General features: G+C 35.7%; 3 protein-coding genes across 10 annotated transcripts in view; 1 reads left to right on the forward strand and 2 right to left on the reverse strand.

Moving 5' to 3' along the window:
• LOC110462203 (myosin-3-like) overlaps nucleotides 1-21219 on the reverse strand; it is a 133212-nt gene extending 111993 nt beyond the window's left edge. For 7 of the 8 annotated variants that reach the window (XM_021516051.1, XM_021516056.1, XM_021516050.1 and 4 more), the window contains exon 1: nucleotides 20855-21218. In XM_021516051.1, the coding sequence (XP_021371726.1) occupies nucleotides 20855-20890 (36 nt within the window). In that variant the 5' untranslated portion in view covers nucleotides 20891-21218. Of the gene's footprint in view, nucleotides 1-20854 lie in introns of all 8 variants that reach the window. The other variant, XM_021516055.1, reaches the window with a different exon arrangement.
• Nucleotides 21220-25344: 4125 nt separating this feature from the next.
• LOC110462195 (peroxisome assembly protein 12-like) lies at nucleotides 25345-33705 on the reverse strand. Its single transcript, XM_021516040.1, has 8 exons — nucleotides 33518-33705; nucleotides 32460-32568; nucleotides 30813-30922; nucleotides 30056-30139; nucleotides 28880-29100; nucleotides 27908-28079; nucleotides 27232-27320; nucleotides 25345-25620 (listed from the first exon to the last, which is right to left on the reverse strand). The coding sequence occupies exons 1-8, from the start codon at nucleotides 33638-33640 to the stop codon at nucleotides 25503-25505; spliced, it is 1026 nt and encodes a 341-aa protein (XP_021371715.1). The 5' UTR covers nucleotides 33641-33705; the 3' UTR covers nucleotides 25345-25502.
• Nucleotides 33699-54683, forward strand: LOC110462194 (AP-1 complex subunit beta-1-like). The gene is made up of 22 exons (XM_021516039.1): nucleotides 33699-33753; nucleotides 35283-35355; nucleotides 35542-35647; nucleotides 36120-36255; nucleotides 36688-36933; nucleotides 37294-37418; nucleotides 39292-39427; nucleotides 40274-40428; nucleotides 40707-40847; nucleotides 41386-41551; nucleotides 41705-41793; nucleotides 42206-42308; nucleotides 44502-44600; nucleotides 45456-45715; nucleotides 46213-46465; nucleotides 47779-47871; nucleotides 48314-48459; nucleotides 49651-49780; nucleotides 50583-50754; nucleotides 51493-51647; nucleotides 53023-53110; nucleotides 53440-54683. The coding sequence occupies exons 2-21, from the start codon at nucleotides 35319-35321 to the stop codon at nucleotides 53095-53097; spliced, it is 2823 nt and encodes a 940-aa protein (XP_021371714.1). The 5' UTR covers nucleotides 33699-33753; nucleotides 35283-35318; the 3' UTR covers nucleotides 53098-53110; nucleotides 53440-54683.
• Nucleotides 54684-70175: the final 15492 nt, after the last annotated feature.

Raw genomic sequence — 70175 nt, forward strand, 5'->3', positions numbered from 1 at the left:
ACTGCAAAGTTTAAGCTGCTTATCTCAAAATTTTAGGAAAATCCTGAAAACTGGTTTTAGACAGATCTGGTTGTCATTTGCATGGGCACTGTATATCCCTACCAAATAGTAATACACAGTACATATACATAGGAAATTATTTGACAAGGAATTACACTCGTATTACCTGCAATAGGAACCAAGCCATTATCACCGGAACTGTCTCATAGCTGCATTTCACAGAAATTCCTTTACCACAACGCACCAATCTAATTTTCCAGATGCACAAAAAGGAAATTTCACTTCGCTCTTAAAACTTTGCTATAGCAAAATTAAATAAGACCTTCAAATAATATTTCTGTCCACTGAACAAAGTTTAAGCAAATCTAAAATCACAATGAAAATTAAATCTGTTTGAATTGTTTCCAACTTACAGGCTTACCTATGGTAGACTGCACCTCCTTGTTTTAATAACTTTGAACGCTTCCCAATAGTACTTATTAAACTGACCAAGCCAGGCAGTGGGTGAAAACTCACCTGTGATCTGAGGTACTAGCAAGATGTCTGAGCCAATAATTCAAAATTACCTGGACAGGTAGCGTTACAGTTGGAGAATAAAATTGAGGATATTTATGACCCCCCTTCCCATTACTTCAATACTTCATACCATTAAATGCTTGAAAAGAGCCCAAATGGATTTTCTAAGGTCCTTGAGAGGCAATTACACAGGTTAGCTAAACGTCCAAGGTAGCCAATATTGCCTGCTATAAATATACTCACGCAGGTATTTCGTCCCGATTTTTCTTTAGTTGGAATAACATGAAATATGATATAAAAATTGGAACAAGTTTTTTAATACAACTCCTGTGCAGAGTCCTACATAGACTTGGACAAGTCCATGAATATCAATTTTCAAAGTGTTTAACACAGCTACAGTGAACTCTGTCTGAACCGGAAACTGTTGGAGCCACATCATTTGTTCAGTTTGTGGAGAGTTCCAGTTTATAGAGTGCCTTCTAGTGTTATACATTGTCATTGTCAGAAACAAATTCTTCGTACTCTTTAAACAAGAGTCCAGATTCGAGAGGTTTCGGTCTAGAAATAGTGCACTGCATAATAGAGCTTGCATAAATCTAGTCAGATATAGATGGTCAGTCTAATAGTGAGATGACAGCTCTGGAAATGCCCTCCGTCCTCAAGACAGACACTGTATCAATCAGCAGAGCTACACCATCACCTGCTAAACCACTGTTCAAGACCACTTAACCCTTAAAGAGCAATTACTTTGATCTCAAGAAAAACAAGACCCTGTACCATCTTCAGTGGGTATACTGTATACCAGGCACTTTTTCCCCCCGTAAAACTTCCGCCCTTCGCCAGAATAATCCATATTTGCCCGGAGTAAATTTCGCCCTCACATTTAACTTATTCACCCCTGAAATTTCATAATGAACTATTCCAATCTTTGAATTGGAAGAGTTCAAATGTGTCGTCAGGGGTGAATGAGTAAATAACTTTGCTTATTATGTTCTTAACTCATGTTCACTGTAATGATGAATTAGCCTTCATTACAGCGAGGGCGAAAACGGCGAAAATTTAACTGCAACGAACAGTTCCCAGTATACAATACTTAGTTGAAGGACAAATGTAACAGGAATGGAGAATGCGACACCCAGCCTATGGTTTCAATCCGGAAATGTAGTTGGCTCCTCAAATCAACTGATCCAAAATGGATGTTACAAAAGTGTCTCTTATAGATAGGTGTTTTTTATTCAGAGGTTTTATTACTTCCACTTGTTAATTCAGTCTAGACTTAAGCAAGGTTTACAGTTTGCCTTTCACTTGAGCTGTTCTCTAACATCAGTTTGACTTTCACTTGAGCTGCTCTCTAACATCAGTTTGGCTTTCACTTGAGCTGCTATCTAACATCAGTTTGACTTTCGCTTGAGCTGTTCTCTAAAATCAGTTTGACTTTCACTTGAGCTATTCTCTAACATCAGTTTAACTTTCACTTGAGCTGCTATCTAACATCAGTTTGACTTCACTTGAGCTGTTCTCTACCTTCATTTTGCTTTCCACTTAGCTGCTCTTTAACATCAGTTTGACTTTCTCTTGAGCTGTTCTCTAAAATCAGTTTGACTTTCACTTAGTTTGACTTTCACTTGAGCTGCTATCTACCATCAGTTTGACTTTAACTTAGTTTGACTTTCACTTGAGCTGCTCTCTAACATCAGTTTGACTTTCACTTTAGCTACTCTCTAACATCAGTTTGACTTTCACTTGAGCTGCTCTCTAACATCAGTTTGACTTTCACTTAGTTTGACTTTCACTTGAGCTGCCCTCTAACATCAGTTTGACTTTCACTTGGCTGGTCTCTAACATCAGTTTGACTTTCACTTAGTTTGACTTTCACTTGAGCTGCCCTCTAACATCAGTTTGACTTTAATTTAAATTGCTCTCTAACATCAGTTTGACTTTCACTTAGTTTGACTTTCACTTGAGCTGCCCTCTAACATCAGTTTGACTTTCACTTGGCTGGTCTCTAACATCAGTTTGACTTTCACTTGGCTGGTCTCTAACATCAGTTTGACTTTCACTTAGTTTGACTTTCACTTGAGCTGCCCTCTAACATCAGTTTGACTTTCACTTGGCTGCTCTCTAACATCAGTTTGACTTTCATTTAAATTGCTCTCTAACATCAGTTTGACTTTCACTTGAGCTGTTCTCTAACATCAGTTTGACTTCTACATAATCCCTATAGATATCAAAACATGGCAATACCATAGATGTCAACCTCTGAAACCTCCAATGAGGGAGATCTAACTTATTCCAGATTTCCATTGAGGGAGAATGACTGAAATGCAACTGAAACTGCTTTGCTCAATTTATCTTTCCCTTTTAATGTATCAAAATAACTCCAAAAAACATTCATTTGATTCAGACACACCTGTTATGGTCATTACACACACCCTGCAGTAACTAGGAGACCATTTGATCACAGAATGTTCTTTATTTTGAGTTTGTGGGAGTTTGGACTTGAATGAGGGAGTTTAAAGGGGGATTGGTAAATTTTGGTCAAAATGAGAGTCTCCCTCCTAATGAGGGAGGGTTGACAGCTATATGCAATACTGTTTGTAAAAAGGATAACTTTGTATATGATCCAATGGTTAATGTGCCACATATAATTAAGATTAAAGTGGTGCTAAAGTCGTCAAACATAATTTATGGAAATGATCTCCTTAAGACCCACATAGAAATACTTACAGAAATAGTCATTTGATTGTTCCCTGTTTATAAGAAAAGTTCATCTGTTCATCAAAAATATCAAAAAGGATATGTCATTGATTATGACCTGATCTTTAAATGCATGCAAATTGCAAAACTTAATATAAGGTGAGGTTTTGTCAACCACAAAAGCTACAGAAAAATCCGACAGTAGTAACTCGTAACCTTGCTGCCTTAAAAGATATTAACATTTCATTTTATCTACTCCTTAAAAAGTTTGAATCTTGTCTCTGCCGATAAAAGAATTTTTAATTCTTGAAACCAGATAATAAGAGACCTATTGAAGATCTCTTTTTTCCTTCTCAATCTCGGCCTATTGATTAATGATATATCGCGGTTTACCCACTCATCAATACAACGTTACCGTGATCTGTGAATACCACGATTCCTATACACTGTTTTCAGAGAGAAACCAACTCGATGATTAGATAGCTTGACATTGTATTGGAACTGAAGAAATAAACTTCATATTGGTTAAAAGATATCAAATGACAGGTGTTCCGAAATACCTGTGTGTAAATGTCCGTAGTTCTGTGTACCCGGTTTTGGCAGAGCGTCAGGTATGTCGTTACATAGATATAAACACCACGTACACTATTTATACCAGTGTATGGTTACCTGAATAGGTAATGTAACAGTCTTCGATATATAAACTTTGAAAACGCAATATATAATTTAAGGCAATTTTCTAATGCAAGCCACCGAAAGATTTCCTTTCCTGGTCCTATTATAGTTTATGTACAACAACGAAAGTATAATCTGGCTTAAATACTAAAACTCAAACATCAGATATTTTATTGCTCAATAGATTATATATCTTATATAACAAAGGCCCCGAATTTCACATCCCCAATGTTTTAGATACATCATATTTAAATTAATCCAAATGAGCAAATGTTATTATCATTTTTATTTCCAGAGTTACATATGTTGTGGTCTGGCCATTCCAATATATTTATCACTGTCAAAGGAAAAGGCCAGTTATTATAATGAGACCACGTACATGTAAAAGTTAGGATGAGGGGTCATGGTGTCAGTTACTAGGGGGTGACGATATAGCTGATGGGGAAGTTGGGAGTGAACAAGATGATTGCAATGAGCTACAATACCAGGTGTGGGTGCCCATTGAGTTGAGGGTGGGGGTGGGTGCCAGGTAATCGTGACTGTTAGGAGTATTGGGTTGGTGATTAATAGAGGGTGGGGATGGTGATAGATGTGTGAGTGTCACTGGGTGGGGATGGTGATAGATGTGTGAGTTTCACGGGGTGGGGATGGTGATAGATGTGTGAGTGTCACGGGGTGGGGATGGTGATAGATGTGTGAGGGTCACGGGGTGGGGATGGTGATAGATGGGTGAGTGTCACTGGGTGGGGATGGTGATAGATGTGTGAGTGTCACGGGGTGGGGATGCCGTGTAATAGTGCTTGGTGGTTGTGGGGTAGGGAGTGGGGAGTTCAGTCTGGTGATCACAAGAGGTGGATATATAGAGATGAGGGGAGAGACACTTATAAAAAAACACAGTCTAAGACAGCTCCGTCAATAGTTTGACCTGCCATGATATAGTGTTTGGTTAGTCACATTGAAACAGACGGGATTCGACTCTCGAATCGGACATGAAAACATTTACAAGGTTTTCTTTAGATGCTCCAGTTTCCTTCCACATTAAGACCCCCTGAGAGCTTCCATACGGGCCAACAAGAGTGCTGGAAAAACTTCTTTCATAATTGTTGTAAAATAAATAAAGTTTATAACATATATATACATATAGTGTGTGTTGAATTGTTGTTTAAATTGATTTAGGATTCCTTCTCATCCAGAGCAGGCTGAATCGTGATTGAGTACATGTCTGAATGTGTCAAGAAATGTTTACGTTTATCACAAAACTAAAGTTAAATTGTGTTACTACATTATTTTTGTTGGTAATATCTACCAAAGTTCCATAATCTAGAATTAAACAATAAACAGGTTGAATTTTGTAATTCAGTCATGTAAATCAACACCTGAATCATCTATAGAATTAGACAAAATCAGAATGACAGCCCTTCCTCGTATCAGATGTATAGTATCACACATCAATGTAAACATGCATCGACTTATATTCCAATATTGTTTAATATCGTCAGGTTTGTTCACCAGAAGGTATCTAAAATCATTTTTGATAGAAATCCGAGTCCCAACGTAGGAAGTATTTGTCTATATATAATGTATCACCAGTTGGATTTCATATTCGATCTGTTCTGGACGAATCAATTGGAAACAGTGTACTTTTCATACACCGCCTATGATATATGGCAAATAAAATCGTAAGTTATGACATAAAATGTATCGAGTCCATCGACCATGACACCACACATGAGAAATGTCCTGGGAAGTCAATCCAATACAAACCAACCAACTGGAAAATTTGTATTAATGCTTAAATGAGCACTGACCATGGAAATTTAAAGCCTGCAGTGCTGTCGGAAATCTGCGAGTTCCCCGAGAGGCAGAAGACTGGTGATGACAAACCTGCCACTGTAGGTTATGTTGACTTGTACTATAGACTTCACAAAAACACTTTTTAAAGGCAATTCAATATCGAAGATCAAGTCCATTTCACTCCCATGCAACAGGAGCAGAAAAAGAAATGCATGGCGAGATTGGAGTTCAAACCCTGGGCCTCTGTACACCCAACTACTATTAAGCAAAACCTGGTCGCCAGTGAATGAGACAGTCGAGTACTGCTACACCTACATCTCTGTCAATTATACAGATTTTGAGCGAGTCTCCTGAACTACATCCCTATATTGTTACTTTTGACACATATATAATTCTTAAACCTTGCTTCCAAAATTAACTTATAGGTAGAACTTTGTCTAGAGTAGCTTTAATTAGGTCCATTTTACCATACAATCTGGTAAAATAATACAGAAACTTGTATATTGGCATAAGCAGTCATTTAAGAATATTGCTTAGCTTTTTCTCATCCATGATTTTTTTTTGATTTGACAAGTTGGCTATTTTAAATGATTAATTGGACATTTAAGGGCAACACTTAAGACATTTCACCCAATTAGTCGTGTCGCCCCTGAGTAACTACCTGTAATACCTTGAGGGTGGTACAGGTACATTATACCAGGTACACCTAATTAACCTCAATTTATTCAGTACAACTATTAAAATTCCAAAAGTAATTTTTTAAATTGTTAAAATGTCACTTCTGTCAGATAAGTTGATAAGGTGAAATGTCAATTCTTGAGGTTTTAATAGCAGTTATTTGTTTGTAAACATAGCTATGTTCCATTTCCTCTAAAATATTGGACTCTTCCATGCCCAGAGGTAGGATATAAAAGTTCCATATAAGGTTTTCAATTTTTTTTAAAACCAGAATGTTTTGCCTAGTTTGAATATCTTGAGGGTGGGATTTTCCTACTGCTACAATCCTGGGCACGAAAGATTATCTTTTATATTTTTTTCCCGTTAACCAGAATTCCTAAGAAACAATATTTCCCTTAATTTTTGGACAAAAAAACTCATTGGCAAGATTTAGAAAACCCCATTTCTTTCAAATTAGTTTGTAAAACAAGAGGCCCAATGGGCCTGAATCTCTCACCTGGTATTAATCTCACACTTGTAATCTAAAAAGTGGGCTCAAATACAACTACAGGCAGAATATCAGTGTTTGATTCATAAAATCCTATTAAAAGATTTAAGCATACGACGCCTGCGACCTTGAATGTCGAACAAGGACATTAGGTTGAAAGTGGGTCAAGGTCATTCATTTGAAAAATCTTGGTAGTCCTTCATTCCAGCATGCTACAGGCCTAATTTCAGTACCCTGGGCCTTTTGGGTATTGAGAAGAAGTTGTTTGAAGATTTTAAGACATCTGATCCCAGTGACCATGAAAGTGGATCAAGGTCATTCATTTGACCAAACTGGGTAGTCCTTCGTCCCAGCATGCTACAGGCCCAATATCAGTACCCTGGGCCTTTTGGTTATTGGGAAGAAGTTGTTTGAAGATTTTAAGACATTTGACCCCTGTCACCTTGAACAAACTTGGTAGCCCTTCATCCCAGCATGCTATAGGCACAATATCAGTACCCTGGGCCTTTTGGTTATTTAGAAGAAGTCGTTTGAAGATTTTAACATATTTGACCCCTGTCACCTTGAAAGTGGGTCAAGGTCATTTATTTGAACGAACTTGGTAGCCCTTGATTCCAGCATGCTACTGGCCAAATATCATCATCCTAGGCTTTTTGGTTACTAGGGCAGGTGAGCTAAAAAAAATAAACTCATCTTTCTGACTTATACAATTAATATATCACATTTATAATAAATTTTAGTTTCATCAGATCACCATTATTTGCATTGTGGCTATGGAATTTTCCCCCAGTTTGTGATGTCACACCATTGTTTACCCAAAGTGACATATCACACACATGAAATTGGGTGTAAGATAGAAATGTCTTACACCTGTTTCTTGTCCAGGTCGGGCTGATCATACATACACAGAAGAGAGAGAAAATGTCTCTAAGCACTCTGCAGTTTCCATTGATCAGTTCCATTTACCTAGCTTTTTTACTTAAATACTGATTAAATAAACACACTCACTCAGGTAATTAATTATGTGGGGAAAACAGATCCTACATAAAATGAAATTATTATCAATCTGGACAATTTTATTATATAAACAATTGCATTTCTTATGGACGGATCGGTCGAGTGGTTAACACTCCGGCCTTCCAAGCAGGCGGCCGGGGTTTGATCCCCGAAGTCTCTGTACGCATGAAATATTCAGAGTGTTTTTCTCCTGCCCAAACAACTCCAACAACCCAGCTAGGTGGAGTAAAAAATCGTCTGGGGTGGATGTTGCGGTATCTGTGCTGTGGCATTCAAGTGAGGTGGCACTATAAATGATAACGTTGGAAGTACGGTCCCACTACAAACAGAACACAATACATCTCCAGCACACACGCAGGCATACAAACATAGGGAGATATTAGCCAGGTGGCATAGGACTAGGAGTTAGCGCCTGATAAGGCAGCTCCTGTGAATTTCTCAAAATTGTATTGATTAATTTATATGCAAATTGTATTCATTGTATTAAATTATATATCTATGTGCTGTAAAGCGCTTTAGAGTGGCTTATGTTAGCTAGATAGGGCGCTATATCAAATGTTGTATATTTATTAATTTATTTCAAACATTGGTTCAGCAAAATATCAAGTCTTTTCAAGACAGCATACTGCATAAAACATGTTTTTGTTTCTCTGTGGTATCTGACAAGGTGCCCCGGAATTGTCTGGGACATGCACAGACATTCAAATATTCAATTAAGATATTCATTGCATAACAGATAAATGTTGCACAAATGCAGTACCCATTTAACTTAAATTTAATAGAAATGTTCCTCAACTTTGATAGCTAAAATGTTTTTATTTTGAAACCATATCACTGCCGGTATTTATGTTTATTGTATTTATATAAACTGTGAGTGGAACTTGCTGAAACTGACACAATAGTTACAAAAACATGAGTTCTTTCCAGGTTATTACTGTATACATTTGGACTTATTGGCAAGGGACTGGTTTATACAGGTGTCCAGATTATACAGGTTCAGCTTACATAGAAATGTATACACCGATACCTAGAACAATCAAAGGTCTGGTCTATACAGGTATCCAGATTATACAGGTTTAGCTAACATAGAAATGTATACACTGATACCTAGAATAATCAAAGGTCTGGTTTATACAGGTTTTTATATTGGACAGGTTCAGCTTACATAGAAATGTATACACCGAGACCTAGGATAATCAAAGGTCTGGTTTATACAGGTGTCCAGATTACACAGGTTCAGCTTACATAGAAATGTATACACTGATACCTAGAATAATCAAAGGTCTGGTTTATACAGGTGTCCAGATTATACAGGTTCAGCTTACATAGAAATGTATACACCGATACCTAGAATAATCAAAGGTCTGGTTTATACAGGTTTCTATATTGGACAGGTTTAGCTTACATAGAAATGTATACACCGAGACCTAGGATAATCAATAGTCTGGTTTATACAAGTGTCCAGATTACACAGGTTCAGCTTACATAGAAATGTATACACCGATACCTAGAATAATCAAAGGTCTGGTTTATACAGGCTTTTATATTGGACAGGTTCAGTTTACAGAGAAGTCACACACATTGAGACCTAGTTGATGGCCACAAACAAGTGTTATTTGCATCAAAATGTTAGATCTAGTATAATGTCTGGCTTATACAGGTTTGCAGATAAAACCGGTTCCATTTTCATATAAGTGTATACATTGATATTAAGTTGAAGGTCGGGTTTATATAGGTTTTCAGATTGTACAGGTTTCACTTAAATAGATGGAATGTTTTCCTATCTTTGATTACAGACCCTCAAATAGGTATATTAAGGGTCAAAAATACAGTCCATCTAGAAAATAATGAATTTTTGAATTTCTACCGTATTCAAAAGAAAACCAAGTTATTATCAAGTCAGGTCCAAGGCTAAGTTTAAAACCACACAACAAACGCTGGCGACTAGTCGTAAATACCTACAGCCTGAATTATTTAAATTTGGGATTTGGTGGCTATAAATGAATCGAATGTATCAAATATCAACATTGGGACTCAGCAGAATGTAATTAATATTGTCAATAAAATCAGCAACGATATATTTATATGCAAATATGTTAGCCGAGCGGAGTACATATCAGATTTCGTCAAATATAAATCTTCTAGTCATGGTGCATGATCGACTGATATGTCCTAAAAAAAAAATTGCATGTCATTTATACTTTAGAGGTGCGTGTGTTTTAAACATAATCTCTCTTAAATTTGTATCGCTCAAATTTAAATTCCTGTCTTAAAGTACTGTTTTAGTATTTCAATTGTTATGAAAGGAACCTGGCACAAATTTCTCCAAACAGTATATGGAAATCCAACTTCCTATTTTATAAGAAAAGTATATTTATAGGTCATCGGTAATTATTTATAAACATAAGACTATCATGCAATTCTTTGGAGTATCAATTTACTGATAATCTGCACCGGTGCCATCAAAACAGACAATCAGTTATCAGCCATATTCACACGCTGAAAGAGTCTAGTTTTTATCAATCTCTATTGATGTAATATATACAATATTCATGACTGAAAAGATACTGGACACATCCATTACTCCAGGGAAATGGACGACCGGATCATTGAAACAGACGACCCCAATCAGTGAAACAGACAACCCGATCAGTGAAATGGACGAGTGACAAGCTGATCAGTGTATGGACGACCTGATACTGGCATCAATAGGGGAGATTTTATTCTCCGTCTATTGACATTCTGGTTCTATCACCCCAGTAAAGCATGTAAACTGACACAGGAAACAGAGGAATGTCACATTTACACCTGGAACAATCCCGTTATTGTTTCAGGTATTGTATTACCTCAATCGATCTACAAAAGCCAGCTCACCTTGATCACATTAAAATCCAATGATCGATCTGTCTATGGCATGGTATTAACTCTAAACTAGACACTGTAAATTCAATACTTTATCAAACACTTGTACTTTACATGAAGGTCTCATTACCACTATCAAAATCACATACTGAAAGATAATATGCCCTATTTTTTCTTACATTACACATTTAATGTAACATATATATATTTCAAAGGATCAATTATCCCATTTGTTACATAGTCACACCTGTCTTTGAAGACAGCAATGGTCTCTAAGGCAGGTTTGAGTGTAGTTATAGACAGGTGGTCTCTAAGGCAGGTTTGAGTGAAGTTATAGACAGGTGGTCTCTAAGGCAGGTTTGAGTGTAGTTATAGACGTGTGGTCTCTTAGGCAGGTTTGAGTGTAGTTATAGACAGGTGGTCTCTAAGGCAGGTTTGAGTGAAGTTATAGACAGGTGGTCTCTAAGGCAGGTTTGACAGCTCGTGTATTATTTCAGTTTTGCTTATAAAGTATTCTTTGTTTTGTTTTTAATTAACACAAATTTAAGTGTTTTCTTTCTTCAATGATAAATAGTTGTTCATCTCCAAATGTATCGCAATGTTTAAGTACAGAATAATGACTTGTATATATATACATGTATATAAAACACTAAGCTTAACATACACAGGCAATAATAATGGTAAATTCAGAGATTTTGCTAATGTAAAGTTCCTTTGATATTTATACATGAAAAATATTTCTGTTGAACAAAGAACGTGTGACATTTGATCAAACAAGTATGACTTTTCACACCTTAATTGATTTCCAATCTGCTCGACATCTAAACAAGTAAACAGTCTAAAGACCTACTCGACCCACGCCACCAGCCTAGGGAAGCTTAGCCTACCCAAACTCACCAATATTGATCAATCTTCAAATCATAAGAGGTTTCCTCGAGTGCTCAATAAATACACCAGGCCCTTTATGTTCTTGAAGACATCATTGTAAGCTTACAAACATTGCTACATTTCTTGCAGATTGTAGATGTCAATATTTTTGTGAGATTTTGAGCAAATCCCAATATTCTTGGATCCATTTTTTGAACATTTTCTTTCAGTTTTCATAGAAGACAAGAGTCACAGTGGCCTTGAATTTTTTCATCTGGAAATCATCACTTTTGATTGCCATGGGCTAAGGATCCTGTCACTGTCTCAATTCGGTTACCTCAAGTAAAACCTGTCCAGTGGTTCGGCAAGATATATGTTGTTCAAAAAAATCCTCTTATTCAACTTATGTGACCTAACCACTCAGTCCCCAAGAGTAGGTCAGCTTAATAACTTTTGATTCCTATGGACTAAATATGCTATCTTTACAATTTTGTTATAATCAGCCGTGTAGTTTGGAAGGAGAAGTCATTTAAAGCAACTCAGCAAATTCTTTCTCTTTTATCATGCCCCTCTGCTCCCAGGAGATTCAGCCATTTTTTTTAATAAATTTTGATCCCCAACGACTAAGCATGCTACCACTATAGTTTGTTTAATATCTGCCCTGTAGTTTTGGAGAAAATCAGCTTTTTGACTCTCTTTGTGACCTGGCCCTTCAATCAAGTTGTATTCAAATGATGCATTCAAAGTTATATACTGTGATGTATTCAATGCTATATGCTGTGATATATTCAATGTTATATACTGTGATGTATTCAATGTTATATACTGTGATGTATTCAATGTTGCATTCAAGCATGAATACATCACAGTATATAACATTGAATACATCACAGCATATAACATTGACTACATCACAGTATATACCATTGACTCCATCACAGTATATAACATTGAATACATCGCAGTATATAACATTGACTACATCACAGAATATAACATTGAATACATCACAGTATATAACATTGACGACATCACAGTATATAACATTGAATACAACACAGTATATAACATTGAATACATCACTGTATATAACATTGAATACATCACAGTCTATAACATTGTATACATCACAGTATATAACATTGAATATATCACAGCATATATTCAATGTTATATACTGTGATGTAGTCAATGTTATATAGTGTGATGTATTCAATGTTATATACTGTAATGTATTCAATGTTATATACTGTGATGTCGTCAATGTTATATACTGTGATGTATTCAATGTATATACTGTGATGTATTCAATGTTGCATTCAAGCATGAATACATCACAGTATATAACATTGACGACATCACAGTATATAACATTGAATACATCGCAGTATATAACATTGAATATATCACAGTATATAACATTGAATACATCGCAGTATATAACATTGACTACATCACAGGATATAACATTGAATACATCACAGTATATAATATAGAATACATCACAGTATATAACATTGAATACTGTGATGTAGTCAATGTTATATATTGTGATGTATTCAATGTTATATACTGTAATGTATTCAATGTTATATACTGTGATGGAGTCAATGGTATATACTGTGATGTAGTCAATGTTATATACTGTGATGTATTCAAAGTTATGTACTGTGATGTATTCAATGTTATATACTGTGATGTATTCAATGTTATATACTGTGATGTATTCAATGTTGCATTCAAGCATGAATTATTTTGATGCACAAATAATTGCAAACTAATCTTGCTCTATAGTTATAAGAAAAAGATTCATAGGAGTACATTAATTATCATTATTACCTTTGAAATGGACAAAGGACACATTTGTTATGCATATTTCATCCCATTTAAAAAGAATCTTAACATTTACGACCAGGTTAAACATAATACAACATTTTATTTTACAGATCAGCTAACACCACTGTGGTCCAGTATTGAACCATCAATGGTATCTGTAGCCCATGCTGGACACTTGTAAGACCATAAATCACGGCGAATATTGGGACTTTACAAGATGTTGGTCAATAAAAGGCTCAATCTGCATCATAAACATGGCAGGGAGGTAAATATTGTCCCGGGTATTGGCTACTTGTGACCAGGACGAGCCTTGTTGTTGATACACATACCCACATACTTCACAGGTAAAATCCTCTCCTGTTGAGAATTGATGGAATTCAACATCCCATAAAATAAGTTCATTGGAATCATACTGATCAGAAATCAGCTTTAAAAGAAATACATCTTTCCAAAATCAAATTCCTAAATCCTTTCAAAGCAATGCCTTAAAAGAGTTTCATAGAGATTTTTAATAAACAAATATCCCAAAGTCATCCCTAATGTCAAACAAAATTTCATTTCTTAGCAACTAATGCTTTACAACAGGAAGGAAGGCAAGCTAACATTCTATAGGAACAAATAGCTCTGAGGCTGCATTCCATACAGCGGAATAATTTGACAGAAAGACAGATCCACAATGCCATGAACACAGAGAGAACTAACTCAAACTAACCAGTGTTTGAAACGCAAACTCATACACCTATAGACTTTTCAGGTTTTTCTGCATTTAAATAGCTTCTAAAAGACAAATTATCCCACATCAATTAGCTTCCTATTTCAAAACAATTACTTTATTCCAAAGCACACACATATAACCAGTACACCGGATGTTAAATCTGTGTAACTCCGTATCAGGATCCCCACCGTTTCCTGACCTCTAAACGACCCCCCATAGAGTCTGCCTTTGATCCCCATCCCCGCTGTGATCTCACTTCGACCTACATAGGTATCATTGATTCCTGCCTAAGTGGGCCTTTCCATTATAAGCGCTCCTGTCAATTCCTCGAACACCGGATTGCGGTAAAATCAATCGGGATTATAAACTACAAAATGGCAAATGTCTGTAGTACGTTGACAAGTCGGAGTAACGAAATGGTATAAGTTAGAATTTATCGTCACATGTTACAGGGCTCGACATAGATAACTCGACAGACCTCCCCAGATCAGGGAGTGTTTGATATATTGTATATTCCTTCATGGAGACTTGAACCAAGAACCACTTATATGTAGATACACAAGTATTGTCAACATTTCTCCTCACAGACCAAAATATGTGACTTGATAACGGGGGCAGGTTTACGAGTACGAGAAAACATCCCGTCCCACAGACCCGAGCACGTCTTACAATGAGGGCAGACATCAAAGTATACGTACGATCAAATACTCCAGCTCACAGACCAAACAAACCTTACAAAGGCCTAAATCAGTCACGCAAACATACGTTAATTTTACAGGTAATTTTATAATTATTTCCATTCGCTCAGGTGAGTCAGTAAAACACAAACACAGCCATCAACCTCTGTTAGTGAAGTATCCTGCTCATTGGCAATGTTCTACAGTACTTACATAACCAGATGAAATATTTTTCAATTTTCAATTTTTTATCAAATATTCATATTACAAATTCTATCAATGCAATTCTTATCAAAGTAAAGTTACTAAAATTCATTTTTGTAAATTTGTTTCATTTTTTGTTTTGAATGGAAATACTTGTGGAAAATTTGGATAATAATGTATCAATATGTAGATATATAGACCCAGGTTCACCTTCATTATATTTATCCAATCAATCAATCAATATCTACAGAGGTACCAGAGGCGCAACAAACACCAATATCAAATCTGCGTGTGAAATCAAACAAAGTCCTAAAATAAATAATTTTCGCAGTCAATTAGATGTTTGTCTAAATAACATTTAATTACTGCGATCGTTACTGTTGTATCGTAGACACACAGCTGGACAAAGAGACAAACAATAAAAACTTAATTGCCTTCAGATTAATGATATTCTACTAATCAACCAACTGTACATAAAGTCAGGGCAAGATATGAGCCCCGGAGTCAATGAGTACATATACACAGTCATAGAGTGGCCGACTTCATACGTTACCTATACATACCATAACCCAACAGGTGTGTATGTAAGTACATTGTGGCTAAACAGTACTGTATAACATAGCTTCTCGTTTGTTTGTTAAATGTAATCATTATTTTGAGAGAAAAAAAATCTTTTTTATTTTGAAATGTTAAGTAAAGAAAAAGAAACTGCTGATAAATAAGTTATTTTTGTTTTGATCCTATTCTCACAACCTATCATTTTGTATAATTTTGTATACAAGTGAAGTATAGGTAAAATCATCTACATTATTTACTCCTTTAACTACTAAAGTTTCTCCAACAACTATTTGGCTTTATAAAGGGGTTTGACAATATATGGAGGGAGACAAATAAAGGATTCTCATAATTATAAATTAAAAAGGACAACGAAATAATGTTGACGGTAAGTGACTATAGTAGCAAATGAATTGATGGTGGTCTGTAGGTACAGTGGATTGAGCACACTCCTTTCAACAAAACAGCGCCAGTTAAATTCCCTGATTGAACATCAAAAAGGTTTCTGCAAAAATGGTTTGACCATCTACCAAGAACAAGGGTAGTTGGATCTACTGGGAATGATGGTGGCTGATTATCTACTGAGAATGGGGTGGCTGATTATCTACTGGGAATGAAGGTGGCTGCATTATCTACTGAGAATGATGGTGGCTGCATTATCTACTGGGAATGAAGGTGGCTGCATTATCTACTGGGAATGATGGTGGCTGCATTATCTACTGGGAATGATGGGGGCTGCATTATCTACTGGGAATGATGGTGGCTGGGTTATCTACTGGGAATGAAGGTGGCTGGATTATCTACTGGAAATGATAGTGGCTGCATTATCTACTGGGAATGATGGTGGCTGCATTATCTACTGGGAATGATGGTGGCTGGTTATCTACTGGGAATGAAGGTGGCTGATTAGCTACTGGGAATGAAGGTGGCTGCATTATCTACTGGGAATGAAGGTGGCTGCTTTATCTACTGGGAATGAAGGTGGCTGCATTTACTACTGGGAATGATGGTGGCTGGATTATCTACTGGGAATGATGGTGGCTGGATTATCTACTGGGAATGATGGTGGCTGCATTATCTACTGGGAATGAAGGTGGCTACATTATCTTCTGGGAATGATGGTGGCTGCATTATCTACTGGGTATGATGGTGGCTGCATTATCTACTGGGAATGAAGGTGGCTGCTTTATCTACTGGGAATGATGGTGGCTGCATTATCTACTGGGAATGAAGGTGGCTACATTATCTACTGGGAATGATGGTGGCTGCATTATCTACTGGGAATGAAGGTGCTGCATTGTCTACTGGGAATGAAGGTGGCTGCATTTTCTACAGGGAATGATGGTGGCTGGATTATCTACTGGGAATGATGGCGGCTGATTATCTACTGGGAATGATGGTGGTTGGATTATCTACTGGGAATGATGGTAGTTGGACTTTCTACTAGGAGATGGTGGCTGGATAAAATTTACTAGTGAAGAAATCAGATGGATTATTTAGGCTCCACAGTACATTTCATTCCAATTACACACCTGTGTTTATCCCACCTCCAAAGGTATTTGAATACACTACTAATCAATTATACCTCACTTATACAGACTTTCACGGTACAAAAAATAAAGCATGTCATCAACTTCAAATAAAATCTTTATAATTTCACTTCTTTTTTGAGGTTAAGAATGTGTTTTTAACAACCCATATAAAATCACAATAAATTTAAGTACAGTGTACAAGGTTTACAAAAAAATTAATATATCAACTTAAATGGCATTTTAAATCTATTTTTAAAGGCATCAAGGGTGCAAACCGTGAATACAGTAAAGATATATTACGACAGGTTTAATGTTGGGATAGAAAGATGTATATATTAATGATATAATAAGAATTTCAGGTGATAGGATACAGGAATGTTGTTCATTTCCTGATCTACCGTAAAATGTATTGTCACCTGTCTTTATGTGTTTTCTCCATAAAAACCAATATAGCATAATCTATTACTTCAGAGGTGGAAAGTTTTTGAACAACTTCAGCATTTTAACAGTAAAACAAGCATCAAAGTAGGATAAAGTTTCTTATACACAGATTTTATAAAAAAGTTTTATTATTTTATTTTTTTTGCCCAATGATGAAGCATGATGTTTAATCTCGCCATCAATAGAGGTAATAATTTATCTGACATTCTATATATCTTTTGGTAAAGTTAAACCAAGCAGTGACAGTATTTATGTGTAACCTATATTTTGTATTCAGATTTAAATCTTACACTGCTTTCCACACAGTATTTCATTTATATCCAAAGGTAGGAAATGTACATAAAATTTAAACTCCAACATTCTATCTTCTGTCAGTGATTAATCCGGCAATAATGGGATTTAATTTGAGATTTATATATGCACATCATTCATAGTAAGATTGTGTATTAGACCGTGTATAAACTATGTAGCAAGTCTAAGCCATATCAACCAGCCTACAATCTACCTCACTCAATTTTTGAGATTGTGAATGAAATTTTCATTTGATTTTCCCTAATTCTTCTGTCATTTTAAAACACTTATTGAGCCATCTAATCAAAACATAAACAAACCTATTAACATTTGCATTTAAATACTTGTTCATTTTAATAAGCATAAAACTGATTGCAATATATATATATATACCTAATATGGACCTTTTGATTGGTTCCATACCTAATAAGGACCTTTTGATTGGTTCTATACCTAATAAGGACCTTTTGATTGGTTCGTTACAAACTTGCCAACTTTTAGAAATTTCCATGGGGGAGATAGTGCATGCTCAAAATTAAAATAAAATGTGTGTATACCTCTCGGGACAAAATTAACACTTTAAAATGTCATCTTCTGAAGTTTTCTTTCATATGAAATAAGCAGATCTTAGAAAATAGGAAAAGTTTAACAAATTCACCGATTGAACAATTTTAGGGTTCAAAATCGGGAGTATCCCCCCAAAATAGGGAGAGTTGACAAGTATGTCATTAGTGAGGACCCCTTACTTCCGGAGGTACATATAGGTTTTCACTTTGTGAACGTGTCAGTCTGTTGATTCTTCATGTTGTCAAGGACATGTGCTCTGTCATTTACATCTGATAAATATTCCATGCGAGTACCACTTGGAATGAAGTGATTGAGTGTCACATACAGAAATTGGTCTCTTATCCCCTCTATATATACAGAGTGATTGCCCCTTTGTTCATTGTGAATACTCTGGTCACCTCTAACTGCCTTTCATGCATTGAGGTACTCCTTGGGATGGCAGAGTGTAAAATACAGAAATTGGTCTCTTGCCCCCTTTATATACAGCGTTATTGCCCTTTGTTCATCCTGGATAACATTTCTGGTACAATTTGTATATATACTTTATCAATTTTAATTGTTACATATGCATATAAGTACCCCTTGGGATTGGCTATGGCAGAGAGTTACATCATAACTGAAATCAGGTCTCCTGTTATATATAGAGTTATTGCCCCTTGTTCATTTTAATACCAAACTTTTTTTTGAGGTGGGGAACTATGGATTGCTCATAATATTGCTCATTCACCCCTGAAGACACATTTGAACTCTTCCGAATCAAAGGTTGGAACAGTTCATTATGAAATTTCAGGGGTAAATGAATTAAGGCATAATTGTAGAATAGAAAATGACATCATGACTTTTTCTGGGTCAACTATGAATTAATTAAAACATTTTGAAAATTTAAATTTCATCCACAATCTCAAAAATTGGGATATCACAAAGGAGAAGACTGTTAACCAATAGTGCTTAGCTTAGAATTAATTTGACAGGTTGTGAACGGTATGCATATACTCAGGTATAAGGAACAGACTGACCTAACAATATAGGGGATGTTGTTCTACATACAAAATTCTTCTTTTGAAAAATCAAGCTTGCTAATGTACAACATCAGGACAAGTTGAAAGTAGTTACCAAAGAACTTACCTGATCAGAGGCATTTAGCCATGATATCACAGAGTCCATCTTATTGTATTGTTATACACTGGACACTGTCAAATTGACCTCCTTCTTAATCTCTATCAGGTGTATTGAGGCATGAAGCACATACATGTGCATACATAAGATATATCCGATCGGCATTAATATATTTTCCAATGTTTGAAAACAGACTGATCGTTTCTCTAGTTAGATCATCAGGAATGAATTACAGTCATGTACATCTAGATGTAATCCAAAACTAACACACAAAAATTCTGGACATGTCATATATTTTTTAAAACAACATAAGGTTGAAATGTCAATCTGATCAAGTTTGTTGACACACAAAGTACTGAATATCCGATTTCAAAATTTGAATCCAATTCCAATTTCATACCTTTGGCTTTGTCAAAGTATTTAATACTATTGTTTCATATATAAAATATAACCACTCAAAATTCCACCTATGTAGGTAGTGACCTGTCCCCAGAGTGAGCAGATTCTGTAGGGAGCATTAGCAAGATTCTGTAGCAATTTTCTCCATACAAGTGTAATGACTCAAATCCATGGTCAGTATTGCACGAGAATGACTTCAGGTATTTTCTTCAACAACACTTTTTGAAAAAGATCTAAATCTCTGACTTGATAAGCTATATTCCAGCAATATATTTGATAACATACTAAGTTGCAATCAAATTGTTATAAAACAAATTATAAGGCACTGTGTTCCCTAGTCTGAAACTGTCAGCATAGGGAGGTTTGATCATTCCCTGGTCCAAAACTGTCAGCAAAGAGGGTTGGATCATTCCCTGGTCCAAAACTGTCAGCATAGGGAGGTTGGATCATTCCCTGGTCCAAAACTGTCAGCAAAGGGAGGTTGAGTAATCCCCTGGTCCAAGAATACCAGTGAAGGGTGGATACCCATTCCTTGGTCCAACAATATGAGCAAAATGGGTAGGAACTGACAACACACTTGGCCAAGAGAGATGAAATTCCAGCTATTTCCTACTGCTGTAGTCAATCTTTATATATGTGTGTACTTGCTATCTGGGGTCGGTTATTTACGAGATTAATCAGTACAGAAAGCAGAGATTTAATTCCATTTACTTTCTGTCTATCTGCAAACCAAACAATCACACATTGCCTTATCACGGCTGTGATAACTTACCAGCCACTCACCGTTCAAACTTTCCTATTCAAACACTTTATTTCCTATTTGATACCCCGGTGTACTCTCAAATTCTTAATTGGTGAAAGTTAAGCAGAAAAACCGATATTTATGTAAAGAATTTCTACAGTGTAGTATAAACATGTTATAACTTACCTTTTTCCTGTCTTGAATGCGATATCTGGTGGCCATTCCGCAACACTCAAAGCAGGTAAACTTTATATCCCCTAGGTCCGAAATTTAAAACCCACTAGGGGGGCACACTGACAGGAATAGAGGTAATGGCTCGAAAACCTCCATCTGGAGAAAGTGCCTAATGGTCCATCTGAATTGGTCAGGACCCTACCACCTTAAAGGTGACAAGAAATGGTTTTAGTCTATTAAGACACACTTGACTTCTCATTAACAGGTGTTATGTCCAGGTAGCTTCCTTACAAACAGGTAAATGACAAGGTAGATATACTGTCGTGTGTGTAAATAGAATACACCTGGCTTCTAGCTATTGATCTGAGAGATTTTTTGCATTGACACAGTGTTACTGCTAGAAGGGCCGAGTACCTCCGTGATTCCAATACTCCAACCCTATTGGTCGTTAGCATGTCGATGGCATTAAATGTCCCGTCACGGGTCAGTCACAGAACAAAAGGAAGGCCCAACACTGTCATCAGCTGTTGTCTCAAAGTGTGGCATGTACATATATATTCCGTAAATAATACCTAGGGGTTTCGGATCAATGGTCCGTAATGATTTTAATAATTTCTCACAAACATCTAGATACAACATCCCGAAGCTAATTGGTTACAACACTCGGAAGTTTTTCGTCAACGAAATCAACTGAGAAGGAAAATCATTAGTCCTGACTGTGAAATCTACTCTGTATATTGGTATTTATCAAGATTTTAACAACGACATATTTCAAATAACATTGCAGTTATTTTATAACATTGTAAATGCCCTATTGAGAAAAGAAGTATTTAATTAAAACTGCAGGGGAAAAAAAGTTTAAAAAAACAAGAGACCCACAAAAACTTCCACGTGATGAATAATCGACTTTATCATCTAAATGTAATTTCAACCTTCATGTCAAGCAATGAAAGTCCATCTTTTTCCCATAAGGACTTATTTGTATTTGTTACCTATTCGAAAAGACATAATGATTTTGACTGATTTAAATCTGGTCTAGATCTACAATACTACATATAAATATACAGGCGTGGTTTTCAATACAAGCATTTAATTCAGCAAATATTTGATTTAATGACATAAAAATATTAATCATTTTCAATGAAATGAAAATTCACTATGGAATATTAATCATCCTTGGTTCCGCAGTCAACATTGATCCTACCGTAGTTGAGGCCAACGCCCATGTGTTCAATGTTTTATCAGCTTGATAGCCATAAATGCAGATTTTTACTTTAAATATTTTTAAAATTAACTGTAATTTTAGCCAATATGTACAAATGTTTATATGTAAAATTATTCCTGAGTAAGACAACAAATTTTGGAAATTCTCTAACATTTGAAGATATTAAGAAAAAAGAAATCTTTTGAAAATTTCATTAAATTATGTTGAAAGCTAACAAGTCTGTATGGTCCTTGTCTAGACTCATTTGGTGGACAATCTGACTAAACCATGCCTAACGGTCGAATTCTCTCACCCGGCTTGTACCTTCAACAGATCAATGACTCGCAACAATTACACTCACACACACAATACACTGTTAAATTGTTTTCTGGACTCGCAAATTCATTCCACTTAGTGTGTTCATTGGAGTGTGAATTGTCCTAAGGAGTTATTTCGTCTAAACAGATACATGTACAAACAGCTGAGAAGTATGAGGGAGTGTTTTTTAGGGCACCATTCTTAACTCATGCTTAATTAACGTTTAATTTGATAGCAAACAAAATATGCTGTAGTTGTTTAATTAATGAAAAGGTGACAATACAAATCAGAAGTAAATATGATGTTCAAGCTTAACATGACAGTGAAACCCTGTGTAAAGTTGTAAACTGGACAACCACCATTTGGATTAAACCAGTTAACAGCTGAAACAGTTGGGAGGTCTGTTTTATACAGGTGTCCAGATTACACAGATTCTGTTAACATAGAAATGTACAAATTAGGACCTAGTTAAAGATCCCGTTTATGCAGGTTTCAAAACTTCTTGGCTGCCCTGTATGTCTGAAAACTTTATATTTACACCCCTGTACAAAAACTTCAAAACAGCCCCATGCATGCCACTACATGATCAAATTGGCAAAAAAGGAACATTAATATGATACAGATGGATTCATTTGCATATTTACCTAATGCTGACCACAACATGCCATAACTTGATACCTGTATTGGCTTTTTTTCTTTATTAATCCTAAATAGAAAGTATCATACCTTTTACAAGACAACCCTTCAAGTATTAGGTCAAACAGAATATCACAGACATTAAAATTTAAAATTAGTCATTTTTGTACTTTCAGGTTTTTTTAGTTTTTTTCATAAAATTTCCACTTTGATACCAAAATACAAGAATAGCACAATATTTTTTTGTAGTATTATATACTTTTGATGTATTTTAAGAATTTAATCAATCTATTTTGTTATCACACTTAACAAATCTGCATGATATACCTAAACTTAAGAAACTATCAATGCATAAAATTCCTTTTTTGAAATTCCCTTAAGGTAGTTTAATTAACACAATGTAAAAATAAACCATTTTCCTGATTTAATTTATTTGAAAGATTGAAATTAAAACGTAAGCCTTATTTTAACACTTAACAGACTCATGGAGATCTTACTCAAAGCCAATTTTAACGTTCTGAAATATTTTAAAACTTGAAAATAAAAAAAGAATGACTTAGACATAATCTATTTTGTCACTGTAAATTTAGATTTTCTTTCCAAAGCACAGATTGGATTACTTTAACATAAACACACTCATAGAGACAAAAGGATTTTAAATCTACCTAGAACATTGTCTGTGAAGTTTTCCTTCAGGGGGTAACAGAGTACCGATCACTACCTGGTTGTAGATTTAAAAGAAATCACATTCAAGTTGGATCTTGACCTTTAATTCAGAAATGCAGGCCGAGTGCTGTTGAAGTGAATTATCTGCGTCGATCTCTATATTTGTCACATTTGTTTCGGCCGGATCCACTGACACTTTATACCAATGACAGTAACTTTGGGTGTATCTTACACACAACCCTGAACAATAACTCATTCACCCCTGTAATTTCAGAATGAACTATTCCAATGTTTGAATTGGAAGAGTTCAAATGTGTCTTCAGGGGTGAATGATTTAAGTAAAAAACGTCTTGTGATTTCAAATCTTGATCAGCTTGAATTGATGAGTCTTTAACAAAAAAAATCTAAATCTGATTTTTGAGAAATATCTGAAATTTTGTAATTCTTGTTTTTTTGCTTCCTGTCTTGAGATAGTCATTTTAAATGTTTGTAGAATTAGTTTTAAGTGACTTTTTTATATGTTTTTCGATATACATTACTGTATTCACCGTAATTAGCACCCAGGGTGCATGAAAATTAGGCTGATTGGGGTATTTTTAAGATAACAAAACATAGATGGTGTCAGTTGCTTTAAAGGACATGTTCCCAGGTAGAATTGCAAAATTGTTTTCTTTTTTTTTTACTTTAAAAACAGTCAGATTGCGAGACTCAGTATCTGTTAAGAAGTGTATATAATCATATCCATCTGTTGCCCTTACCGTAGGGAAAAAACAATTCTTTGTTTCTCCGAGGTTAATCATGTTTCATTCTGGCCTCGCCGTCATGAAACATAATTAAACCTCGGAGAAACAAAGAATTGTGTTCCTACAGTCAGGGCAATAAAATATTTTATTATACAAAAAAAATACAAAAAATAGTAGAGATGAACAAGTTGACGTGCCTTTGTTGATTCTGTCATTTAGAACTAGGTTGGGGTGGCTCTTGCCAATTTTTCTAGAGAAAAAAAGAAATACGATTGGGACAACTCGAGTGTGTGAGGGCAACATGTTTTTCCGAGGTTAATCATGTTTCATTCTGGCCTCGCCCTCATGAAACATAATTAAACCTCGGAGAAACAAAGAATTGTGTTCCTACAGTCAGGGCAATAAAATATTTTATTATACAAAAAAAATACAAAAAATAGTAGAGATGAACAAGTTGACGTGCCTTTGTTGATTCTGTCATTTAGAACTAGGTTGGGGTGGCTCTTGCCAATTTTTCTAGAGAAAAAAGGAAATACGATTGGGACAACTCGAGTGTGTGAGGGCAACATGTTTTGTTGCCGTTTCATGTGACCAGTATCATCCAATCAGACACATTGTTAAAAAGCTGAGGTATAATAAGATATTTTGTTAACCTCATAGGGCTAGACTGAATAGTGTCTGGGACTGGGCACTGTACCATGCAGCAAGTAGTGCTGAAAAATGGGAAGGGGAGCTAATTATGGTCGGAGAATACAGCACATGGATGTTTGGCTTACATTGCTGCTAACCAGGCTTTCTATTGAAACCTTTTGGAAATGAGATTCTTTTTAAAGTGATACAGCATATATGGTTAATTCAAGATTTCATATCAATGTTATAACCTTCCTGTACATTATAGTCAATAACAAAGAGAACAAGCGTTAGTAGTAACATCATTTTAATAAAACATGCAAATTTATTAATTTCAATTTTCAACAATAACAAATTAATTAATGAAATTTCAACAATCATGCATAAAACTTTCATCAACATAATTTAAAAATGAGTCACAACCATACATGATCACTCAGATGTTTGACTTCAGTATCTGTCGTCAAGAGTCTGGGGGATACAGCTTTACTAAGTGTTCTTGATTGGCTGGATAGCTGGTTACTGGGCAACATCTGTGTTTGTTCACATATTCAAATATACAGGGGTAGCAGAACACATACCTAAAACAGAAAAGAAGATTTTCAACACAGCTCTCAAGTATATACATGTATATAAACTTTATTTATTTTACAACAATTATGAAACAATTTATTTCAAATGATATCAATCACTCTTGTTGGCCCGGATGTTAGCATGCAGGGGTTCTTAATGTAGAAAGAAACAGGAGTACCTGGAGAAAACCTACATGGTCGGGCAGGTGACCCCATATCTTTTCACGTCCGATCGGGGGAATGGAACCCCGGCCACCTTGGTGAAAGGCAATCGCGCTATCCACTGCGCCACCCGACCAGCTCTCAAGTAATTAAAGAAAGAACCCAGACACTAATAAAGTTATAATAACAGCCACCTCTTATGATCATGCAGTGGGATATAAGGGGTCAATTCATTATTTCAGGTCACTGAACCTGTAGTGAAGAACACAGTGACTAACACTGAACCTGCAGTGAAGAACACAGTGACTAAACACAGAGTTTGATAGCTCTCAATTTAATAACCTTTTTTAAAAGGGGAGAAAAGAATCCAGGTTTTCAGACCCAAACAAGTGCAAGGCAGTACATGATCATTTATAAATAATCTACATCAATCAGTTACTGTCCTTCTTCAGCCATGTAACCTGCATAAACTAAACCCTGTATAATTTGGAAACCTGTATAATTAAACAGACTTTTAAATCTGCTGACTATAAATATTGCTGTTTAGATGGAACTTGTGTTTTCCAAAATCTTGTCTATTCTAAAAAGGGTCTGGTATCAATGTGTTTCAATTTGAACAGGTCTCATATGACTTTGTGATGGAAAATTGGTAAGATTATTTTTGAGATGACTTACAGATTTCATTACTCTTTCAATCAAACAATGTAAACAACATAAAAAACATTCCATTATCATTCTTTCTTTTAAGAATCAAATTGTGAAAGAATCACATTTATCTTTATGACTGTGTAAAAACACATGTTCAGTACCAAAGTGATTATTGGGGTGAAGAAAATTTAAATAGCGCATAAATTATGTGCACTTCATTGTCTTCAATCTATCTGCTTTAGAGACAAAATTTTGTTCAACAAACCATTCAAGAGTTGGAGGGGATTTTTATATAAATTTGCCATCCATCAGCTTTTTGTTGAAAACAAGCTCAACGCTGACAAAATATTAAAATCACTGTCATTATGCCATGTAACTGATAAGTATAACATAAAGGCAATGTTCTAACTATTGGGTTAATTTATATGGAGTCAGTTATGTATGGCTTAGAATTAAGGAGTTAGCTCCCTTGGCATGTAACTCTATTGCAATTTACACCTAGACATTACCTAAATAATTTATTTAGACAATATATTGCAAAAACAAAACAAATCAAATTAAATCAAATCCAGCCCTGTTTTTTATCATTACATTCTTCAAACAACATTAATCAATTACAAACTTGAAAAAAATCCTAAAACAAATATGCCTAGTTTTACAGCTGAATATAGGCTGTTTTTCCATGAAGGGAAAATGAGGAGTTTCTTCCCAATTTCAATAAAAAAAAAAATGCTATATTTTCCAAATTTATGTAGGAGCAGGCTGTTTTAAAATTTAGGAAGAAATCACACATTGAATCAAGTAACTTACCCCGACACTGACAGGGCAGTGTCATTGGTCCTTGTCCTCAGACACACTGGACAGACATTATATGGGGGTGTGGTCAGGTCTGTATCACACTAAAATAGTAATATTTACATTAATAGATAACTAAATTTTCACAATATGTTTATTTTCAAGTACAATGTACCAGAAATTAGTGTACATCACAAATTTTAGATATATCACAAATATTTATTTATTTTCAGACATATCAAAAGAAGGTTTATATTTAATTCTATATACATTATTACCAGTTTCATATATTTAAATGATTGCATTAAAGCAAGCCAATGGTTGATAGACCTATCAAAGGTAGATAAATCTACATGTCACTCAAATATGACTTATCATTATAAGTCAATAATAATTGTACATAACCAAAAAATGTAGTAATTATATCATACATGTAAGTCAACTTACAAAAGGAATGGAAACAATTATTTTCACTTATATCATTAAATTCATATACTTCCTGTTTACAGTAAGAAAAAAAAAACAGAAAAAGGAATGCTTGTGATGCACATTTATATATAAATTCACACAAAGTAATTAGAAACATTAAAATTATTATTAAATTAAGAAAAAACATGGCCCCGAACATCTTTTAGGACAAACTCATTGTAGCTAAGACTACACAGATACACAGATTGTATCAAAGACTAACCTTTGGAGCATCTGGGACAGGAAGTGACATCAACATTGGGGCGTTAGAGTCGCTGATGTACCACCAGTCCAGGAACTGTAGGAAGAACACGCCCACAGATAGTCCCGTGGACAAGGAGGTGGCCGTCAAGTTTAGAGCCCGCTCACCAATGTACCCAAGTCGTGCAGATGTGCTTTAACAGAGAGTAATTACTATTGTAAAAAAAAAAAAAAAAAAAAAAAAAGAAAGTGAGGGGAAGCTCACAGAAAATATGTTGAGGAGTTCATGAGATATCTTGTACATGTTTGAACTTTTACCATGACCTTTGAACCTCTAACCTTGACCAATGACAACTAAGATCTGATGAGGTGAAGAACTTGATACTACCTGGAACAATAATATGGTTTAAAATTAACTGAATGTGTTTAGGGGTTCAGGAGATATCTTGTACATGTTCGATATTTTATCATGTCTTTTGAACATTTAACCTTGACCAGTGACCAGCAAAGTGTAACAGAGCCCTTACTATATGACATACCCACTGTAAAACATACAGCAGAAAGTTACAAAGAGTTTCATGTAATGCAAATCTCCAACAAAAAAATCACATCATTCCAGCTAAAGCCAAAACGAATTTGTGTTTTTCTTGTTCTGGCCACATCTGATATCTTTTACCTATCTCACAACTTTTTATGAGTGATTAATATAAGTTGAAATAACTTGTTTCTTCATTTTTGTAAAATAAATAGTTTTTATTTACGTAGAACATTTTATGGCTAATTTTCAAAAAGTGATGGTTAACTTTTTACTGAAGTCACCCAAACATATTTTTTGGAAAACTTAAATAATTAACTTTAACTTTATATTGTTTTGCTTTTTTCAATTAAAGAGCCCCTGCCAAACATAGACATCCTAGTCATGTCCAGTACATTCAGTAAAACAAATCTTTGCATAAACCTGGGTAGTAAGACATATTCTTTAACAATACAATACCTAGCAGTGTTCCAGTCTATAGGTGAGCTAGCTGTGGGAGTGAGGTCGTCCTCCTGTACGTGAGTGAGCTCAACCCCTGCTAGGCGTACAAAGGGTGTGTGCCACCTTCCCCTCCCAAACATGTAAGCTAACTGATACCACAACACAGTGCCCTCCCACGTCATGTGGATGTAGGGGTAGACACCTACAAACGCCTTCGACACACTCGCAACAAGGCTGTGCTGAAAATATATTGAACACAGTGAATTAGATGAACATGACTTTATCAAAATAATGCTGTGTGAATTTAGCTGAATATACATCTACAAATGTCTTTGACAAAGCTGTCAACCCTCCCTCATTTGGAAAGAGACTCCCTCATTTTGACCAAAATTTACCAATCTCCCTCGAAACTCATTCAAGTCCAAACTCACACAAACTCAAAATCTACATCCTGTGGTCAAATAATCTACTAAGTTCTGCAGGGTTTGAGTAAAAACTCTTAACAGGTGTGTATGAATCAAATGAATGCTTTTTGGAGTTATTTTGATACATAAAAAGGGAAAGATAAATTGAGCAAAGCAGTTTCAGTTGTGTTTCAAGCACTTTCTTCATTATTGGGAATGTGGAATGAGGGAGATCTCCCTCATTGGAGGTTTCAGAGGTCGACACTTATGGTTAGACATACTTCCAGCAACGCTGTGCTGAAAGTATAAATAACATCTAGGTAGTGGACCATATGTACACCACTTGTACAACTGTTGTGTGAAATTTCGGGGTATGCAAAAAACAAAATGCTGTTACCAGACAGCCACACTGTATTGAAATCAACATTATACATTTGTACTTCATATCTACATTTGCATAATTTTATCTTTGGGATACTCATCATGGATTAACACAAAAGGTGCAAGAAGGGTGTAGAACATAGATGTGGCATTTTTGAATACCGTAGTGTTGAAGTACAAATGTATAACTTTGATTTCAGTACAGTGTGGCTGAGAGTCTGTTAACGGCATTGTTTTATGCATACCCCGAAATTCCATACACAATGGGGTCCCCTTATATATATATAACTAATGCAGGCTTAATCTGTATATGTATAATCTGTATAAGTTTTTTTGACATATTTCATATTTATGCTAAGAGAACTGATTCAGTGCTAGGTAATATTCAGAATCACACAAACAACCATACCTGGGGGTTGCTGCCAATGTTAAATTTATGCCTCATCTCTTCAAACTTTTCATCCAGCTTATGTTTGATGTAAGGTATCAAAGCCTGAAAAAAAATCAGAATCATACAAATGCAATAAAATTACATTAGGTACCAGTAGCCGTTCATTATAAAACAATTCAGCAAAGTTATTCAACTTACCTGTAAGCCTATTTAATATTTACACAAACGTTGTCTTCTTTTTTCTATTATTATTTTTGGTCTGAATGACTGAGGATGATCCTATTTAAACACAAACATGTGTATATGTGTATTTTATTTCTATAAAAGAAAAAATGCATTTCATTGTGTTTGATCTTGTCCGCTCTCTGCACCCCTGGAAAATGTCATAGCAAAATTGAAGGCACAAAGATAGCTGTTAGATTGGTCTCGGGTGTCAAAAACTGACCAATTGCTAGGCTGATACCTGTCCTTTGGAGATTACAAAGGAGCGACATTCGACTTCAAAGTCAATCATTTTTTACCATTAATAGACAGCGAGAATCTTTTGATGTACATCAAAGGATCAAACTAGTCTCCTTGTCTCATAAACAAGGTCGCACACACTGAGCCTTCAATTTTGCTAATAATGACATATTCCTGGGGTGCAGAGCACGTAAGTGAGTGTAACCCTAGGAGTATTCTGTGAGTTGATGCTGTTTGACGGCCCTTCACAGTATTCCAGTAAATGTAAAAATGTATCGAGGATGGATCTTGAATGAATGATCCTAATACCTACCAGGCAGATAAGAGATTTCAACAGGATCTCTGGAGGAAGTTTATCACCACTACTAGATCCTGATAAAGGCACTCGTTTGATCCCATAGAAATTCTCAGCAAAGGAGGAACCTGTATAAAAAGAATTTAATTAATAAAATGGTGAAAATGTGTTACCTGGTATGATACAACAGTCTACCCGAGGGTGGTCAGTTAGCTCAATACATAGTGCTCTCACCCTTCACTATATAAACACTACCAAAAGAAATCACATTTATAGAATAATTGTAGTGGAAATGGACTGGATTTCAATCTTCGGCAACCAGAAAGCTCAATTGGTAGAGCGTCCATCTCGAGTTCGGAGGATCCCGGGTTCAAACCCAAGTCAGGCCGTGCATTTTTCCACTGCTGTTATAAGTTTGGTGCCCAACAAAATATACCCACAGAAGGCTGTATAGGGTCTTGTGTGTCTTTGAGATCAATGACTTTGTTTAAGGAGGGAGGAATGTAGCAAAACTGGACTGGGTCGATCATCGGCAACAAGATAGCTCAATTGACAAAGCATCCTTCTAGAGTTTGGAGGGTCCTGTTACAGGATAATGAATGCAATGGGATCATTGCCATTTTGACACTTCTCCAGTCTTGCATGATACAAGGCCATTTAAGAATTATATCTATCTATCTATCTATCTATATGTTATACTCCGCAGAATCCAAAATGGCTTTAATGCAGAGATGGCAAAGCAAATATATAGGTGATGTCAGACAATCCAAAGAATACTGTTTGTACTTATAATTACATAATAGAAACTTCAATACTGCTCTCTGCACCCCTGGAATATGTCATAGCAAAATTGAAGGTATGCAGCTAGATATTTAATTGGTTTCAGGTAAAAAAAAAAGCCTGACCAATCGCTTGGCCGATACCTGTCCTTTGAAGATTACAGAGGATCAAAACCTGACTACAAAGCCAGTTATTTTTACAAGTTATTTTTTATGCAATCGCGATATTCTTTTGATGTGTATACATAAAAGGTTAGAACTAGTCTCATCCACAAGGTGACACACACGGAGCCTTTAATTTCGCTATGACATATTCCAGGGGTACAGAGAGCGAAAGTGAGCGTTACCCCTGGAGTATCGAGGATGTTCTGTTCAATGCTTATGAGACATGTGTCATACCTGATTATAGTAGTCAACTGTGAGCATCATATTGAACTTTCTCAAACTGACAGCTTGATAGACAATTGTTGACTCTCATTTTGGCCTTGAGCAACATTTTGGCTGTCAATTTCAACCAAACATTTGTTCTCAAATCCAGTCAAGATAAATACAGTGTGAAAAACAAGTCCAATTGTGGTTCAATTTTAAGGTATTGTGAGCATGGAAAACTACGGCATTGTTATAATGGGTGGTCGGGTGGTGCAGCGGATAACGCACTTGTCTTTCACTTAGGTGGCTGGGGTTCCATGCCACTACCGGACCTGAAAAGGTATAGGATCACCTACCTGACCACGCAGGTTTTCTCTGGGTACTCCAGTTTCATCCCACATTAAAACCCTCTGTGCTAACAACTGGTCCAACAAGAGTGATTAATTTAAGTTATATAACTTGTTTCATAATCGTTGTAAAATAAGTTTGTAGTTTAAGATATTTTAAGAAGACTTACAGTGGTTACGAAGGTAGAAATTCTGAAGCACCAAGTCAAGTGTTGTGTAGATTTCATCATACCATCTTATCATCCAGCCAAACTTATCAGGTCTGCTTTCTGCTAATACCTGTAACACGTTATTTGTAATTCATGATAAGAATATATATAAAAAAACCATCAAAGTTATTTCGTTGCAATTCCAACCCAGACGATGCACGAAACACAATGCACAGAGACACAATCTTAATAGGACACCCGAGTGATTCAGGCGGCCTAAAACTGTGAAGTTCAGATATAATGTTGCCTGGTGCCTGAGTTTGTTTTGAAATAACAACACAGTAACCAAAAAGGATTATTATGAGCTAGGTAATGCACTGGTGATTAGTTGTCGCTCCTCTCAAAATTACACAAACTATTGATTAAAATGTAACCTGGGGAACATTCGCATATCCGGTTGAAACGGTTGAACCTATAAAGAAAATGACAGGTACAGATAGGTACAGATCTGGACCGAGGCTGACCTCAAGAAAATTTGGCACGTGTAGATTGAGGGGTCCAGACGTACCTGGCCGAAACTAAAATGCTGACTATTGCCAGTTTGCGTTATTTCTTTCTAAAACAATGTCAAGCCACATGTAGTTTTTAAGATACGTTATGTTATTCAGTAGACGCGTGAAAGAAGGGCATAATATTCTCGATACATTGTTTTTATTTTCCGAAACTGTGCATTTTTAGCTCTGCTTATAGAACGGTCCAAGTGCGTTCGTTTATCGTGGAATATTTCTGCGCCACCCTTTCAACCGGGATACGCGAATGTAGCCCTGCAAAATGGTTAAAGTGAAAGTGAATATATACATCCGAGTTATCTCCCCTACATTACCAATTGTGGACATGTTATAATTTTTTGAACGTAATTGATTAATAACTGCACATATGAAGACTCATAAATGCAACTTATTATTAAAGGTATACACAACAACATATCTAAAAGCATGATAAAGCAGTTCTGTAATGTTTGTTAAAAACTGTTGCACATGAGGAAAATCGCAACATAAGATAGTGCGAGAAAAAAACACCTTCACGGCGTGTTTCAAGGCTGGTCGAATAGTTGTCATCAAACTCTCTTGCGCTAAGACTTCAAAAATTGATGGTTTGGTCGTGAAAGAAGCCGAAGTGATGTGTGCTGCCCTTTCTGCCATGGTTGATAAATGTACAGAACAGCTAACATTTGTTGGACGTAGCAGTCTTCTGCTTCCGGTTTGTTACAAAGGTGAAGGTTATATGTCGGTTAGTGACGACGGAAGTGTTTAGGGTAAGCCAGCAATCCGCTTTATATCTGCAGCATCGGTTGTTTAAAAGACATTTATATGACATATGAATAACAACAACTATATCATGTATGCTTAATGTACGTAATTTCATATTTGTAAAGCATTTTGTTTGCTAAAATCCAAATTTCTCAATTTACACCGGCTACTTCCGGTTTGTAATGAAACGTCAAATCCTGATAGTAAACTGAATATTTGTATTCATAATAGGTATTTCATATACAATTGTTCTTATTTCATCACTTAAGTAGTTGGTTGATATAAACATTGTCTGTTTTTGTCGAAAGGAATTTGTATCTTCATTTCTTTTAATAAATATAAATATATTGATTAGTAACAACAATGACACGCCCCCTTCGACTGTATCGTCAGTTCTTTCTATAAATCTAAATATATATTGTTTCGTAACGAAAATGTCATGCCCCTTTCGATCCTGGGTCTATTGTTAACTACCTGTTGTATTATAGATTTGTAAGAGTACACATATACTCTATTTTGACTTTTGTAAACGACTTGCCATCCATATTTAGTTTTCAGTATTTGAAATCTTGATTCTGCTATTTACAGTTAAGTTATAGTTTGACCTCAATATGTTCACACAGAAGCCATTAGGCACTATACATATGGAAGGATACTATTTTTGACATGAACTTTGGAAGTTTGTATCTTTTAGACACTTTTAAAAACACTTTTACAATACTGAACAGTATAACAGGGGTGTATAATTCCGCTAGCTCAATGTCAAGGGCTAGTAGATTTTAGAGCAAGTTTCCTCTGGCCCTGACATCAGACTTCCATATTTTGACAGATTGATGTCTGGTGTCAAGCTTAATCAACGAAAAATAGGCAGTCTGGAATTCTTCTAAATAAGAATATTCTATTCCGGTTTTGATCCGCATCAGTACAGTTTGTTGATTAGTCATCACCCCACCCCCACCCTCATTAATTTGTATTGCCTTCAAAATGGTGTCGCTCCAGTGGGATATTTTGAAGGATTCAAAACTGAGGACTCTCCTGACGGAATGTATAGCAGCTCTTTGTGATAATAAGGGTAGTTTTGGATCAATAAATAATCCATTTATCGATATATGTTGGGTATTTGTTATGTCATAGTAGACTTTTGTTGTCAGCACCTAAAAACTTAGTGCCACGAAACAGTGTCGGAGAATTCCATGTTTTCTTTTAGAAGGGTGCTCTGGCCCCAAGCTAGCTTAGATAATGTAGCTTCTGAGGCTTGGTATTAATATTAATACTTGTATAACCACATACCAGACATCTACAGATGTACCTGTTTAAAGTCTGGATTCAGGGCCAGAGGAAACTCATGCTAGTAGATCTTCTGTTAGGGCTGGTGAAAATATAACTAACATTTGCTATCAAGATCTTGGTTAGACTAGAAGAATTTTCAAAATCTGCCAATGGGATGGAACTCTTCATACAAAATTATGTATTACTGTGGCTTACATATACGCAAACATGTTCCATGAAAGCATTTGTATTTGTTTGATTTCAGAATTTTCTTCATCAGAGGGCTAGCAACTGATTCAAGATGACAGATTCAAAGTATTTTACAACCACCAAAAAAGGTAAGAATTCATAGTGTTTCTGTCTAAAATTCTCTTTATTAAATTAATTTTAACTCACCCAAATTTGGCCCAAAAAAACCTACATGCTTTCCAGAGTAGAGTTCAAGGAATAGGTTCATGTACACCAAGTAAAACAGATCTCACTATATGTAAGACTGTCGTTAAATATTTACCTGTGAATTTCAGGTGAGATATTTGAGCTGAAGGCAGAGCTCCAAAGTGATAAGAAGGACAAGAAGAAGGAGGCAGTGAAGAAGGTCATCGCCAGTATGACAGTAGGCAAGGATGTCAGGTAAGAAATACTTTTCTCTCACCCTTCAAACGTGTGTCTCCCTTTTAAGTCGGAAAAGATCAGGTTGTCACCCCCAAGTGGGAGAAAAACAATCATCCCCTACCTTGAGGGTGTGACAGAGAAATCTCCAACCCCCGGGATGATATTCTCAAATGTCTTACCCTTGGTTTAGACAATCAAGAATATCACCCCTCGGATTGGAGACTGAATTTAAAGGTCCAAATCAGGAATCTCTCTCCTAAATAAGGAAGGTCAGCAAGTACAATTATATGTAAGAAAGACAGAGGCAGTGTTGTAAAAATGCTTTTCTAAAACTGTGGATTTTCCTTCTGATAGCCATTTTTCTCAGTTAAGTAAATCCTATCGGTAATTGTTGTAATTGAATATAAATCTTTCAAGCTATTTACCAACTAAATATGTGAGGCAATACATTTTCATAACATCAAAAATAGTTTTTGTTTTACATTTGCAGTGCCCTGTTTCCAGATGTTATCAATTGCATCCAGACAGACAACTTGGAGCTGAAGAAACTTGTGTATTTATACCTGATGAACTATGCCAAGAGTCAACCAGACATGGCCATCATGGCCGTCAACACATTTGTCAGGGTGAGATCATAATCTCTGGTTCCTGTTTGGATTAGTTTCAGAGTGATGACATACTCACATATTCCTACATTTTTGTGTTGGATGTCATCATCTTGTCTCGTTTCTAAACTTCTATTTGACACATTTCTTTGTCTGCACTGTCGTTATTACTTCTTTGCCCATATAAGATATAATTATATATAATTTAAATAGATGCTTTTCATAGCAGGAAAATTTTTGTATTTCAAAGCAGTTTGAATGTAAAGCAAATCCATTTCTCATGCTTCCAAAAGACAATTCTTAATGGAAATTCTGAAAAATGTATCGAAGAAAAGAAAAACGTTTAATATCAGGGTTTTATATTGATATAGAAAATCTATATACTGTACTACAATAGACATTTTATGTATTTTGAGGAAGTAATACAATTTATTGTTCTTCAAAATTACACAGGACTGTGAGGATCCTAATCCACTTATTCGAGCGCTGGCCGTGAGGACCATGGGGTGTATCCGTGTCGACAAGATCATTGACTATCTATGTCAGCCCCTGAGGAACTGTCTGAAGGACGAGGACCCATATGTGAGGAAGACAGCTGCCGTATGTGTGGCGAAGCTCCACGACATCAACGCTCAGCTGGTCGAGGATCAGGGCTTCCTCGATCTTCTGAAGGACATGCTGTCGGACTCTAACCCTATGGCAAGTAACACAATTACACTATAACGTCAAAATTTAGCCCCATTCCCAATGGGAAATAGTGCATTTTTTCCCCCCAAATCCCTTTTTAAATTTCCCACTTTTAAAAAATAATCTTGATTAACTGTCACAGGCCCACATGGTTATCATAAATGTGGAACCTAAACATTTTATGATAATGCATCTTCTTCACCTCAACATTAAAACATTAAAGTCCTTTAGTTTCATAGATCAAAAACAACTTCATTGATCAGAATAATTAAGGAGAAAAAGAATATTTATTTTCATATTAAAAAAGACCGAAAGAAGTTGAAATGAATTGTGTTTTATATAAAATTATTGGATATTTGAAAACAATTCCAGGTTGTGGCCAATGCTGTTGCGGCCATTACTGAGATTCTGGAGTCATCACCAACCGCTCAGCAGGTGCTCGTGATGAACGGCAACACCATTAACAAGCTCCTGACCGCTCTCAACGAGTGTACAGAGTAAGTAATTCAGTGACCTGGGGTCAACAAGCTCCTGACCACTCTCAATGAGTGTACAGAGTAAGTAAATATGTGACCTGGGGTCAACTAGCTTCTGACTGCTCTCAACGAGTGTAAAGAGTAAGTAAATCAGTGACCTTGGGTCAACTAGCTTCTGACCACTCAACAAGTGTACAGAATAAGTAAATCTGACAGTGACCGGTGGTCAACTAGCTTCTGACCTCTCTCAACAAGTGTACAGAGTAAGTAAATCAGTAACCTGGGGTCAACTACTGAACTAGCTTCTGACCGCTCTCAACAAGTGTACAGAGTAAGTAAATCGTGACCTTGGGTCAACAAGCTTCTGACCACTCAACAAGTGTACAGAGTAAGTAAGTCTGACAGTGACCTGTGGTCAACTAGCTTCTGACCACTCAACGAGTGTACAGAGTAAGTAAAACAGTGACCTTGGGTCAACTAGCTTCTGACCACTCTCAACAAGTGTAAAGAGTAAGTAAATCAGTGACCTTGGGTCAACTAGCTTCTGACCACTCAACAAGTGTACAGAGTAAGTAAATCTGACAGTGACCTGTGGTCAACTAGCTTCTGACCACTCAACGAGGGTACAGAGTAAGTAAATCAGTGACCTTGGGTCAACTAGCTTCTGACCAATCTCAACAAGTGTACAGAGTAAGTAAATCAGTGACCTGGGGTCAACTAGCTTCTGACCACTCAACAAGTGTACAGAGTAAGTAAATCAGTGACCTGTGGTCAACTAGCTTCTGACCACTCAACGAGTGTACAGAGTAAGTAAATCAGTGACCTTGGGTCAACTAGCTTCTGACCAATCTCACCAAGTGTACAGAGTAAGTAAATCAGTGACCTTGGGTCAACTTGCTACTGACCAATCTCAATAAGTGTACAGAGTAAGTAAATCAGTGACCTGTGGTCAACTAGCTTCTGACCACTCAACGAGTGTACAGAGTAAGTAAATCAGTGACCTGGGGTCAACTACTGAACTAGCTTCTGACCACTCTCAACGAGTGTACAGAGTAAGTAAAAAGTGTCCTGGGGTCAACTACTGAACTAGCCTCTGACCACTCAACGAGTGTACAGAGTAAGTAAATCAGTGACCTTGGGTCAACTAGCTTCTGACCACTCTCAACAAGTGTACAGAGTAAGTAAATCAGTAACCTTGGGTCAATCAGCCTCTGACCGCTCTCAACGAGTGTACAGAATAAGTAAATCAGTGACCTGGGGTCAACTAGCTTCTGACCACTCAACGAGTGTACAGAGTAAGTAAATCAGTGTCCTGGGGTCAACTACTGAACTAGCTTCTGACCACTCTCAACGAGTGTACAGAGTAAGTAAATCAGTGACCTTGGGTCAACTAACTTCTGACCACTCTCAACAAGTGTACAGAGTAAGTAAATTAGTAACCTTGGGTCAATCAGCCTCTGACCGCTCTCAACGAGTGTACAGAATAAGTAAATCAGTGACCTTGGGTCAACTAGCTTCTGACCACTCTCAACGAGTGTACAGAGTAAGTAAATCAGTAACCTTGGGTCAATCAGCCTCTGACCGCTCTCAACGAGTGTACAGAGTATATAAATCAGTGACTTGGGGTCAACCAGCTTCTGACCACTCTTAGTGAGTGTACATAGTAAGTAAAACAGTGACCTGGGGTCAACTAGCTTAATTCTGACCGCTCTCAATGAATGAACTTATGAAGAAAATAAGTGACCTCATATCAGCTAGCTTTTGAGAGCTCCCAATGAGTGTATTAAATTGAATTTATGTCTTGAATACCAAGTGGTTATTATAAACATGACCAAAACAAACAATTAATTGGTTATGTTTAGATAATTCACTGCTTTCCTGGTAAATTTTACAGGTGGGGCCAGGTATTTATCCTGGATGCCATCTCAAACTACACACCTAAGGATGACAAGGAGGCCCAGAGCATCTCTGAGAGAGTGACACCTCGTCTGGCCCACGCCAACGCCGCAGTCGTTCTGTCAGCTGTCAAGGTGAGAGTCTATTGATGCACATACTGTCATCACATAGTTTAGCAATAATATTAGCATTTTAACGCTTTTGCACTTATGCAGGTATCCGATTATGTTCATGTTGCAACACTGGGTCCCCACTTGTCATCCTCAATACTCTCAATTTAGCTCTCTGCACCTCTGGAATCATCCTCAATACTCCAGGGGTTACTCTCACTTTCGCTCTCTGGACCCCTGGAACATGTCATAGCTAAATTGAAGGCAGGTGGCTAGTTATTTGATTGGTCTCAGGTAAAAAAACAACTGACTGATCGCAAGGATGATACCTGTCCTTTGAAGATTACAGAGGAGCAACACTCGATTCGAGGATGATTCCAGGGGTGCAGAGAGTGAATGAGAGTAAGCCCTGGGGTATCGAGGGTGCCTGTTTGTTTACATTTATTCATATATTCTAAAAGCTAGTTGTGTGGCCCTCTTCAGATCAATTTTATAAAATATATCATCTAAAAGATTAAAACATTCTTATCTATCAAATACTATTTCCTTTTAGATCTCAGATGTTGCATCGGCTCCTTTTTTTTGAACGTCAGAATTTTTGAAGAGATTCTGGTGAAAAATAGCACTATTTTCCATCTGAAATGGAGTGAAAATGTCCCAGAATGACTCCAGAAAAAAACCTCTAGATATAAAAATAATATGTGAAAGACAAACTGATAACTTCTTATCAATGAAAAGATGAATATGTGCCCAGAATCTTACATAAATACCACTTCGAAATGACAGCCGCCTCAGTCGACCAATTCTCTTCTTTTAGAAATTACCATTATTTAAACTACTCCTAAATTGTGTACTATTTCATCATGACAGGTTGTGATGAAGTTCATGGAAATGCTGGAACCTAACGGTGAATATGTGTCCATGCTGGTTAAGAAACTAGCCCCACCCCTCGTCACCCTCCTGTCCGCGGAGCCCGAGATCCAGTACGTCGCTCTCCGTAACATCAACCTCATCGTCCAGAAGAGGTAGGCCACATCTGTTAAAATGATTCTCTCTCTATCATAGTAAAAAGTATACTGATCAAGATTTTAGAAAATCCTTTCACTATAAGTATTGTCCTGTATACTAGACAAGATTTTACAGACAACCTTCCCGCTAGTTTAGTATACTGGACGAAATTTAAGTGTTTTTATGCAAATGAATAGGAGGAAAGCTAATCAAATACGAACTAATTGTCACTCGTTTTAGGAAAGCTTATCAAATACGAACTAATTGTCACTCGTTTTTGGACTCCATGTTACAGACCAGATATTCTGAAGAATGAGATGAAGGTATTCTTTGTCAAGTACAACGACCCCATCTATGTTAAACTGGAGAAACTGGACATCATGATCCGTTTGGCCACACAGGCTAACATAGCCCAGGTCCTGGCAGAACTCAAGGAGTAAGTCTGTAAAACCGCCAAGTTTATTCTATTAATGAAATTTATTTTAAACTAATAGGATAAGTTTATTAACATGCGAGATTTGGATAGTGGCTGACAGCCAGATCAGAATTCAATCCAAATTAGAAAAAGAAATGTAATGAAAACTATGAAAATATATAGCATATTCATGAAATATTGAAACCATTGGTGGCTTTTATTACCCCACTGATAAAATAGCAGAGGACTTTTAGGTTGCCTCATCCTTTCCAAAACAAAAAGAAAAACATTGCTACAATAGAGCTGCTATATATTAAACGATACATTCATCAATGAAGCAAATCTTATCTTCATATTTTATAAAACCCTGTAGATTTTTGGCATTTTCCCAAAGTTGTTCTCCCACCACTCTGATTCTCCAGAGCCAGATGAACCAGCCCCATTTCCAAAACAACCCTTGACTTATAATTTTCCTAGGGACTTTTTAAACTGGAGAATAAAAAGTGAAATTACATTCAATGTGTTATGAAAATAAATTTTAAACATTAATTTCCTACAGGTATGCTACAGAGGTAGACGTGGATTTTGTGCGTAAATCTGTGCGTGCCATCGGACGTTGTGCCATTAAGGTTGAACAGGCAGCCGAGAGGTGTGTGAGCACGCTCCTTGACCTCATCCAGACCAAGGTCAACTATGTCGTACAGGAGGCCATAGTTGTCATCAAGGTATCACACATTTGTTTTGATAAAATAATCTGCTTAAAAAAATTTTGATTGATATATCTTCAGATCTCTATGCATTAGAATACAATGTACCAACATAACCTGGTTAATTGCTCCTTAATAAGGTTTTAACCATATTTTTATTTTTTTTTGCAGGATATTTTCCGAAAGTACCCCAACAAGTACGAGAGCATCATTGCCACTCTTTGTGAAAACCTAGATACATTGGACGAACCAGAGGCCAGGTAAGATTCTATCCTGAAGTGTCATCGGAACAACGGTAACATTACTTTGAGACAGAGGCCTCTAAATACTAAGCTTTTTTCCCCTTTTCTTTTTCAATATTTCATTACTTTGTGATGGGGAAAGTATTTGAAGCAAAACAAAAATGCCTCCACTGGCATTTGTTTAAAAGACTGTTTTAGAAGTGTTCAAGACAAAATCATAAAAGTTGAAATTGAAGCCCTGAATTAGATCGTAAAAAAGTTTTATTATGACTGAATAATATTGTGTACAACTTAATATATTATTTAAATTCAAAGAATTATTTAAGTGGTTCAATCTATGTATGTCAATTTTTCAAAAGACACTTAAGTAGTGAAATGACTGGAGTAAAGACACAGTAATGTAAGGTTCCCCTTTGTATTGTATTGTCAGGGCGTCGATGATCTGGATCATCGGGGAGTATGCTGAGAGAATAGACAATGCTGACGAGCTGCTCGAAAGCTTCTTGGAGGGATTCCAGGACGAGAACACACAGGTATGGTTCTGTCAGCAATATTCACAGATTTCAATTCAAAAAGATCGTGAAAGCAAATGTTTGTAAGAATGTTGATCCTAAAGCCTTTTAGGTGGCAGAGTACAGTAGAAATGGCTTGACCCTAAAAATAAAGGGCATGTCTCGGATAAACATGGATAGCGGATTCATCCTGCACAACACACCTACATATATATATATGTTTATAAACTACATTTTGAAAAGGTGTTTTTTAGAAGAACATTTTTTTTTTCAAAAAGTGATTTCCCCAGATTTGGGACTTCTGAAAACCATGGTTACCACATCAAAAAACACCAAAATATGCAAAAAATCATGATTTTTAACCCAGAATTTGACCCCCGCAAGTAGAATTGTTTTTCTTAAAACCTGTCTGAAATTAAATATCGCCTACTCGGTAACAGAAATACTCACGTTTTAGCATAGGTCATTCCGGTGGATTTTTCACAATATTTACACATGTGCTGAGTACAAAAATAGACTACATGAAAAGCTAGCTTTTGTTGTGTAGACACAGATTTGTAAATGCCCAAAATTGTAGTCTCAAACCAAATTCGAATTCTTTTTTTGAAAAATTATGAAGCCCACATAGTCCACTTCATCATGAATATGCCAATTTTAGTGCTGATTTTTTTTTTAAATTTTGATACATGTTATATTACAGGGGTTATTCATTGTATAAAAGTATCACCCATGGCCACCGTACGCTACTGTACTCTGCTACCTTATCATGGCAAAACTCTGACATATGCTGTGGGAAACTAGGGTTGAAAATCAGTTGAAATTTTATGGTCACTCTTCAAATTCAAATGTTGGAATAGTTCATTATGAAATTTCAGGGGTGAATGTGTTAATAATAATTTTATTCAAGAAATGCATTGTGAAATCCTCCATGTTGTTGTATGTTACAATGCAAAATGTAACAATGCAAAGACCATTTGTTGGCCCTAATGACCTATCCAGTGTTGATGGGCCGTTTTTATACGCCCGTCAAATTTGACGGTAGTATTATGGTATGGCGGCGTCCATCCGTCCGGCGTAAACTTCTGTTTGTCCGGCAATCTCCTCCTACATTTGACCGATCTCTTTGAAACTTGGTATACGTTATAATCATGATATGAAGTTGTGTCTACCTTAAAAGAATTTTGATTTAACAATTTTTGCAAAAGTGATTGCCCTTTGTTCATTTCAGTATTTGATTTTTTTGTCCGGAGATTTTCTCCTACATTTTTTATAGCATGTTTGCTAACCACTCTTTCAGTATTTAAGATCTTATTTCAATGTAAGAAAGTATATAAGAAAGTATATAACACTATATGGCATTCAACGGGCGTATATTGTTCTGCCCCGCAGTACTCTTATTATAATAAAGTTACAATGCAAGAAATACCTCCCTTCAAACACTGAACCTCTACTTTATAGTCCTGTGGAGGCTAATGAAAGTAAAAGTAAGTCAGTGATGATCACAAGATAGCAGTGCTGCTAGAAATAAATATCAGGAAAATTCTCATGCTTAACTCTTTTTAGTATCTAGCAAGGAGATCGGCTCGATATAATGAATCGCTCTACTGAAAACTCCATAATATCAACACGCAATTATAACAACTAAGATCAATTACGATTTTGTTGTTGATTAATCAGTTTATTGGCTTCACTGACCAATAGTCGATTGAGTTGATTATTAAGAACACCAAAATGGGAAACTACGTCAGAATCGGCAAACTTTTGAAACCATGTTAAATTGTTGAAATATATTCATATGCAATATTCTTGATCCGACAATGCTGCCTATCATTCAGTTATATATGGAGGACGATACAGAAGACTTACTGTGTTAACAATTCTGAGGCTGCTTGAATTTAAATTGAAAATGTTGCGTTTGTAACAGGAATATAGGATTCATAGCTCAAGATTTGCTGAGGAAATTTCGCAAACATATATTGTAATAATTAATTAATCAAGAATTAATATGCTGGGCTACATTTGTGTTTGTGTTGAAAAATTCAAAAATATACAGTGTACTGTGTTAGTTTTCAATTTTGAACAATTGTTACTTTTATTATCATACATTGTACATGTTTAGAGATTTCTGTCATTTTAAAATTTACAGAATTGTCTTACTGTCATCAAGCCAGTTAAAAAAATATCTTCATTACCCTGTTATATCTACATCCACAGGTACAGCTGCAGCTGCTGACAGCCATCGTGAAGTTGTTCCTGAAACGCCCTACTGACACCCAGGAGCTGGTACAACAGGTTCTAAGCCTGGCCACACAGGTATGTACAAGTATGTTCGTACAGGTATCACACAGTGGTACAACAGGTTCTAAGTCTAGCCACACAGGTATGTACAAGTATGTTCGTACAGGTATCACACAGTGGTACAACAGGTTCTAAGTCTAGCCACACAGGTATGTACAAGTATGTTCGTACAGGTATCACACAGTGGTACAACAGGTTCTAAGTCTAGCCACACAGGTATGTACAAGTATGTTCGTACAGGTATCACACAGTGGTACAACAGGTTCTAAGTCTAGCCACACAGGTATGTACAAGTATGTTCGTACAGGTATCACACAGTGGTACAACAGGTTCTAAGTCTAGCCACACAGGTATGTACAAGTATGTTCGTACAGGTATCACACAGTGGTGAAGCGTTGATATTGTATTCCTAAACAATACGCCCTCTGTTCACTTACCAGTAAATACAAAAAGAGATCAAACGTCCCCTAGTGGATGATCAGTGAAGTTCTGCGTACCCCAGTTGATTGATTCTACAGAACAACATACAATTTTCAAAAGATATCTAACGTAAAAAAGTGGTGCCATGCCTAGCTGTAACTAGTGATGTCTACAATAGAAAAATAGAACAATGACGTCATAGTATAGTTGCAATGTCTGTGAAAAGATTGTACAAGTTTTTGTGGTATTTTCATAATAAGCCAAGAATACAAAGGGCAAAGTAGATAGAAAGGTCCAAGGTTGACTTCTGTGTGTTTTGTTTGGAACCTACATGACAGAAATCATGGCTTTGCAGTCTTTGGAGAAACCAATATTATTATGTTCCACAGTGATTTAAGAGTATATTATTTGAGATCCTGATAGGTTTCATGTTTATTGCGTGTTTGACAGGACAGTGACAACCCTGACCTCCGAGACCGAGGATACATCTACTGGCGACTGTTGTCCACGGACCCAGCAGCCGCAAAGGACGTTGTCCTGGCCGAGAAGCCACTCATCTCGGAGGAGACGGACCTGATCGAGCCGACACTTTTAGATGAACTCATCTGCCACATCTCCAGTCTGGCATCAGTCTACCACAAGCCACCCAACTCCTTTGTGGAAGGATCTAAGTCGTCCTTCAAGAGGGCGCTTCCTCCCAGGTCGCAGTCGTAAGTACCAGTCGTAGTTTTCCCTGATTACAGTTTTATATCATTGCAAGGCCATAGCTAGAAAGTTCCACCTAACTTGTAATCTACAATAACTGCTACAGGTCAAGAAATACTGGCTAAAACTCTTTAAGATTTTATTGGACCACTAGCCTGCAGCTTAAAGTCTTTGTACATTCTATAAAATGCATTCAAAATTGGTTGTTATAAATATATTGATAAAAGTGTTTTGCTTGTTACTGGAAATTAGATATCTCAAATAAATCAGAAATTTTGAATCACCCTATCAAAGCTAGTATTGATGTTTCCTGGTCATTTATTTCTATGATATTTAACTGTATGCTATTTCTTGTTAATCTATATTGTTTGAAGACTCCTCACCATGAAATTACGAGGTTCATGTGAAAATGTATTGAGTACTTAGTAACCATTTGAAGTGGTCTTTAAAATAAAAATGTTTCTATTTCAAACAGATAAAAAAATATTTTCCTATCTTCCAGAGGCAACCTTGGCGACACAGAGGAGATGGGAGCCCCAGACACCTCATCCCCCGGGGGAGACATGCCATCAGCCCAACCCCCACCGCAGGCAACTGTCATTCCTGGTGTGGACTCCCTCATTGGGGACCTCCTGGACATGGACCTGGGGGGACCATCCATGCAACAGCAACAGATGTACTCCAACCCTGCCTCCCAGACCCCCGTACAGACCGCCGGGGCCATGGATCTCCTGGGGGAGGGACTAGACTCCCTGGTAGGTATAATTAAAAAAAAAAAATATTGCACTCTGACCCTATATCAGGAGTGAGGTCTGAACAAGAGTTCATTTAGGAGGGGCTAGTCTGATACTCCATGGTACTTACATCACATGAGACTAGGGTTAATAAAGTCCAGGAGAGGGGCAAGACTCTCGCATACATATAACATGGCAAACTCGATACTCCATGGGTTGCGCTCACTTTCGCTTTCTGCACCCCAGGAATATGTCCTGACAAAATCGAAGGCTAGGTGTGCGCCATCTTTGTGGCTGAGACAAGAAGACTAGTTTGGTCCTTTGATGTACACCAAAAGATTATTGCAGTCGCGTAACAGTAAAATTGGCTGACTTTGAAGTCAGGTGTGCTCCTCTGCAATCTTCAAAGGAACAGTATCTGTCTAACCATTAGTCAGTTTTTTATCCCCTGCTTTCACCGAAACGGGGGATATTAATTTGGGTTTGTCCGTCTGCCAGTCTGTCTGTCTGTCACGCTTTGTTTCCGTGCAATAACTGCAACAAATGTTAACCGATTTTCTTCAAACTTACTTACAGGGTTAAATGCCTTAAGGGCTTTGTTAAGGGATGACCACTTTCAGCGGATTTTATTTGGCTGAGTTATGGCCCCTTGAATAATGAAAAACGTCATTTCTGCAGTTTCCACATGTTCAATAAAAAGTCTAACTTCTGTTCTATTCGAATTTTAAGCTATACATTATGTCTCAACAGCACAATACTCACATGTTTAAACCTGACCTCAAGAATGTTTACCTACAATATGTCCTGCGAGCGGGGGATATAAATTCCACGAATTTGCTTGTTTTAACCAAGACCAATCAAATAGCTAGCCGCCAGCCTTCGATTATGCTATGACATATTCCAGGGGTAAAGAGAGCATATATGAGTGTAACCTCTAGGGTATCGAGGATGATAACATGGGAGACTCGGCCATTGATGTCCTGAGAGAGGGACTAAGATTCCTGGTACATACTGTATGTCAGGCATTTGTTTGCGTGTATCTCATTTTTGATTTATTCACAAGTTATTAAATTCAGACAGGAACTTTTGATCATATTCTGAAAAATACATTGCATTTACATGAAAGCATAATAATAAATGCAAGTTGATTTTGAACAAATTTACACATTTTCATCACACATAAATATAGTATAACGTTGTAATGTAAAAGGTTACAAGTAAATTCTAGAACAATTTCAACAATGTGTATTTCCAAGTTTTACACACATTATGTAAAAGCTATTGATAAATTAGTATGTTTTATTATTGCTGATATGTTAATTTTGTTCCGGTAGCTTGGCGGGCCTGCGACCGGAGGCGATGCCCTAGGAGGTCTTGGGGATATATTTGGTATGCCACAGGCCCAGTCCTATGTCCCACCATCAGAGGTAAATATAAACTGCTTCTTTTCAAGGGAAAAGAAAATCTGCTACTCCAAAGGAAACTGATATTTGTCTAATTATGAAGAAAAAAAGTATAGTTTCTCTCAACTGTTTCAAACAGTTGAAAGTTAAAAAGTGTTAAAGGTCATTGTTTGATGCTAATTTTCGGATCATATATTTCTCCTCGGCATAGACAAGTTTCCAAATTTAACTCCTTCACCCTGAGCACACATTTGAACTCTTCTATCTTAAAGGTTGAAATAGTTTATTATGAAATTTCAGGGGTTAACAGCTTATATTATTATAGACAAGTTTCAAGATGAAGTTGTGGAAAAACAAGTTTATTGGAAAATGATCATTATATTGGACCCTGTCAGAACTGTAGAAAAATACTTCACTTCACCACTTCTGTTTACAACCGTTGTTAAAACAATGAAATGTTTCACAGGTTTGGTTACAAGCTGTCAAGGGTAAAGGTTTAGAAATTAATGGAACGTTCTCGCGGAAAAATAACGTGGTATATATGGAGTTCACCTTTACAAACCGAGCCATGCAGCCCATGTCTGGATTTGCTGTTCAGTTCAATAAAAACAGGTCAGTGTTTTGTCATGTGTTTGTCCATTACATCTATTATTCCAGGTGGCTGGGATGAAACTTTACATTTAGATACCATAATATACCTGGATTTTTTTGTGTCGAAATATTTTTCACAAAATGATAGAGCTTGTGACAAAGTGAAGGTATACCAGTTACAAACTTTGATCACTCGTGCTGTCGGTGCTGGGAAGGATCCTTCCCAACTGTTGTACATGTATACTGCTATTATGCGTGTAGGAGTGGGTGTGTGTGTGTGGTTGTGTAAGCATATGGGTGAACATATATCTATTTTTAAAGTAAATATTTGTTTCATATCGTTAAATGCTAATATTTTTGGCTTTCTTGCTACCTCTCTTCTATTCAATCATTCAATTATAATAATATTATAGATATTTAGCCATCTTATGATGTACAGTACATATATGTTTTATTAAATTGTAAGGAAAGGGCGATTATAATGTTCAATGTAACTTGTGCCCAATCCTTTTGCTTGATTTATGGCAATAAAATATGTTTAAACTAAACTAAACAAATTTTGTCTGAATTACTGTTACTTAATACTGCATTGATCAGATTTTTTTCTCTTTTTTTTCTTATAAAACTTCTAATGGGTATAATGCCCCTTTTCCTATTCAAGCATGCTTGTAATATTTATAAATTCTGGTCTTTTGTTGAGATTAATATATTGTTATATGGACCTCATAAAGTGATATTAACCAAGGACACAACAAGGTAGATACTACTCTATCAGGTTCATATATAACTATGTGTTGACCGAGACCAAAGTCCTTAATTTTCATTATCATGTCTTTAGATAACATGCGATATTAGATATCCAAATAGTGAGAATTAAGGGGGTGGTTTTCAGAAAAAAAATCCAGATCTAAATTTATAAACAGAAGGTTGATATGATCAGGTTCAAGACAAAAATAGAAACATGTGGAATCAATATGCTATAAATCGTCAAACCCGAGACCAAGGATGAGCCAGTTAGAATCAAGCAAAACCAGACCATAGGTTATATTTATTGATATGAATTTGAATGAGAAATATGTAAATGCATTATATATTTATATATCGGGTGTTTGTGTTATGATTTCTTTCCCAAATGCAGCACAGTCATGTAAATGTACGATATGTGATTTTAATGCTATTGAAAATAAATTTCCCAAATCTGGTTTTTGACAGTTTTGGTTTGACGGCTGCGGCACCTCTACAAGTTCAAAGCCCACTGTCGCCTAATCAGGGGGCGTCGGCCTCCCTGGAGCTCAATCATGTGGGGCCAGTCCAGAAGATGGATCCCCTAAATAACCTACAGGTAACTAGGGCACAGAAGGAAGTATTAACTAACTCACCCCTGAAGACACATTTGAACTCTTCCAATTCAAAGGTTGGAATAGTTGATTATGAAATTTCAGGGGTGAATGAATTAATAAAGTTGTGTTTTGTCAGTTGAATTTCTGTTCAGCATTTCCAGTGTCACTCAGAGTGTAAATGTCTTGAGATGGGATTTTGTCTCAGTTTCTGTCCTGAACAAAATAGTGGAACAATAATTCAATGATAATATCTGTTTGATTATGTTTGTACCCCGCCATTTTAAGGGGGTTGAGGGGGGACTATAATGTTAACCATGTCTATCCTGTTGCATCATAACCTGTCGTGTCCTGTCATGCTCAATTCTTTATCGTGACTCCATTTCTGAACAGAATTTCGTCAAAGTTTGTAAAGAAGGTCAAATGTGAGATTACTTTGTTTGAGTTCATAATTCAGGGTCTCAAGGTCAACATCAAGGTCAGTGTTGCTATTTATAGGTCAACCACAGGGCCAAGGGGGCATTCATGTCTTGCATATGTTTTCCAGTTTTTACAACATTTGAGCAATAAGTTAAATTCTCAATTTTATTATTGTACTCATTGTATGTAAAACATTATCATTGAAAATAATGATGAATTACTGTAATATTGCTTTCTGTATTTGTAGGTGGCTTACTGTAATCTTGCTTTCTGTATTTGTAGATGGCTTACTGTAATCTTGCTTTCTGTATTTGTAGATGGCTTACCGTAATATTGCTTTCTGTATTTGTAGGTGGCTTACCGTAATCTTGCTTTCTGTATTTGTAGGTGGCTGTTAAGAACAACATAGACGTGTTCTACTTTAGCTGTAGTATCCCGATGCACGTGCTGTTTGTGGAGGACGGTGAGATGGACAAGCGAGTGTTCCTGGCTACCTGGAAGGATATACCTGCCACTAACGAGGTCCAGAGTACCATATCTAACGTACAGCATAATGCAGGTAGGTGTGAGTGATACGGAAAATTGTAGGGTGGGCAATAATATTGTAGTGCCAGGATATTGCAGTTTGTGTTCTGCAGTATTTTTATTGCAATACGATTGTAAAATGGCAATATATTGCATTATTTTTTTCAACTTACTGTTAGGTAGGTTTAAGCAAAATTATGGAATCATTTTACCTCAAAATGTTAAGAATGAGGCAATATTTTCCCAGTTAAGCTTCTTTGGTTTGATATCGTCGAAACTTTTTTTCAGTCTATCATTCAAACTTTGCGGAAGTGATGCTTTCTTTTTCATATTTTCTATATCAAATCACTCTATCCCGTTAATGTACCAAATTTCTAGGTATACAATATATTGTGTTATACTGCAATATTCCATAAGTATTGCAATATGAAAATTGCTTACAGTACCAATCCTTAGAAAGTTGTTACATATTGATTTCATTGACTCATTCACCCCTGAAATTTCATAATGAACTATTCCAATCTTTCAATTGGAATAGTTCAAATGTGTCTTCAGGGGTGAATGAGTTAACAGTACAATTTTGTTTATCAAAGTTGTTAAGTGTAACTGCTTGTACAGTCCTAGTACAGCACTGATTTCAATGTATGCCCTAGACAGATAAAAAATAATAATGAAACCAGAAAATTTGATTGTAACAAAAATCTGAATAAAAAAAACACATATTTTTGAGAAAACTTTTGCATGTGTATTTTGTGTTTCGTTTTCTTTTCAGATACAGTTCAACAGAAATTAAGAAACAACAACATTTTCACGATTGCTAAGCGTAATGTTGAAGGTCAGGATATGCTATACCAATCTCTCAAGCTCACCAATGGAATATGGGTCCTGGCCGAGCTCAAGATCCAGCCAAGCAACCAGAACTTCATGGTATGCAAATCTTGTTCGGAAAAAGTCAAATACTGTTGTGATTGTAGACACAGGTTTGACGCCCGGGTCTCTTTAGTGACTTAAAAATACAAATGATGCAAGAATTTTTGACTTTTTTATCTTTAGAACTGAATATGCAATCATAATTACTGTCACTACCCATGGCAAGGCCTGCATAAACATTTGCAGGTCTGCCAGGATTTATACCTGAAATTGTTACATTTAAAAACAGACAAACCCGTTGCACTGGATAGGAGAAAGGGACCTAGGTTAACATTCTGTCCGCAGGTTCATCTGTCTGTTTGTCACTTTGTACAGTTACCAAATTTTGTGTGCCATTTTTCTTTGAATGATGGATTGTCAGTTTGTCAGTGCAATAAATTCAAGGTCCCTTTCACTTATCCGGTTCAACCATTTCAACCAGCTGAGTCTGAGAAGAAAATGGCTGGCTCAGATCTAAACTGAGACTGACGTCCGGGATGTTTGACACGTGGGTATCGAGGGGTCCAGACGTGCCAGACTGAAACAAAAATGTTGACTCCTGCTAGTGTGCATATTTCTTTTTAAAACAAAGTCAATTCACATGTATGTTTTTGGATATGTTATATTATTTAGTGGATGTGTTAAAGAAAGGCATATTATTCCTGATATGATGTTATTAATTGTCGAAAAAGTCTGAAACTGTGCAGTTTTAGTTTTGCTTAAAGTTTAGTCCAAGTGCATCCATTGAATATTTCTATGCCACCTGAACCGTTTTAACTGGGATATGCGAATGCGACCCGAGTCTTGTCTCCTACTATACATAGTTATGTCCCTTGGTTCACTGTACACCACTTTTTCTGGGACATTCACATTACTATACATTACAACTGACTGATTCTGTATGCCAGGATCCCTTCTGATGACAGAGTGTCACATATTTAAACCAGGGCCACTCTCATTGATCACAATCCAAATGGTTGAAACAGAGTTGTTCTCTTTTTAAACAAGGTCGGAAATAGTAATCTGATGCTTCTTTTAGGCAAGCCTGTACAAAGCCTTGCAAGGCCTACATAAACATTTGCCGGTCCACCAGGTTTGATACCCACAAATGTTACATCTAAAAACAGACAAATCGGTTTTTCTTCATAAATGGACAGACTCTGTGTCTTATACCCAACTTTATACAGATCTATGACCTATTGTTCATTTCCAATTACAGACTTTCTCTGAAGGTGAGGTATTACGGATTGCTGACATTCTTTTGCCTTGTATCATCATGTGGTAGAATTTTCATTTTGAGAAATATATGATATCTTAACTATCAATGTATTTAGAAGAAAAAAAATGTTGAATATTGTCAAATTAATGTTAAGCATATGTTTTGTGTTTGCAGCTCTCACTAAAGGCCAGAGCTACAGATGTTTACCCTGGAGTACAGCAGGCCTACGATACAGTCCTTCACAACTAGAGACCCTATACCTGTAAGTATTGAACCGTATTAAAACAAACTGTATATTTTTTAATAAATATTTCATTCTCTTATGAAAACAAAGAACAAAGCTTTGAAAAATGAGAGACTAAAAAAATATTTTTAGAATAAGATTTTACTACATCAGATATGCAATTTTCAGCACTTTATTGCATGTAAATTTGAAGGACAAAGCTTTTTCAAAATAAAACCCTAACAAATGTTTGTTTCAATTACTGCATTAAATAACTGAAAATTATGAACATATTAAATCTTTAATGTTGCTTTTCATTTGCAGCTTTGAAGATAGTGGGTATTACATCTAGTTTTGTTTTTTTACAGTTTCCAGAGGAAAGGTCAAGTGTACTGCAGTATACAACGTCTGCTGGTATTTACAGAGACTGAAATGTGAAAATATTCCTAATCACGGAATTGGAAAATAATGTTGGCATTCGTTGTATTGAGGTTTAACAACAGGGCATGTGATCAATCTATCTTTCATTGTGTGGTATTTTTAAACTTAAATATTTATATCAGACATCTAGTGTCACCGGACATCTTTTCTGCGAGACAGTAATTGGACCATAACTTGAGATTCTTAACTTTTCTTTGTGTATATTATCCTCATCAATAAAATAATAAGACATTTAACTTATTTCTATTGGAAGCTGAAAGATTAAATTATGAGTTCCCTCGATTGTTGCCATTTTAAATCATTACTACCATGTTTTTTTGATATTGATTAAACCCTTTCGCCACTGTAAACCATGACGGACTCGACCAAATAAATGTATGGAAGAGTCTACTCAAGATACATAGGGATGTAAAGGTGCTTTTCTTGATGTTATTGATTGCAAACAAATAAGAGATAAATAACTGGAAACTGAGATTTGATGCTCTTCAAAATGACCACCAGACTAATTGTAAGCTTACCAGGGCTAAACTGTTCCTTCATGCCTCTACATAAAAAAAACAAGAGGTTGCAAAATGTACCCGAGACTCGGCGTATTCAGTAAAGTGTTGACGTATATTATATTGTAAACAACGTAGCGGAACTGGACTGGGTCAATCGCCTGCAATCTGGTAGCTCTAATGATTTGAATGTATGTTTAGAGCTCACAGGACCCTGGTTTGAATCCTGGTCTGGCCGTTATTTTATTTATTTCTTGTTGTAGAAACATTTCAATTTATCGTATGAACTGCATAACGGTATGGCAGATGAAAGTTGTTGACCAGTTTTACTGTTCTGGCTCAGATCTTTTGACTACAATTGATAAAATACCCATAATGCTTTATATCTTCCAAATTTTGCGGGGTCTCATCTTTAACCTTCAAACATTTAAAACATTTAAGAAAAATCATAAGGTGATGAAAATTGTTTAAATTACGAGTCATTTTCATGGGATAGAAATTGAATGTTGCACCTGTAGTGTATTTTGTATACTGACGTTATCAGTTTGATTATGTTCCAGCTATATAAATGATTCTTATTGGAAACATGTGTTTAAGATTATTGTTGTATATTATAATTTATATCTGTACTTTGTAGTGGGTGTTAACTCCAGTAATAAAAGGATCACTCGTTGTTCTTTGATCATTTGTTTGCTTTATCACATACAAAACAATGACATTATTCTTCAATCTACTATAAGTTGAAGGTAGACTGGCTACCCGCCCCAAAGTTTTTATGAAGAATTTCTCAAATGCATTTTACTCCTAGCTTATCTCCCCTAGTTTTGAACTTAGAATTGGACATCCAAGTGATCAAAATTATTAGTTATTTTTTTCTAAATAATTCAATATTCTAGAGAAGGGGGCAAGTCTTAGGTGAAGGGAACCAACAAGGTAATGACAAATACTTGTAACACCCTTTTAAACAGAAGTATCGTCTAGTCACCAGTTTCCGCGCGTTATGTATTTCCGCGCAGCCATTTTATCACGCTATATCTTGTAACTACGTGACCTGCTGGACACAATACAAGGATAATTTAGACGTTTGTCCATTGTCTGTAAACTGACTCAAAAATTACCGGAAGTTCGTCCGGAAAACATAAGAAATAATCACCGATTAAAAAAACACGCATAAATATGCAGTTTTGCTTAATGCACTTTTTATCTTGCTCAAAATGAACCCATACCTGAAAAAACGGTGATATATTTTATTCATGAACCGGTCTTTTTTGTAGTCTGACAAACGTACGAAAATGTCGTATGTAAATGAGGCCATATCTCCTCGCCGATTTTTGTCCACTTCCGAAGAGCCAAGGAGACATTCTTATATCGATAAACAGTGTTTTCAATAAAACGTAAACCTTGTAATGCAATGAACTTCAAATTTTAACCAATTTTAAACAGAACAAAAATGAGAAATACAAAATGTAACTTACCATCAACCAAAACCGATATAAAACTGAAGAAAAAAAATAATAACAGATTCTATATTATAACTAAATAAATATAATAAATAAATTTATAAAATTACATGAATTTGTTCAAATTGACATCTTGAAAAATCCATAAAAAATATGCAATTTAAAAAAAGTTTTTTTGATAATTAATTTGACAATCAAAGATATATTTTTTATTCCAAACGAAGCTTTTGTTCTTGCAGGTCACTGTAGAGAATATCTTTTTAGTGTATTCGAGTTATCTTTCTTTGAACACTAAATCAGAATAGACACACGGAAACATATGACGGCTACTTCCGACGGGAGAAATTTGCTAAAAATTGTTTGTTCTGGGTTTTTTAAAATACAGTTTTATGTTGCTATTTTTTTGTTTCCTTTAGTAGATTGTATACATGTTTATGACAGTTTTCCGTAATTTCAACAGTTTTCTGCCGATATGAGTACGAAATCGCGGATGCTTCTTAAGTGCGCGGAAACCGGTAACCCGAGGATATTCAATAAAAATTACATATTCTGATGCATTTTCAAGAATCAAAATTAAATGGTTGAAAATGGAAATTAAAAAAGTATAATTGGCCGCAAAGCTAATGAATAACTGGACAGGGGAAGTTTAAACCAGAAAAAAATCCATTGGTGTTTCGTGTTTTATATAGAAGGGAGATTACTCCAACGTCAAAAACTCTCGAGTGGAACTCTTCTTTGTGGTTAAACTGATGCAGTGGTACCCTTTACCATTCCAAACACTTGTATCAAGTTTCATGGATTTCTGTTGAGGAATGAAGTCGTAAGAGCGATGACAAAGTTTTTCTAAATAACAGTGAACCTTGACCTTGAACATAGAAACCGGAAACGCGAACTTGTCCAATGTATTGCCGTACCAAACACTTTCATGAAGTTAAATGAAATTTCATTGAGTACAAAGTTTTTCTAAAAATAGTTACAGTGACCTTGACCTTCAACGTTGCAACCCGAAATACTACACACTTGTATGAAGTTTCATGAAACTGATTCTGTTGAGAAATGAAGTCGCTAGAGCGATGACAAAGAGTGTAACATAACGTACGTACTTCTGTTGCGTTGGGATAATACCCCAAGATTGAAATATTTGTATCCAAACATGATTGTTTGGCATAGTTACTTTCAAAACTATGTTTAAAAAAACACCATTAAATTTTGCTCTTTTTACATTTACTTTATAAAATTAATAAAAAAAAATACTCTTCATTTCCTGAAATACAATATAATGGGATATGTGTTGCAATACATGTTACACATATAGGGTTTAAGGGTGGATATTTAGGGACTAAATATCCACCCTTAAACCCTATATGTGTAACATTAAGTCAGTGTTCTCCGTGGCTATGGGTAGAAAGTTAACAGAGATCCCCGTATTTCTAGCACATCATAGTCACATGCTGAGCTGTTCAAAACGTTATACCCAACCTGTGGTCTGTCACCTGCATCCATCTGTTACCAAAGTTTCTCATTTCCTATCTCAGCTGGGATCGTGATAAAATCATCTTATTTGGAGGTTTCCTATGCTCCAATTTGATTCAGTTTAAAATGTGTCCATCAAGTTTGTTGCTGCGATTTCTCAGTAACCACTGACATGATCCCCTTGCTCGGACCCTAGTTGTGCCACTTCAAATGTGACCAATTTTAGATAAAAACTCAATGGTCATTGACCATTTTGGATCTTATATATGAATATTACAACAGCTTTTTTCTGGAAAGTACTAAACTAATGGGATCACTATGAAACTAGCCTGCGCCAGGTGTGCTTACATCCGGGCCGGCAAGAATAAATAAAAAAAAATATACATTACTAATTGTCGTAAAAAAATTAAAGTTTATAGTTTATAGACGATTTAGCTATAAGCTTCGTTGATGTGTCGTTCGCCCTTTGCTTTGTACGGGTTTTATATTCATTAACTGTCATCGTTCAAGAAATTAATGCCTTATCTAAATGGGCCTTTCACATCTTTTCTGTATCGCATGTGGACAAAATGTGTGTAGTCACAAAATATAGCGCGGCTGTGACTGACACGGGTCAGGGTCAAGCACAGAATGGGTGTAACGGTCTGTGTAAATTTCATTAACCGATGAATGTGGCAGGATGTTGACAGAATGCGTTAGTCACCAAGCTAGCAGACGATTTTTAATTTTAAGCGCACACATTTCAGTACTCAATACTTCTGCGAAATACGCGCAGATCTAGGTGTTAAAAAACAAAAACAATTCTTACTTTTCCTCATTTCTATTATGCAAGTTTAAGCATTTCAATTGTTTAATTACGTTAAGATTTGTTTAATTACATCTAAAATCGTCATTAAATTTTCTAGGTAGTAACACGGAGTTAGATTAGACCGATATCTAAGGCCGTGGTAGTAACTACAATTATTAATGAACAAATGGCCTGTCCTTCCAAAAAATACAGCACATTTGCATCGATATAAAATAAACACCCTCTAAATAAAATGGCCTACAAGAGCGATGGCCGACAAGAGCCTGACAAAAAGATATGAATTTCCATATCTTTTTGTAACACGGTACACTTTTATATGGTACACAAAGATATGAAATTTCAAATCATTTCGTACCAGGCGTTGTACATAAAGAGTATAAACAACTTTACAAAAAAACTCTTTACTTTCACATATATATGTACCAACAGCCGATATCAGCCGGCAAAATGTTTTGAATATTCATATCTTTCTGTACCGCGTTACACTTTTTTAATTTCTTTTTGTACCACCTACGGTACAAATATATATGAAAAAAGTGTACCACTAGAGCATCGGAATGTTGTTATCGGACACTATGACCAGAACTGACCCCGAATAGTGAAACCATAATTACAACGTCAAAACGAGTCGTGAAGTTCGTTAATCACTTCTGATGAAAAACAGAGTTAGTTGCAATTGTGTAAGTATTGGGGCCTTGACAGGGTCTCCAAAAGGGATAAAGGACACGTATATTTTCGTCATTTCCCTTGTTTTGATAGATGTCCAGATTATAAAAGAATCGTACAACTAGCTCATCGTATTTCCCCAAAACAAACTTTATAAAAAGGTAGCCTAGCTATTTATACTTCGATGTAATTAAATGTCCCCTATTGTCCCCTACGGACCCCGTCGGCGTTTTCAACTGATTTGGAGTTTCATTCATTTGAGAAGTTGAAGCAGATAGAATACATTAGAAATGTAAGTATTAGAAAAATAATCCATAATGACTTCCTTTTTAACGTAAAACATTTATAAAATTCGGTACATTGTAAAGGATATTGAATAGTTGATTTCAATTTAAATGAGTAAGATACCAGACATTCCGTGCGATAAAATTTCATTGTCGCATAGACGTGTCACTTTCCCTTTGATCCAGCTATGGTATAACCAACTTATTTTACACAGTTTTACTAATACCATATGGTATAAGTGAGGCTCCTCTCATATACTGAATACAATGGAATTCCAAAAGTTTTTATATATATATAACTTTTAACTAGCACATGTATTTTACTAGTAAGACTACCATGTTTATTTATATATCGATTGCGTAAATATGTTATTTTATCTAACACATGTATTTTACTAAACAAGAGGACCATGTGGAAGATTAGCCTTTGGCTAAACATGAAATTAATCCTCAATAAATAAAGTTTATTATTATAGTTTAACGTGGCCTATTAGTGAATGTTAACAGGATATCGACACCGTGAGAAATAACTAAAAACACAAATAATGGAAGTTCAAACACATTTTATTCGGCAACATTGTTGCAAACAATTCAACAAATTTCACCTTTCCAGGTTCCGCGGTCTATCTTTTTTTCCGTTTTGTAACTTACAACTTTTAGCATGATGTCTTTCTGACATTTTTTATAACATAAATTCTAGATTCAATGACATGTAGGCACAATATTGCCTAAGTCACCGACAAGTGGTATTTTAGGAAGAGCTGCCCCGAGACAAACCATATTGTATACTTTTATTTTAAGACCCTGCGATCAGAGTTAAGGTGTTTCATCGCATGCGATACATTCGATTACTGTTCGAGTTTACTTCCATAGTGTTTCAAGTGTTAGGCCCATTGAACAATTCTATATTACAGTAATTTTTCTTGGGGGGGGGGGGGGGATATCCTATACCTTGGAAAGTAGACGCATGTTACAAGGATGCCGTGATATCGATGAAGATGTCATTTCGAGAACACGTGGTATCGAGGATGACGTAGTATCGATGGTGACGTGTGCCCGATAGAAGCAATATGGGATCTGTTTATCTAACGCTCTATTATCTATATATATATATAGAAGTACATACGAGCACTGGTCTACAACACCGACTTCCGTCAGTGAGATGAAACCCGTATGGGCGGAATCATGTAGGCGAAAAACCCTTCAATGTAAAGCTAAAGTTAATAATTATGGCAATAAATTGCTTGACTTCTGAAAGCAAAATAATATGTATATTGCCAATGGTCGGATTGGAAATGATGCACAAATAGGTAAAACTACATGTAGTGATGTCAGCGTTATAGATTATCTATTGCTGTCGTCAGATATGTTTCGGTATACAACAGATTTTGAAATCAAAGTTTTTGACCCACTCATATCAGATGTCCACTGTAGACTTGTATTTAGCCTTTGTAAATTAACTGATGAATGTATATATAATACCGAATGTCATGAAAATCGATATACAAAGTGGAAATCCTGTAAAGAACAAGATTTTGTAAAACATATACTAGATGATGAAAGAGGTAATCTCCATAGAATTAATGATAAATTAAATGAATTATTAAATAAACAACACGACAATGTAACCAATAACGAAATTAATGACATTGTAAACTCAATTAGTGAATTGTTCAAAGGCTCTGCTAAGCAGGTTTTTGGTAGTAACAATGCTTACAGGAAACGGAGGTTGAGATGTGATAATAAACCTTGGTTTAATAGGGAATGCCACTTAAACAGAGTTGAATTTAATAAAGCCAAGGCCTTATTTCACAAAGTAAATAATCCTATAAATAAAACTAATCTCAATAGAGCTAGTAAAGTTTATAGAAAAACATTGAATAAAAATTACAGAAATTATCAGGAGAAATTGTCAAGCGAGTTAAGAAATACTGCTAGAATGGATTCAAAAAAATTCTGGAATATTTTGAATAAATGTGACGGATCTGTAAAGAAAGGTAATGCTGATATATGTATTACTGAATTATATGAATACTTTAAGGATCTGAACAAGTCTGTTTATGATGATGACGATTTTGAGCTGGAAAATCCTGATAATAGTATTTTTGATGATTATCTGAATGGTGAAATTACCACTGATGAAATTAAATTTTCTTTAATCAATTTGAAGAATAGTAAAGCCTCTGGTATAGATCAAATCCTAAATGAATATCTAAAAAGTACAATGGATGTATTTTTACCAATTTATCAAAAAATATTTAACCTTATTCTGAATACTGCGTCTATACCAGATGTGTGGAAGATCGGTATTATAAAACCAGTATATAAAAACAAAGGCGATCCAAAAGATCCGGATAATTATAGAGCGATCACTTTAGTCTCGTGCCTTGGCAAAGTTTTCACTTCGGTTATTAATAATCGTTTAAATAAAATTTCTGACGAATTTGACCTGATAAGCAGTGCACAAGCTGGGTTTAGAAAGGGTCATTCTACAACCGATAACATGTTTGTATTGTATTCTTTAATCTCAATATATTTTTCATTAGGAAAAAAACTTTATTGTACGTTCATCGATTTTAGTAAGGCGTTCGATTCTGTATGGAGAGTTGGTCTGTGGAAAAAGCTCCAAAAAAGCAACATTACTGGAAAAATTTTCAATATTATTTATAAGCTATATGATAAAACCAAATCATGTGTTAAAAATGGATGTGAACAGTCGGATTTGTTCAATTGTGAGATCGGTTTAAAACAGGGCGAAAATTTATCGCCATTTTTGTTTGCAATTTATTTAAATGATTTAGAAACTTATCTTGTTGAAAAAAATGTAAATTGTCTTCAAACAATAGACAAATTATGTATTGATAACATTGGAGTGTATCTCAAACTATTCATTATCTTATATGCCGATGATACTGTCCTGTTTTCAGAAACACCAGATGGTTTACAGTTAGCTTTAAATGAATTTGAACAATACTGTAATACTTGGAAGTTAACTATCAATTCAGGAAAAACTAAAATTGTCATCTTTTCAAAAAGAAAATGTGCAAGAACTCCCCATTTTACATTATGTAACGTAGAATTAGAAATACTGGAAGGGTATACCTATCTAGGATTATTCTTTAATTTTAGTTGTAGCTTCTTTAAAGCAAGGAAAAAAATTGTTGAACAAGCACAGAAATCAGTGTTTGCTGTCTATAAGAAATTGAGAAACATATCTTTACCAGTTGATCTACAATTGAAGATATTTGATTCATTAATTATGCCAGTTCTTCTCTATTCATCAGAAATATGGGGTTTTGAAAACACAAATATTATAGAAAAAATCCATCTTCAATTTTGTAAATATATACTAAATGTAAGAAAAAGTACACCAAATTTCATTGTTTATGGTGAGCTTGGAAGATACCCACTAGACATCGAAATTAAATGTAGAATAATAGTATTCTGGCATAAGTTGATTACCTCTAGTAAGTTATCAAGTACTATTTATAAGCTTATGTATACATTACATGAAAATGGAACTATGTTATTTAAATGGCTCGCATATGTTAAAGATATTTTTTCTCAAACTGGCCTGAACTATGTGTGGTACTATCAATCTACATGTTCTTTTTCAAAAGACGAAATTAAGAGGCTTGTGAAAAGTAGACTGAAGGATCAATTTATACAGAAATGGTTTGATAATATTCTTAACTCCTCTAGAGGACAAACATATTCAATATTAAAGACAAAGTTTGAACAAGAAAAATATTTAATTAAACTTAATACAAATGATAGGAAAATAATGTGTAAATTCCGTTCTTGCAATATGCATTTACCCATAGAAAAAGGAAGATGGTTAGGTATTCCTCGTCAAGAAAGAACCTGTACATTATGTAATTTGTACATTGGAGATGAATTTCATTACTTATTTATATGTGAAAGTGTTTTAGTTAAATGTCTAAGAGAGAAATATATACCAAAATATTATTTCACTTATCCAAGTCAATTAAAAATGCAAGGATTGTTTAATATATTTAATGTAAAAATTCACACAAAACTTTGTAAATTCATAGAAAAGCTTGAAAAAATATTAACTTAATTTCTGTACTATTTGTGTACTTCTATATGTATCTATGCTATGTACAATGTTGTAATTGTGTACATCACACGCCATGTATCATACTTACTATATGTATGTGACCTCTTGTTACACACGTAAGTGTGTCGGAGTGAATAAATAAAACTTATAAAACTTATAACCAAGCACTGGTCTCATAACCCCGGCATTATTCTGTTCTAGTTTCTATGGCATTGCCCAATTAGTGTCGCCCCCTGGAGCTGGTCTGGTATCTTCGCCTGATCCCATTGCCTGTCAAACGCACTTAGAGAATACGTATAGCGGAGCCCGAGCACAAGTACTATAGCCTCGTCTGTTAAAATACACCTGATATGGATGTATTGACAGACGAGGCTAGTACCTGTGGCCCGAGTTTCCTTTGGTCCTGATACCAGACTATCGGTCAAAACTCGGGCTAGTGTACGTAGCACAGGTGCTGGACACACTAATATGTATACACATCATATTTAATGTGATAATTAGTGTGATAGACCTGATAATTTGTTACAACTATATTTGGACCTAAACCACGGACTTAGATAACACCACGGACTTAGATAACAATTCCGTGATAACACTAATTCCGTGCCTAAACTAAGGTGTTCAGAGCAATTTTACATGTTTTAGGGGTTTAGATCGACTTTACCGAAAATCGATTTAAACCCCTAAAACATGTAAAATACGCTGAACACCTTAGTTTAGGTCCGAATATAGCTGTAACAAATTATCAGGTCCCTGTGCGTAGCGCTACAAGTATATGACCATCCTATAACTGGACATTTTCTTCTTTCATTATCTCACCGTCCGTCAACTGATGACCTTCAAAGACTTCGAGCATACACAAAAACATTGCCTTGTCTCTGTGGTCGAGTTTCATTCGTCTGGTCTGATCTCGTCGGTCAAATCCGGGTGATTCTGCTTTAATAAACGATCAAGTGATATCTGGGTTCGGTTAACTTTCCTTATAAATGGCCAAGTTACATTGTATGTCAGATTAATTAGGGAACAATGTAATATATTCTCTTTATCAGCAATCAAGTTACAAAATAGTTCACATTTTCCCTTTCCAAACAGCAAAACTTTGCTGTGATTGATTCAATTTCAACTTAATTAAATACCGAAATACTAAATTTGTATTATAATAATGAAGTTAAGATTATTCTCAATCGTCCGCTAGTTTTGTGGCAAGTATTCACACCGATTAACACACCATTTTCATAGTACATAATTAATTATATATATATACGTCTAGTAAAATAAAAATAATTGAGTGTTCAACGTATATAGAATATCACTAGCAAACAGAAATTACTTAAAATATAAGCTTACAATTTTTAACAATTTCATATTAAACATTGTGAACATTCCTTTCTTTTGATGTTGGAGTGGACTTGTATAAAAATAGGCCGGAATATGTTTTTTCCTTATTTTGACTAAAGTATCGTTATTACAGGTATATAAGTAATGAAACCCGTCCCCAATACCAGTATTACAGAGTGGGCCATCCTCAATATCCAGGGGTTACGCTCACTTTCGCTCTCTACACCCCTTGAATATGTCATAGCAAAATTGAAGGCAAGAAGATAGCTGTTTGATTGGTGTAAGGTAAAAAAATACTGACCAATCGCTAGGCTGATACATGTCCTTTGAAGATTACAAAAGAGAGATGCCCGCAAGATTCTTTTGATGTACATCAAAGGATCGAACTGGTATTCTTGTCTCATCAACAAGGTGGCGCACACCGAGCCTTCAATTCTAGATTCTGTCCTGGAAGTTTAACTTGCCTACGTTAAAATTCCCATAGACCTGCCCACGCACGGGTTTTGATGAAACTTGATACACCGATGGCATGGTTAACGTAATGTAACAAAGAGTGAAGAAATGTAATTAAGCAATAATATGAGTAGCAGCTAGCATTGAATGTAACAAATAAACCGTATGAAATCAACAAAAGGATTAACTGTTAATTGCAAGCATTAACTTGAACGAACAACTTAATCTCTCTTTGCGTTTTCAAAGCATAAACTATCTGACTATTGGTCAGTGTAGCATGTCAAACGCCCCTCTTATTACTATAAATACTCTACTGATCCTGTTTAATCTACATACATTCATATTGACTAGTATTGTCAGGAAATATTTGGTGTTAGGCAAGGAGATGCACTTTGGTCCTTGTACTCTAAATCACAGGAAAATGTGTTTTTAAGAAGAATGGCTAAAAGGGATGAAATCGGTGAACTTTAACGATTAAAGCAGATACTTTCCTTGAGGCTAAGAGACTTAAAATTACCAGCAAATCAAACTTCATATATTAAATCAATCATTTTACAGTAGTTGTGGTGACAAATGTCATTTTTGATTTGTACGTTAACTTTGATAAGTAAAAAAAACAAATCAGGACCTGGAACTCACTTCAGCCACAGGTGCTGAGCAAATATTATATGAGATATATAATATACAATACTAACAATTGATATCTTATACTTATAGCATATAAAGAGTGTCATGCACCTTTTAATTCACTTAAAATTGAGAGATATTCGAAAAAGCCAAGTTTGAGATGTGTCCAGAAGCCATAACTCAGTATAAAACAGAAGGAAAGTATGTAGTCAATATACAATCTATGTTAGTCTACTTAAATGAGTGAAGTTGTAAATTCCAAGTCAAAATATTAATTAGAAAGGAAATTATTGAGAAAACAAAATACTTTTCAATTGAAAATGACCGNCCCCCCACCCCCACCCCGACGTAATCCTACGTTTTATAGAAACAATCTTTAAGTGAGGATTTTTAAATTAAAATTTCTGCCATTTTTCATTCTGTTACATATGCTTGTCTAATTTATACATGTATTCAAAAACAGAAATGGTTTTATTTGGTTTTATTTGGTTTTATTTTGGTTTTTAAGCTCATTTTGAAAACAGCAAACTATATTTGTGATTTACCATACCCCTTTTGGTATGGAGGAACCCACTTTCGGTCAAAGTTGTACCTTAGTTTTTCCGCATGTCATACAATAGGACATCTTTGAACAAAATAAGGAGGTGAAAATCCGAATATACCGGGGCCCAAAAAAGGTCCTTATAGACACCATTCCTTTGAATATGTCAGTAAGATAGTTAAGTTGACAGTGAACAAAAACTGACCAGATTTTCATCATTTTTCTGTTGAAATTGCTAATGTATGATATTTCAAACAACAAATTTTCAAAGTTCCTCAGAGTGTCTCGTTAAAATATTTTATGAAAATTTATTTTGATTATCTTACTGTCACATCAAACAATCATTGAAATTAAACACCGGGAAAGTGTTTTTTTCATACTGTTGAATCTCTGCAACACAAACTTACATTTATCTAAATCTAGGTCACATATGCACATTTTCCAACCTTAATGTTTTACTGTCATTAAATGCATAACTTGTATCACTTACAGTGTTTGCTTTATTTCCATACTTCTGTATCAATCACACATCATCCCATAAATGATCAGCGCACTAGCTAGACTGGGACACACACCAAAGACCCTCAAAAATACTCTCTACCAGATGGTAATGATAGATTAATAATGATGAGGCTAGTGAGGCAGGATAGCGTAGACGGTGAGACAGGATTGTCAAAGAAAATCTGATATGTCGATTACGTAAAATTGACTAAATACCCTTATTTTACTTCTACGTCTACCAACTGGGCTATCGCAGACGATACCCAATATCAGCAAACAACTGACTTCTTAAAATTAGACACACGTTTACAAGATAGTTCTGATGAAGTTTGTTTTGAAAAAAAAATCCCAGAAAGCATTCCAACAGTTCGCTTACCAGTGGAGCAAGTACATTAATAGTCTTTGATAGGATCCGTGGAATCTGCAACATCATACTGCATCCAGACATTGTATGTTGTTTGTGATTTATGTCTAGACTGAATATTATCCCTGAGTAAACCAGTTGAATGCTGATGCAACCAAACCTCAAAGTCACCTGAGGAAGTAAAAATGTTCCGCTATATATCCTGCTGCTTGCTGAACAAGTTCCAGAAATACTAAACTGAAATTAATTCGATAGTAGTATAGTATAACAGACTAGTGTGAGACAATGTAAAACACTTCATGAAGATGAAAGGAGAGTGAAGTCATAAGACAATAAGATATTAAAAAAAAAAAGAAGAAATAAGCAAGACGGGCGAAGTTGGAAGGATAGCTTGCGAGGCATCAAGACAGTAAATATGAGCAATGGGTGATATTATGTCTTCGTTCAGTGAGATTTTTGTATAAACTGGACTGGTGGGTAAATACTGGGATATGTCATTAAAAGTTCATCTGATGAGAATGTGATGATGATGTGTTATTAATGATGATGATGATGATGGTGAGGATTATGATACTGATGTGTTATTGGTGATGATGATGATGATGGTGAGGATGATGATGATGATGATGATGATTATGATGATGATGATGATACTGATGTGTTATTGGTGATGATGATGATGATGGTGAGGAGGATGATGATGATGATGATGATGCTGAAATCAGGTGAAGGATGATCAAGTGTTATTTTAAACATGTGGATGTGAGTGTGAGAGAATGTGTTATTTGTTGTATATGTAAAATCCAACTGTGAAAAATACAAAATTACAAAAAGATACACTCGGGTATATATAGCATGGCATCAAAAGGTGGCTGCCTCCAGGTACATTTCCACTCAGTCTGTGTTAGTGGGGTAGGTATATAAGATAGACAGGTAGACTATGTTCCCGGTTCTCAATTTAAGCATCAAAATTCACTAATGTAAACAATACCCTAAAACTATTTCTAAAGACTTACGAAGATGAGACATCTAAGAAAACCTATAAAAACAGACGTTGAATGTTCAAGTATGATTATGTTGGTGGATATTTTTAACGGAGTGTGGTCATGGTAAGCCAGTTGATGTTTTATATCACTTACTTAAAACATACAAAATACATATTAATTGATGGAATGCTCAGTGTCTCCACAATCATAATTTGAAACATCTACAAAAAATAATCCTGATTGTGTGTACGACATCAAATATTGGGGTTCCCCCTAATTTTCAGGGGAAACACCAATACAAGCCCTTTCTGCCTTTTCTTTACAAACTTTAAAATAATAATATCAGTTTCTGAAGTGAATTCACCTGAACATAAAAATTGCAAAGTTTGAATAAAATCCATGTGTGGGCAGATTAAGAACCCCACCTTTGCAGATAATTTTCCTATCTTTTGCGTTTAATCTGTATCAAATAATCTTCTAACCCAAAGCGCTATGTAGAGTGCAATCGTCCTCTGGATGAGGTGTCAATTTTATCAACCAAGGATTGGACAAACTGATCGTGTAAATTATGTATAATTGCAGCTTTTAAATAAGCAATATCAGGCAGACAGGTTTTTTGATGGATCCAAACAAAGCTTAGACCTACGCCATCCAGGATATGTTTAACATAATTCAACCATTTAAACTCGATTTATTTACAATCAAAATCGTTACGGCGTTAACAAGCCGTGTTCAAAACATTCACTGCATCTTCAGAAGCAGTGTACAACATTGTATCTATTTCGGAGACTTGTTGTTTGCGCGCATTGTCAACCTAAGATTACGCATACACGTATATGGAAATGTAAAATTTGCATTGCATGTACATGTTTCAAACCATGTGTCATGACTTGAATGTTTCGTTGAATATGTACTTATCCACATTTTCGTGCACTATAATGGTATTTATGATTACAAGAGGGTAAAATGAAGAACATTACAAATGCTTGAAAGCTGTCCATACCGGCCGCTTCACTGAAAGGTAATATCATAGAACGGTGCAAGATTCGACAACTCATTCACTTCACTTTTCTAACGTTTACATGCAAATGTATAAATATATATTAAATATATTTGTCAATGTTTCAAACGACATACATATATATCTATATCAATTAATTGCCATATTAGACTGTTTCGTACACAGGGACTTGACACATTCCTATGACCCAGACTGAAAAAAATACCTTTCATTCTGGGTCATAGGAACGTGTCAAGACCCTGTGATTGCGTACATATATGCAAAAATTGCATGATTTTTTTTATACCGTCAGCATGTATTTGCTTATAAGTATTTCCTGTCTTGATAAAAACTAAACAGTTTCAATTGTAATTGCAATATTTATTCAATATTGAACAAAAACTTAATAAAAACGAAAACAATTAGGTATCATTTTCCGGGGAATTATCTCCATGGATACGCTCCATCGAGAGTAACACTGCAGCTGACATCCGTGGGTACACAATGTCCTATCGGCACACAGGTTATCTAACGTCACTGTACCCAAATCGGGACACTTTTAGATAAATATCAATGTTCTTCATACTATCAGTTCCAAAAATGTTTGTTCGTTTTTCATAAACAGATACAATCCACTTTTTATTTTTATCACAATTTGATATTTCGGGCGCGTGGTTCTATAAAAAGAACGCGAATGAACCAGAGTTACGTGGCCGTTGAACCGGCGTTACTGTAACCTGGAAGGGACACTTCCGGTATTTTGGCGAATATTTGGGGATAAACGATCAATATCGGCAGAAAATACGCATAGTTGAAATATGTTGGAGTCAACGAGGGTTCTGATTAAAAAAATTCTCCAATATATCAGCAGCCAATAAAGCTTTTACAGTTTAAATGTCATGAAAAGTATTCTCACATAAAACTGGGTTGTTTAAACACGACATGTTTAACTTCGGCATTGTATAATAATATTATCTAAACATGACTCCCAATCATTGACTATATTTTTAACCATTACATGGTGTCTCGGCCCAAATAATAGAACGAAACAACACTAGCTCCTTCCGGGTTTTAAAACGTGTGTAAGTACCTTAATATATTCACTGAATTAAATATTACCCAAATTTATGATAAAAGATAACAACCTGAATAGAAAGCTTATCCTCTCCATTCTCGATTGGTTAATAATATGTGTGGTCGGTATTTACGTAACATAGTATGTAACATTTCCCACGCCCTGTATTTGTATGTACGATGTATGATCCAACATGGCTGTCAAGCGGATTACATGGTTAAGCCTAGCCATGACTAAATTGGTTGGTTGGTTTACCGGGTTTTGTATCAGTCGACATGAGGGACAAGTGACCTTCTTTTTGTCGTCTATTAATAAGGGAGGTACATCCCAAAGGCCAGCTCCCTAGGGTCGGACATGCGTTTTTACGTGGCCCCTGTCAAACTCCCATGAGAGGCATGACGACTACCGATTTATAAGTAAATATTACAGTGGTCTCGGCCAAATTATCATGTAACTGGAGATGGTCAAAAAAGAACGAAACAACACTAGCTCCTTGATAGACCCCCCCC

Source organism: Mizuhopecten yessoensis, unplaced genomic scaffold (assembly GCF_002113885.1).
Source record: "Mizuhopecten yessoensis strain PY_sf001 unplaced genomic scaffold, ASM211388v2 scaffold10759, whole genome shotgun sequence".
In the NCBI taxonomy this organism is placed as follows: Eukaryota; Metazoa; Mollusca; class Bivalvia; order Pectinida; family Pectinidae; genus Mizuhopecten; species Mizuhopecten yessoensis.

What these genes read in the sequence shown, in the direction of transcription:
- LOC110462195 (XM_021516040.1), bottom strand. Translation starts at nt 33,640, where the DNA reads ATGGCAGAAAGGGCAGCACACATCACTTCGGCTTCTTTCACGACCAAA. An exon ending in ACATTGGCAGCAACCCCCAG is followed by an intron (nt 29,101 to 30,055) that starts GTATGGTTGTTT and finishes ATATATTTTCAG; the next exon opens with CACAGCCTTGTTGCGAGTGT. An exon ending in CTGTCCCAGATGCTCCAAAG is followed by an intron (nt 27,321 to 27,907) that starts GTTAGTCTTTGA and finishes TTACTATTTTAG; the next exon opens with TGTGATACAGACCTGACCAC.
- LOC110462194 (XM_021516039.1), top strand. Translation starts at nt 35,319, where the DNA reads ATGACAGATTCAAAGTATTTTACAACCACCAAAAAAG. An exon ending in AACCTCATCGTCCAGAAGAG is followed by an intron (nt 40,429 to 40,706) that starts GTAGGCCACATC and finishes TCCATGTTACAG; the next exon opens with ACCAGATATTCTGAAGAATG. An exon ending in TCCAGGACGAGAACACACAG is followed by an intron (nt 42,309 to 44,501) that starts GTATGGTTCTGT and finishes CTACATCCACAG; the next exon opens with GTACAGCTGCAGCTGCTGAC.